This window comes from Bubalus kerabau, chromosome 22 (genome assembly GCF_029407905.1).
Source record: "Bubalus kerabau isolate K-KA32 ecotype Philippines breed swamp buffalo chromosome 22, PCC_UOA_SB_1v2, whole genome shotgun sequence".
NCBI lineage: Eukaryota > Metazoa > Chordata > Mammalia > Artiodactyla > Bovidae > Bubalus > Bubalus kerabau.
The window spans coordinates 1978475-2050563 of NC_073645.1; the positions used below are offsets into that span (position 1 = coordinate 1978475).

The window sequence follows — 72089 nt, forward strand, 5'->3', positions numbered from 1 at the left end:
CACCTGGGGTAACAGATAAATTTGGCCTTGGAATATGGAAAGAAGCAGGGCAAAGACTAATAGAGTTTTGCCAGGAAAATGTACTGATCATAACAATCACCTTCTTCCAACAACACAAGAGAAGACTCTACACATGGACATCACCAGATGGTCAACACCGAAATCAGATTGATTATATTCTTTGCAGCCAAAGATGGAGAAGCTCTATAGAGACAGCAAAAACAAGACCAGGAGCTGACTGTGGCTCAGACCATGAACTCCTTATTGCCAAATTCAGACTGAAATTGAAGAAAGTAGGGAAAACCACTAGACCATTCAGGTATGACCTAAATCAAATCCCTTATGATTATTCAGTGGAAGTGAGATAGATTTAAGGGCCTAGATCTGATAGATAGAGTGCCTGATGAACTATGGAATGAGGTTCGTGACATTGTACATGAGACAGGGATCAAGACCATCCCCATGGAAAAGAAATGCAAAAAAAGCAAAATGGCTGTCTGGGGAGGCCTTACAAATAGCTGTGAAAAGAAGAGAAGTGAAAAGCAAAGGAGAAAAGGAAAGATATAAGCATCTGAATGCAGAATTCCAAAGAAGAGCAAGGAGAGATAAGAAAGCCTTCCTCAGCGATCAATGCAAAGAAATAGAGGAAAACAACAGAATGGAAAAGACTAGAGATCTCTTCAAGAAAATTAGAGATACCAAGAGAACATTTCATGCAAAGATGGGCTCGATAAAGGACAGAAATTGTATGGACCTAACAGAAGCAGAAGATATTAAGAAGAGTTAGCAAGAGCACACAGAAGAACTGTACAGAAAAAGATCTGCACGACCAAGATAATCATGATCTTGTGATCACTCACCTAGAGCCAGACATCCTGGAATGTGAAGTCAAGTGGGCCTTAGAAAGTATCACTACGAGCAAAGCTAGTGGAGGTGATGGAATTCCAGGTAAGCTATTCCAAATCCTGAAAGATGATGCTGTAAAAGTGCTGCACTCAATATGCCAGCAAATTTGGATAATTCAGCAGTGGTCAAAAGACTGGAAAAGGTCAGTTTTCATTCCAATCCCAAAGAAAGGCAATGCCAAAGAATGCTCAAACTACCGCACAATTGCACTCATCTCACATGCTAGTAAAGTAATGCACAAAATTCTTCAAGCCAGGCTTCAGCAATATGTGAACCGTGAACTTCCTGATGTTCAAGCTGGTTTTAGAAAAGGCAGAGGAACCAGAGATCAAATTGCCAACATCTGCTGTATCAGGGAAAAAGCAATAGAGTTCCAGAAAAACATCTATTTCTGCTTTATTGACTATGCCAAAGCCTTTGACTGTGTGGATCACAATAAACTGTGGAAAATTCTGAAAGAGATGGGAATACCAGACCACCTGATCTGCCTCTTGAGAAATTTGTATGCAGGTCAGGAAGCAACAGTTAGAACTGGACATGGAACAACATACTGGTTCCAAATAGGAAAAGGAGTTCATCAAGGCTGTATATTGTCACCCTGCTTATTTAACTTATATGCAGAGTACATCATGAGAAATGCTGGACTGGAAGAAACACAAGCTGGAATCAAGATTGCCGGAGAAATATCAATAACCTGAGATATGCAGATGACACCACCCTTATGGCAAAAAGTGAAGAGGAACTCAAAAGCCTCTTGATGAAAGTGAAAGTGGAGAGTGAAAAAGTTGGCTTAATGCTCAACATTCAGAAAACGAAGATCATGGCATCTGGTCCCACCACTTCATGGGAAATAGATGGGGAAACAGTGTCAGACTTTATTTTTCTGGGCTCCAAAATCACTACAGATGGTGACTGCAGCCATGAAATTAAAAGATGCTTACTCCTTGGAAGGAAAATTATGACCAACCTAGATAGCATATTCAAAAGCAGTGACATTACTTTGCGAACAAAGGTTCGTCTAGTCAAGGCTATGGTTTTTCCTGTGGTCCTGTATGGATGTGAGAGTTGGACTATGAAGAAAGCTGAGTGCCGAAGAATTGATGCTTTTGAACTGTGGTGTTGGAGAAGGCTCTTGAGAGTCCCTTGGACTGCAAGGAGATCCAACCAGTCCGTTCTGAAGGAGATCAGCCCTGGGATTTCTTTGAAAGGAATGATGCTAAAGCTGAAACTCCAATACTTTGGCCACCTCATGCAAAGAGTTGACTCATTGGAAAAGACTCTGATGCTGGGAGGGATTTGGGGGCAGGAGGAGAAGGGGACGACAGAGGATGAGATGGCTGGATGGCATCACTGACTCGATGGACGTGAGTCTGAGTGAACTCCAGGAGTTGGTGATGGACAGGAAGGCCTGGCGTGCTACAATTCATTGGGTCACAAAGAGTCAGACACGACTGAGTGACTGATCTGATCTGAAGGCTAATGAGTAAAATGCTGTAACCATATATTGTGTATTGTGGAAGCAATCAATCAACCAATACTAAGCTTTTTTTTTTTTTTTTTTTTGGCCATGCCAGGCAGCTTGCAGAGTATTGTTCCCCAGTCAGGAACAGCCCATGTTATGGCAGTAAAAGCACTGAATCCTGACCACTGGACAATCAGGGAATTCCCAGTCAGTACTAAACTTTAAGGGCAATTTTAAAATGTATTTTAAAACCTCTGAAATGAATAAACCCTTATAAACATAACACAAAATATAAATAATTTTGCATTCAAAATATAAAATTAATGTGTTGTCCTAAGATGGCCGAAGAATAGGATGGGGAGACCACTTTCTCCCCCACGAATTCATCGAAAGATCATTTGAACACTGAGAAAATACCACAAAACAGCTTCTGAACACTGGCAAAGGACACCAGGCACCCAGGAAGGCAGCCCATTGTCTCTGGAAGTAGGTAGGGCAAAATATAAAAGATAAAAATAGAGACAAAAGAGTTAGGGACAGAGACCCATAATGGGGAGGAAGTCGTAAAAGCGGATAAGTTTCCAAACACCAGGAAACTCTCTCACCGGCTGGTCTGTAAGGAGTTTTGGAATCTCAGAGGGCAACATAACTGGGAGGAAAAATAAATAAATAAATGAAACCCACAGAATATATGCCTAACAGCAACTCCCAGCAGACCAGTAGCCCAGACACTCGCTTCCACCACCAGCAAGCAGGGGCTGAACAGAGAGGAGCAGGCTGCATTGTTTAGGGTAAGAACCAGGCCTGAATGCCCTGAGGGCAACCTGAGGGAGCTAACGTGAGATAGCAACGCAAACTGTGGGATAGCCAGAGAGAGAGAGAGAAAAAAAAAAAAGAGAGAGAGAGAACTTTCCCTCAAAAAGCTCTAACCTAAGGCACTGCCGGGCTGCTCACAGAACAAAGGACTGAGCAAATACCAGATGAGAGCTGCCAGCTGCAGACCGGCCCATTCCCTGCCAGAGGCAGAGAGGCATGTGGGTGACAGCCAGAGCCAGAAGGTGAGGGGCAAACTCGACCCCTGAGAGGGCATCCTCCACCAAACTGCGAACAGACTCCCAGTTGCTAACTAAGTCTTCCTGGGATCCTGGACAGTTGACATCCACCAGGAAGGCAGCCAGAGATCAGCTCCCCAGAGGAGATATATGGCACACCTGAGACAGTATTCCCACTATGCACCCAGGAAACCAAGCAGCTGGGAAGGGGGGCAGGAGGTGATAAGACGCACTGCCCCACCTGGGGAGTGTCCTCACCAAGCACCTGATCGCCTGAGCTGCTCAGACCTGGGAAAGGCACAAAATGTAGGCCCAACCAAGTCTGTGCCTTTGTGGAGTACTCGAGAACCTGAACCTGAGCAGCTTAGACCTGGGAAGTGCACACAACCCAGGGCCCGCCTTAGACAATTCCCTTACAGAGCAACCTGGAGCCTGATCAGTGTAGACTGGGAAAGCACCCACACCTTAAGCAGAAACCTTGACAAGTCACTCATCCAACCCCACCCACAGGGAGGAACTTCCACAATAAAGAGGAATGACAAACTTCCAGCATACAGAAAGGCCACCCTAAAACAATAACAATAAACTTGAACCCAAAACAGCAAAGTAAATAGCAACAGGATCATACTTATCAATAACTACCTTAAATGCAAATGGGTTGAATGTCCCAACCAAAAGACAAAGACTGGCTGAACGGATGCAAAAGCAGCACCCTTATATATGCTGTTTACAAGAGACCCACCTCAAACCTAGGGACACATACAGACTGAAAGTGAAGGGCTGGAAAAAGGTATTTCATGCAAATGGAGACCAAAAGAAAGCCGGAGTAGCAATACTCATATCAGATAAAATAAACTTTAAAACAAAGGCTGTGAAAAGAGACAAAGAAGGATATTACATAATGATCAAAAGATCAATCCAAGAAGAAGATGTAACAGTTATAAATATATATGCTCCCAACATCAGAGCACTGCAATATGTAAGGCAAATGCTAACAAGTATGAAAGGGAAAATTAACAGTAACATAATAATAGTGGAAGACTTTAATACCCCACTCACACCTATGGATAGATCAACTAAACAGAAAATTAGCAGTGAAACACAAACTTTAAATGATACAATGAACCAGTTAGACCTAATTGATATCTATAGGACATTTCACCCCAAAACAATGAATTTCACCTTTTTCTCAAGTGCACATGGAACCTTGTTCAGGATAGATCACATCTTGGGCCATAAATCTAGCCTTGGTAAATTAAAAAAAAAAATTGAAATCATCTCAAGCATCTTTTCTGATTATATTGAGATAAGATTACATGTCAGCTACAAGAAAAAAAACTATTAAAAATACAAACATATGGAGGCTAAACAACAGACTTCTGAATAACCAACAAATCACTGAAGAAATCAAAAAAGAAATCAAAATATGCATAGAAACAAATGAAAATAAAAACACAACAACCCAAAACCTATGGGATTCAGTAAAAGCAGTGTTAAGGGGGAAAGTCATAGCAATACAAACTTATCTCAAGAAACAAGAGAGAAATCAAATAAATAACCTAACTCTACACCTAAAGCAACTAGAAAAGGAAGAAGTGAAGCACCCCAGGGTTAGTATAAGGAAAGAAATTAGGGCAGAAATAAATGCAAAAGAAACTAAGGAGACCATAACCAAAATCAACAAAGCTAAAAAAAAAAAAGAATATAAATAAAATAGACAAACCATTAGCCAGACTTATCAAGAAAAAAAGGGAGAAAAATCAACAGAATCAGAAATGAAAATGGAGAAATCACAATGATCATAAGAGATTACTATCAGCAACTATATGCCAATAAAAGGAAGAAATGGACAACTTGGAAGAAATGGGAAAATTCTTTAAAAAAAGTATAACTTACCAAAACTGAACCAGGAGAAATAGAAAATCTTAACAGACCCATCACAAGCACAGAAATCAAAACTGTAATCAGAAATCTTCCAACAAACAAAAGTACACGACCAGATGGCTTCACAGCTGAATTCTACCAAAAATTTGGAGAAGAGCTAACACCTGTCTTATTCAAACTCTTCCAGAAAATTGCAGAGGAAAGTAAACTTCCAAACTCATTCTATGAGGCCACCATCACCCTAATACCAAAAAATACTAGACAAAGATGCCACAAAAAGAAAACTACAGATCAATATCACTCATGAACATAGATGCAAAAATCCTTAACAAAATTCTAGCAAACAGAATCCAACAACATATTAAAATGATACATCATGACCAAGTGGGCTTTATCCCAGGGATGCAAGTATTCTTCAATATTCACAAATTGATCACTGTGATGCACCACATTAACAAATTGCTAGATAAGAACCATATGATTATCTCAACAGATGCAGAGAAAGCCTTCAACAAAATTCAGCATCCATTTATGACAAAAACCCTCCAGAAAGAAGGCATAGAGGAACATACCTCAACAAAATAAATGCCATAAACCCACAGCAAACATTATCCTCAATGCTGAAAAATTGAAAGCATTTCCTCTAAAGTCAGGAACAAGGCAAGGATGCCCACTCTCATCACTACTTTTCAACATAGTTTTGGAAGTTTTGGCCACTGTAATCAGTGCAGAAAAAGAAATAAAAGGAATCCAGATTGGAAAAGAAGTAAAACTCTCACTGTTTGCAGAAGACATGATCTTCTACATAGAAAACCCTAAAGACTCCACCAGAAAATTACTAGAGCTACTCAATGAATACAATAAAGTTGCAGGATATAAAATTAATACACAGAAATCCCCTGCATTCCTATACACTAACAATGAGAAAACAGAAAGATAAGGAAACAATTCCATTCACCATTGCAAAGAAAAGAATAAAATACTTAAGAATATATCTACCTAAAGAAACTGGAGCCTATTATACAGAGTGAAGTAAGCCAGAAAGAAAAACACCAATACAGTATATTAACACATATATATGGAATTTAGAAAGATGGTAACATAAACCTGTATGAGAGACAGCAAAAGAGACACAGATGTATAGAACAGTCTTTTGGACTCTGTGGGAGAGGGTGAGGGTGGGATGATTTGGGAGAATGACTTTGAAACATGTATAATACCATATGTGAAACGAATTGCCAGTCCAGTTTTGATGCCTAATACAGGATGCTCGGGGCTGGTGCACTGGGATGACCCAGAGGGATGGTATGGGGAGGGAGATGTGAGGGGGTTTAGGATGGGGAACATGTGTACACCCGTGGTGGATTCATGCTGATGTATGGCAAAACAAATACAATATTGCAAAGTAATTAGCTTCCAATTAAAATAAATAAATTTATATTTAAAAAGAGAAAACTGTAAAACACTGATTTAAAAAAATCAAAGATGACACAAATAGATGGAGAAATATACCATGTTCTTGGATCAGAAGAATCAATATAGAGAAAAAGAGTATACTACCCAAAGCAATCTATAGATTCAGTGCAATCCCTATCAAGCTACCAAAGGTATTTTTCACATAACTAGAACAAATAATTTCACAATTTGTATGGAAATACAAAAAGCCTTGAATAGCCAATGCAATCTTGAGAAAGAAGAATGAAACTGGAGGAATCAACCTGCCTGACTTCAGGATATACTACAAAGCAATAGTCATCAAGACAGTATGGTACTGGCACAAAGACAGAAATATACATCAGTGGAACAAAACAGAAAGCTCAGAGATAAATCCACACACCTATGGACACCTCAACTTTGACAAAGAAGGAAAGAATATATAAGGGAGAAAAGAAAATCTCTTTAACAAGTGGTCCTGGGAAAACTGGTCAACTGCTTGTAAAAGAATGAAACTAGAACACTTTCTAACACCATACACAAAAAATAAACTCAAAATAGATTAAAGATCTAAATGTAAGACCAGAAACTACAAAACTCCTACAGGAAAACATAGGCAAAACGTTCTCTGATAGATATAAATCACAGCAGGATCCTCTATGATCCACCTTCCAGAGTAATGGAAATAAAAGCAAAAATAAACAAATGGGACCTAATTAAATTTAAAATCTTTTGCACAATGAAGGAAACTCTAAGTAAGGTGAAAAGACAGCCTAAAGAATGGGAAAAATTAATAGCAAATGAAGCAACTGACAAAGAATTAATCTCAAAAATATACAAGCAACTCCTGCAGCTCAATTCCAGAAAAATAAACGACCCAATCAAAAAATGGGCCAAAGAACTAAAGAGACATTTTGCCAAAGAAGACATACAGATGGCTAACAAACACATAAAAGATGCTCAACATCACTCATTACCAGAGAAATGCAAGTCAGAGCCACAATGAGGTACCATTTCACGCCAGTCAGAATGGCTGCGATCCAAAAGTCTACAAGCAATAAATGCTGGAGAAGGTGTGGAGAAAAGGCAACCCTCTTACACTGTTGGTGGGAAGGCAAACTAGTACAGCCACTATGGAGAACAGTGTGGAGATTCCTTAAAAAACTGGAAATAGAACTGCCTTATGACCCAGCAATCCCACTGCTGGGCATACACACGGAGGAAACAAGAATTGAAAGATTGCTGAACCCCAATGTTCATTGCAGCACTGTTTATAATAGCCAGGATATGGAAGCAACCTAGATGTCCATCAGCAGATGAACGGATTAGAAAGCTGTGGTACATACATACAATGGAATATTACTCAGCAATTAAAAAGAAAGCATTTGAATCAGTTCTAATGATATATGTATACACACACATATACACAAACATCAACTAGAGTATAGTTGATGTTGATATATATATATATATATATATATATATATATATATATGTGTGTGTGTGTATATGTGTGTGTATACTCCTTAGTGTGCCGGCAGCTGCGACCAGCGCACTAAGTGCAGCTGAGAGGAGCTACCCCACGTCCGAGGTCAGAGGTAGAAGCTGGGAGGACCCATGCCGGAAGGGCGGCAGCCAAGAGGAGTTACCCATGTCCGAGATCAGGGGCAGTGGCCGAGAGTGCCAGGCTGCAATGTCACAGGAACGGCCGAGAAGAGCTGCCCAAGTCCAAGGTCAGGGGCAGCAGCCGAGAGGAGCTACCCGGCATCCGAGGTCAGGGACAGTGGCCCGGGAGGACCAACTCTATGTCCAAGATGCGGTGGTTGCATGGGCACAAGAGGGCCTAGAGGAGCTATCCCACGTTGAAGGTCAGGAAGGGCAGCGGTGAGGAGATACCCCTCGTCCAAGGTAAGGAGCAGCGGCTGTTCTTTGCTGGAGCAGCCATGAAGAGATACCCCAAGTCCAAGGTAAGAAAAACGCAAGTAAGATGGTAGGTGTTGCAAGAGGGAATCAAAGTGCAGACAAACTGAAACCATACTCACAGAAAACTAGTCACTCTAATCACACTAGGACCACAGTCTTGTCTAACTCAATGAAACTAAGCCATGCCAGTGGGGCAACCCAAGATGGGCAGGTCATGGTGGAGAGATCTGACAGAATGTGGTCCACTGAAGAAGGGAACGGCAAACCACTTCAGTATTCTTGCCTTGAGAACCCCATGAACAGTATGAAAAGGCAAACTGATAGGATACTGAAAGAGGAACTCCCCAGGTCAGTAGGTGCCCAATATGCTACTGGAGATCAGTGAAGAAATAACTCCAGAAAGAATGAAGGGATGGAGCCAAAGCAAAAATAATACCCAGCTGTGGATGTGACTGGTGACAGAAACAAGGTCCAATGCTATAAGAGGAATATTGCATAGGAACCAGGAATGTCAGGTCCATGAATCAAGGCAAATTGGAAGTGGTCAAACAAGAGATGGCAAGAGTGAATGTCGACATTCTAGGAATCAGCAAACTAAAATGGACTGGAATGGGTGAATTTAACTCAGATGACCATTATATCTACTACTGTGGGCAGGAATCCCTCAGAAGAAATGGAGTAGCCATCATGGTCAACAAAAGAGTCCAAAATGCAGTACTTGGATGCAGTCTCAAAAACGACAGAATGATCTCTGTTCGTTTCCAAGGCAAACCATTCAATATCACAGTAATCCAAGTCTATGCCCCAACCAGTAACACTGAAGAAGCTGAAGTTGAATGGTTCTATGAAGACCTACAAGACCTTTTAGAACTAACACCCCAAAAAGATATCCTTTTCATTATAGGGGATTGGAATGCAAAAGTAGGAAGTCAAGAAACACCTGGAGTAACAGGCAAATTTGGCCTTGGAATATGGAATGAAGCAGGGCAAAGACAGAGTTTTGCCAAGACACTGTACTAGTCATAGCAAACACCCTCTTCCAACAACACAAGAGAAGACTCTACACGTGGATATCACCAGATGGTCAACACCGAAATCAGATTGATTATATTCTTTGCAGCCAAAGATGGAGAAGCTCTATACAGTCAACAAAAACAAGAACAGGAGCTGACTGTGGATCAGATCATGAACTCCTTATTGCCAAATTCAGACTTAAATTGAACAAAGTAGGGAAAACCACTAGACCATTCAAGTATAACCTAAATCAAATCCCTTATGATTAAACAGTGGAAGTCAGAAAGAGATTTAAGGGACTAGATCTGATAGATACAGTGCCTGATAAACTATGGACGAGGTTCGTGACATTGCACAGGAGACAGGGATCAAGACCATCCCCATGGAAAAGAAATGCAAAAAAAACCAAAATGGCTGTCTGGGGAGGCCTTACAAATAGCTGTGAAAAGAAGAGAAATGAAAAGCAAAGGAGAAAAGGAAAGATATAAATATCTGAATGCAGAGTTCCAAAGAATAGCAAGGAGAGATAAGAAAGCCTTTCTCAGCGATCAATGCAAAGAAATAGAGGAAAACAACAGAATGGGAAAGACTAGAGATCTCTTCAAGAAAATTAGAGATACCAAGGGAACATTTCATGCAAAGATGGGCTTGATAAAGGACAGAAATGGTATGGACCTAACAGAAGCAGAAGATATTAAGAAGAGATGGCAAGAATACACAAAAGAACTGTACAAAAAAGATCTTCACGACCCAGATAATCACGATGGTGTGATCACTGATCTAGAGCAAGACATCCTGGAATGTGAAGTCAAGTGGGCCTTAGAAAGCATCACTACTAGCAAAGCTAGTGGAGGTGATGGAATTCCAGTTGAGCTATTTCAAATCCTGAAAGATGATGCTGTGAAAGTGCTGCACTCAATATGCCAGCAAATTTGGAAAACTCAGCAGTGGCCACGGGACTGGAAAAGGTCAGTTTTCATTCCAATCCCAAAGAAAGGCAATGCCAAAGAATGCTCAAACTACCACGCAATTGCACTCATCTCACATGCTAGTAAAGTAATGCTCAAAATTCTCCAAGCCAGGCTTCAGCAATATGTGAACCGTGAACTTCCTGATGTTCAAGCTGGTTTTAGAAAAGGCAGAGGAACCAGAGATCAAATTGCCAACATCTGCTGGATCATGGAAAAAGCAATAGAGTTCCAGAAAAACATCTATTTCTGCTTTATTGACTATGCCAAAGCCTTTGACTGTGTGGATCACAATAAACTGTGGAAAATTCTGAAAGAGATGGGAATACCAGACCACCTGATCTACCTCTTGAGAAATTTGTATGCAGGTCAGGAAGCAACAGTTAGAACTGGACATGGAACAACATACTGCTTCCAAATAGGAAAAGGAATACGTCAAGGTTGTATATTGTCACCCTGCTTATTTAACTTATATGCAGAGCACATCATGAGAAACGCTGGGCTGGAAGAAACACAAGCTGGAATCAAGATTGCTGGAGAAATATCAATAACCTCAGATATGCAGATGACACCACCCTTATGGCAGAAAGTGAAGGGGAACAAAAAAGCCTCTTGATGAAAGTGAAAGTGGAGAGTGAAAAAGTTGGCTTACAACTCAACATTCAGAAAACGAAGATCATGGCATCCGGTCCCATCAGTTTGAAAGGTTATTGTTGAATCAAGAGAAAACACTGGGATTCTTGGCCCCCGGAGGAGAAGAATTCAATCCGGGGCCAGAGATGAGGCTTGATTGCTCAGAGCTTTTGTGTAATAAAGTTTTATTAAAGTATAAAGGAGATAGAGAAAGCTTCTGACATAGGCATCAGAAGGGGGCAGAAAGAGTACCCGCTTGCTAGTGTTAACAATGAGGTTATAGAATCCAAAGAATGTCTGGAGGTTGCAAAGACCTCATCAGACCCACTCCCATAATTAACATTGTAAGATAACAAAAGGTTGAATCCAAAGACTGTCCTTAGGCAGGATACATTATTGTTATATAATCCTAAGGAATGTAGAGAAAGACAGAAAAGTTTGTCCTTTCTTCCTCCTTGAGAATTCCAGAACCCTCTCTCCTTGGGGACCCCTAGAGTCCCTATCAACCTGCCTAGGAACTGACTCTCTCAAGTTCATGGGAAATAGATGGGGAAACAGTGGAAACAGTGTCAGACTTTATTTTTGGGGGGGCTCCAAAATCACTGCATATGGTGACTGCAGCCATGAAATTAAAAGATGCTTACTCCTTGGAAGGAAAGTTATGACCAACCTAGATAGCATATTCAAAAGCAGAGACATTGCTTTGCAAACGAAGTTCCGTCTCGTCAAGGCTATGGTTTTTCATGTGGTCATGTATGGATGTGACAGTTGGACTGTGAAGAGGGCTGAGCATCGAAGAATTGATGTTTTTGAACTGTGGTGTTGGAGAAGAATCTTGAGAGTCCCTTGGACTGCAAGGAGATCCAACCAGTCCATTCTGAAGGAGATCAGCCCTAGGATTTCTTTGGAGGGAATAATGCTGAAGCTGAAACTCCAGTACTTTGGCCACCTCATGCGAAGAGTTGACTCATTGGAAAAGACTCTGATGCTGGGAGGGATTGGGGGCAGGAGGAGAAGGGGACGACAGAGGATGAGATAGCTGGATGGCATCACTGACTCGATGGAAGTGAGTTTGAGTGAACTCCTGGAGTTTTTGATGGACAGGGAGGCCTGGCGTGCTTCGATTCATGCGCTCGCAGAGACTCGGACACGTTTGAACGACTGAACTGAACTGATACTCCTTAGATCTATACAATTTGGTTTTGTCAATTATACCTCAATAAATCTAAAAAAATAAAAAATTATAAAGTATACTTTAAGAAGATAAATAGTTATTAAATAACCAACATAAATTTTGCTGTGACTTTTTATATCCAAAACATTTGGAGTCTATGAGAATGATTATGGAGCATAGGGAGAAGATATTTAAGCTTTTAACTTTTATATATAAATGTTTCTAAAGCGGCTGTTAATTTTTTCTTCAGCTTTTCCAAGAAAATAGAATTACATGAGGAAGCAGTAATTAATTATAATTGCTTCCTTTGAGGCATCTGAAGAATAAGGCAAGAGATTTTCTCCAGGGCTCTTGTGCCATAGGGGGTGGATAGACATGAGTCTCAACCTCTTCCCAAACTACTGAGACCTCCAGAGGCTGGAAGGCAGGGTGCTTTTCCACCAGCAGGTCTGTCTGTAGGTCTGAAAAAATATGGATATTCTTTACCATGTAACGTATCTAAAAGGTACCTTACATTCACACGTTCCTTCATGAGAAAAAGACGTTTGAAGGAAATTTAGAGTCATTGCCAAAATTAAGTTAACAGGGACAAGAAGTGCATATTTTCTACCAAGCTTTGTAGAGGAAACCTGGCTTAGCTGAGCTCCTTTGTAATAGTGTCCTCAACAAGTGTTTCCTGGGAGTTGGGGAGAAGATGGTCCCTGAGAGTTCAGGTACATGTTTCTCTCCTTCTGTGAGTTTTTGGAAGAATTGTGCAAGGGAACAGAGGTAGGTATTTAAACAAAACTGAATTGAAGAGAATAAAATGAACCTTCTGGAGACAAATAATCAACAGGTTCAGCTCCAAATCAGATTTTAGAGCATGGGAAAAACAAATGCTTACAAGAGCAAAAAGAAAAAAAAAAAAAAGAATGCGAAAAAATTACAAGGATAAAGATTATAGATACCAGTGCATTCCAGATTCAAAAATCATACAGTTTAAATGATACAATAACATCATTTGGGAGATAAGAAACGAGATGTTTAATTTGGACATAATTCAGACAGAATAACCTGAAAATCTCCAAGGAAATAAGGCAATAGTTTTCAACTACAGATGATTATGAACCTTCCCTCCCCTCCCACATGGACATTTGACAATATCTGAAGGCATTTTTGATTGTCATAATTAATGTACCAGAGTGATTGGACAGAGGTCAGAGATGCTGCTATACATGGTAGCACACACAGAGTTGCTCCCTATAAAAATTAAAATCCAACACGAAATACCAATAGTACCAAGCTTGAGAAACTTCAAAAATTATAATCAATAAATGATTTTATAATAATGAGAATTGACTTGGTAAGATTTGCTTCTGATTGATCCTTAAATCCTTGAATATCTGAACACACAGAGCCATCAAGAATTCTGTTATGCAGGACCTCTTGCCTTTAATGCTGAAATATCTAGAACCAGTTGGTTCTAGGTTTGAGAAATAGCGATGACCTTACCAGAAATGTTAGTCTGAGAAAGAAGTCTTATTTATAAAGAAAGACAATTAAAGTAAATTAATTATCTGATATGTACGACTTACAGTTCTAAAGAAAGGACAGTTCCAGGTGAGCTAAGATGTGCCACATTGTTAATACCTTACACCATTGCCACCATGTATTTGTCAAAACCTTCTGCACAGAAAAGGAAATAATCAACAGAAAGAAGAGGCAATAGAATGGGAGGAAATATTTGAAATGCATGTATCTGATAAAGCAGGGGTCCTCAAATTCCAGGATTTAATACCTGACAATCTGAGGTGGATCTGATAATAATAATAATAGAAATAAAATGCACAATAAATGCAATGTGCTTGAATCATCCCAAACCCACTATCATCCTGGTCCATGGAAAAATTGTCTTCTATGAAACCAGTTCTTGGCACCAAATACACTGAGGATTACTGCAAAGGATTAACCTCTAATAAATGCATTAAAAGCTCATGCAATTTAATAGCAAAAAGCACAAAAGCTAATAGTCCTGCTAAAAAATTAGCTAAGGACATAATTTAGACATTTATTTTTTTTGGAAAATATATAAATGGCCAATAGGCATTTTAAAAGAAGAAAAACATGTTCAATGTCCTAATCATCAGGGAAAGGCAAATCAAAACCCAAATGAAATATTACCTTATATCTGTCAGGATGACTATTATCAGAAAATATAAAAATACAAAGTCAGCAGGGATATGGAGAAATTAGAACCCTTGTATGCTGTTGGTAGAAATGCAAAATGGCATGGCTGCTAAGGAAAACAGTATAGTGGTGTTTCACAATATAAAAATTAAATAGTTATATGATCCAGTAATCCTGTTTTTAGATGTTCATCCAAAAAGGGTGAAATTATGATTTCAAAGGGATGTTAACATTTCTGTGTTCATTATAGAACTATTCACAGTAGCCAAGATGTGGAAACATCTAAATATGAAAAAATAAGTAGATAAAGAAAATGTGGCATATACAAAAAATTGAATACAATTCAACCTTTTTAAAAAAAAAAAGATGGAAATTCTGCAATATGTGACCACATGGATGAATATTGAAGATATTATCCTTAAGTGATATAAACCAGTAACTGAAAGGCAAATATTATTTGATTTCCCACTTATGTATGTATTTAACATAATGAAATTCATAAAATCAAAGAGTGTTATGATAATTGTCAGAGTTAGGTGGAGGGGGAAATGGGAAGTTACAAATCAATGGGCATAAACTTTTACTTAAGCAAGTTGAATAACTTCTAGAGATGTAATACACAAAAACACATCCATAGTCAGCAATGCTGTATGGGTACCCTAGAATCTAAGAGGATGGGTCATGTTGTGTTCTTACCACAATAAAATTTATATATATATATATATAAATATATAAAGAAATATAGGTGTATTATTATTTAAAAAGAAAAATTTTATTGCACTTCATCAGTTTCTTGCTCCTCCCCCCCCCACCCCCCACCCCATTAATGCCAGCTTACTTGTCTTGAATCCGGTCCAGGTACCACATTGCATTAAGTCATCATGTCTTCCAAATCTCCTCTGGTCTGTGACACTTTTTCAATTTTCTTTTTCTTTTCTTTTCTTTTTTTTTTTTTTTTTTTTTGGCTCTTACAATTCTAAGGGATACTGGTGAGGTATCCTGTAGAATACTTTAAAATGTGGGCTTTCCTAATGATTTTTCTCACATTGGATTGAGGGAAAGAATATCACAGAAGTAAAGCTTTTCTCACCACATCATACCAGGGGATAAATGAGAGCCACATTACACCACTATGGTGATAATCACCTTTTTCTTTTACTTCAGGTAGAAAGGTAATGGAGAAGGCAATGGCAACCCACTCCAGTATTCTTGCCTGGACAATCCCATGGACAGAGGAGCCTGGTGGGCTGCAGTCCATGGGGTCACTAAGAGTCGGACATGACTGAGCGACTTCACTTTCACTTTTTGCTTTCATGCCTTGGAGAAGGAAATGGCAACCCACTCCAGTCTTCTTGCCTGGAGAATCTCAGGGACGGGGGAGCCTGGTGGGCTGCCATCTATGGGGTCGCACAGAGTCAGACACGACTGACGTAACTTAGCAGGAGCAGCAGCAGCAGCAGTCAGGTAGTATCAGTCACATTTCTTTAAAGTTGAATGCAAGATTTCCAATGTAGTTGAGTTGATAACAATTATTTCTAGAGTGCTATTTTTTTATTATTAAATTCTATAGTTCATGCTTTTTTTTTTTTTTCAAGAAATATGTGCTATTTCAATATCTAAAAGTAGTTAATGGAGTGGATGTGGTGATGTAATAAAAGAGATATTTAAAAGGGACTAGATCATTTGGTGTAAGAGACAGCAAAAGAGACACTGATGTATAGAACAGTCTTATGGACTCTGTGGGAGAGGGAGAGGGTGGGAAGATTTGGGAGAATGGTATTGAAACATGTAAAATATCATGTAAGAAACAAGTTGCCAGTCCAGGTTCGATGCATGATACTGGATGCTTGGGGCTAGTGCACTGGGACGACCCAGAGGGATGGTATGGGGAGGGAGGAGGGAGGAGGGTTCAGGATGGGGAACACATGTATACATGTGGCGGATTCATTTTGATATTTGGCAAAACTAATGCAATTATGTAAAGTTTAAAAATAAAATAAAATTAAAAAAAATAAAAAATAAAAGAGCTTATTTAAACATCTCAAAAAATAAATAAATAAAATAAAAGGGACTAGATAATTTTCCTAACTTAATATTTAAGTTTGTAAATATTTCTGCTTTAACTCAATAAATCATGATATCAGATATTCATTCTTTTCTATTTCTGTGTAGTATTCCATTGTAAAACTATATTACTACCTGCTTATCAAATCCTATTGATATTTGGGTTATTTCCACCTTTGGGAAACAGTGAATAAAGCTTCTGTGAATACTGATGTGTGATCCCTTTTGTAGAAATGTGTTGTCATGCCCCTTGCATAAATAGAGTTGAGATTTGTGGTTAAAGGCCGGGTACATATTTATCTAAGTAAAATCTTCCATATCAAAAAATGAATAAAACATGAAGAATTCTTCATTCTACTCCCATTTGGTTATACTGAAAGTTTGGAAGAAGAGGTTTATGCTTGGCATATTGTAGCCATTCAATTAATATTTGATAATGTTGACTTCTGTAATTCAGTTCAGTTCAGTCACTAAGTCGTGTCCGACTCTTTGGGACCCCATGAATCGCAGCACGCCAGGGCTCCCTGTCCATCACCAACTCCCGGAGTTCACTCAGACTCACGTCCATCGAGTCAGTGATGCCATCCAGCCATCTCATCCTCTGTCGTCCCCTTCTCCTCCTGCCTGCAATCCCTCCCAGCATCAGAGTCTTTTCCAATGAGTCAGCTCTTCACATGAGTTGGCCAAAGTACTGGAGTTTCAGCTTTAGCATCATTCCCTCCAAAGAAATCCTAGGGCTGATCTCCTTCAGAATGGACTGGTTCAATCTCCTTGCAGTCCAAGGGACTCTCAAGAGTCTTCTCCAACACCACAGTTCAAGAGCATCAATTCTTTGGTGCTCAGCTTTCTTCACAGTCCAACTCTCACATCCATACATGACCACTGGAAAAACCATAGCCTTGACTAAACAGACCTTTCTTGGCAAAGTAATGTCTCTGCTTTTCAATATGCTATCTAAGTTTGTCATAACTTTTCTTCCAAGGAGTAAGCGTCTTTTAATTTCATGGCTGCAGTCACCATCTGCAGTGATTTTGGGACCCAAAAAAAATAAAGTCTGACACTGTTTCCACTGTTTCCCCATCTATTTCCCATTTTCAGATGCCATGATATTCGTTTTCTAAATGTTGAACTGTAAGCCAACTTTTTCACTCTCCACTTTCACTTTCATCAAGAGGTTTTTTTTTAGTTCCTCTTCACTTTCTGCCATAAGGGTGGTGTCATCTTCATATCTGAGGTTATTGATATTTCTCCTGGCAATCTTGATTCCAGCTTGTGCTTCTTCCAGCCCAGCGTTTCTCATGATGTACTCTGTGTATAAGTTAAATAAGCAGGGTGACCTTATACAGCCTTGACGTACTCCTTTTCCTATTTGGAACCAGTCTGTTGTTCCATGTCCAGTTCTAACTGTTGCTTCCTGACCTGCATACAAAATAATTACATCATTTGATAACTGTAAAAAAGTATTGGAGTGATGAAAAGTCTGAGAGGAGTAACTTTAACATATAAATTTTCATATGAAATGCCCCTAACATTGTTCCAGTTTTTCTGGGACACAGAAATTGCATCAGAGAATGGTGATTAATTATAAATGTTTATTTCATGGTTTTAAGAGAATGAGGCAACAGATAGTCTCTAGGGTTTATGCCCCAAAGGCTGTGACTCTGCATATAAGAATATATCCATTACTTCCAAATAGGGCAGATCCTACTTTCAACATCAGCAGGTATGAATTAGATTCTAAAGACAGATTAATATTAATTTCAATATTGGGAATCTAGGGGAAAAAGTGTGGAGGGGAAGTTTACCATTTCGATATAGACATTCTTGAGAATTATGTAGTCATTGAAAAGTGCCTTTCTGAGGTTTCAAGGAAGAGGAATTGCACTCAGCCTACAGAACTCTTTATTAAAGCTGACTCAGCTGAGCTCCTGAGTGAGTGTGTGGGTGCTCAGTGCTTCAGTCCTGTATGATGCTGTGCCAGGCTCCTCTGACCATGGGATTATCCTGGGAAGACTACTGAACCAGGCTGCCATTTCCTCCTCCAGGAGATCTTCCTAACCCATGGATCAAACCGGGGTTTTCTGTGACTCCTGCATCCTCAAGCAGGAGGATTCTTTGCCATGGAGCTTCCTAGGAAGTCTTAGCCCCTAAATAACAGCTCCTTAAACAAGAGATGCCTGGAATGTGGGGTTAGGAGAGTTCTGAGAATCCAGGGAATGTGCATTGTCTTGCTACTACAAATGTTTGAAGTTGCAGTCAAAGTAGAAAGGACAAGTATTTTTAAAAAGAGAGCGAGATCAAACAAACTCTATAATGAAAAAAGAAAAATAGGACCATTTTTACTTAAGATTATAAAGTGGCTCTGAGACTAAATATTACAACAAAATAGGGAAAAAATGTAGGGAACCTATATCAAAAGTAACATTAGTTTAAAATGAGTGTTTAGGAAATTCCCTGTCAGTGGATAGAAGTTGACCAATGCAGGAGTGCAGATTTGATCCCTGGTCAGAGAATTGTAGTCCCACATGCCTCATGGCCAAAAAATCAAAACATAAAACAGAAGTGGTATTGTTGCAAATTCAATAGAGACTTTAAAAATTGTCCATATCAAAAATAAATAAATAAAATAAAATGAAGTTTAAGCACCTTGCTGCTGCTGCTGCTGCTAAGTCGCTTCAGTCGTGTCTGACTCTGTACCGCCCCATAGACAGCAGCCCACCAGGCTCCCCCATTCCTGAGATTCTCCAGGCAAGAACACTGGAGTGAGTTGCCATTACCTTCTCCAATGCGGGAAAGTGAAAAGTGAAAGTGAAGTCGCTCAGTCGTGTCTGACTCTTTGCGACCCCATGGACTACACACAGGCATATGCTGTAGTGGTGCTTTTACATGCAAAAAAACTGAATCAATGACAACAATAAAAGGAACCCACAGTTTTTGGGGGGGTTACTAAATGCTGCTGGGGGGCTGGTTCCATTTCAGATGTAAGAATGAAAGCTGCAAACGTATTTTCTCACTGTGCATGCACATCTCATCTTCCAAACATTATAAATTAATTATATCTAGAACATCCAGCTTTGTGATAGGCTGTCTTCAATACTCAAATTTATGAGTTTAGGAAGAGATAGGGATCTTGAGTTCTTTGTTTTGCATATGATCTGATCTCTTCATTGCTGGCCATCTGAAATCAGTTTCTTTTTTTTTTTTTTTTTTTTTTGAAATCAGTTTCTTGAGTTGTGGAACTAGAGAACTACCAGAAATGATAGAGAAAGAGCTCCTGGTTCTGGTTCAATAGGATCTTAGAGGTATTGGTCACCAATTAGAGAAATAGAATTATTTTATATTACTTTTTTTCTCATGAAATGTCTCCATAGTACAGTGCTACCTCAAGTGTTTAATCTTTCTCCTTTACAGGTAATATAGGGACAGAATAAATATCCTATGCACCTTGAAGGGAGAAAAAAGAGAAAGGCCAAGAACTGGACATTTCTAAGTCAGAATCTTTAATAAGGATAGCTATTCTTTCTGAGAGAATATTTTTCTCAAATTTCTTTCCTTGATGCATTCTAGTATAGTTCTGTGATATGAATACTTTCATCAGGCACATTCCCAAAGTCTCCAGTTTGTCATAAATTAGTATGATAATAAATAAAATAGCATCTGGACCTGGATCAAGATTACTGTAGACAAATGAGTAATTGCTGGGAGCCTGGATCGAGGTTCATGTCATAGATGTGTAGATTGGGCCTTATTTGCATGGTACAGGGAAAGTCAAAAATTTCCATCTTATGCTTTGCCATCTCTAGAGTAAGTAGCTAGACTAGATTATCTTTATTTTTTTTTAAATATTATTATTCCTCAAGCAATGATGGGGGATTGACAACCTGGACTTGCTAGGTTGAGAAATACACTCTGTGAAAAATTATAATTTATTTTGAAAAAAAAAAGTTTACTGATCCAGAAGCAAAACAAGTATTAAAGTGCTATATGGAATTAATAGTATAGAGAAAAATGTAAAGTGTTAGAGGTGTCATTTTTAATGTCACATTCTGAACATACAATGCAAAATTTAATTTGTTTAAAAGTTTATCACTTTTGCTATTAGTTATAGAACTGAAACAAGTAGCTCTGGTACTAGGGTAAATTAATATTTTATGAAATTATAATGTTCAAGAAAATCTGAAAGTATTATTTGAGGATTTCATTTAAAATAATCCCAAGTGACTTGAACCCATCTTTTTACTTTGAAATATTAAAAATTAAAATTGAGAACTAAGAAAGTTCGATAATTATAACTTTACTTAAATAAAAAGTTTAAAAGTTTGTCATTTTTGAAAATTTTAGACATTTAGCATAGCGTGCATAGAAAGCACATAGATTCTAAAAGAGACACTTTGCTTCATCTTTCAGCTTTGGTAAGGAGTAATTAACCAAATGTCATACATCCTTATTTCCCTTAATATTTTTCTTTCTAGGACTGATTCAGATTCTGACAAACAGAAACCATGTTTCTATCAGAGAGAAATAAAAGTGGGGCCACATTCACTGTCCTGGGCTTCTCCAATTACCCAGAGTTGCAAGTCCCCCTCTTCTTGACATTCCTGGCCATCTACAGTGTCACTGTGGTAGGGAATCTTGGTATGATTGTAATCATCAAAATTAACCCCAAACTGCACACCCCCATGTACTTTTTCCTCAGCCACCTCTCCTTTGTGGACTTTTGTTATTCCTCCATCATTGCTCCCAAGACCATGTTGAACCTCATGGTAGAAGACAGAACCATTTCATTTGTAGGCTGTGTAATACAATTCTTTTTCTTTTGTACCTTTGTGGTGACTGAGTCCTTTTTATTAGCTGTGATGGCCTATGACCGTTTTGTGGCCATCTGTGACCCTCTGCTCTACATGGTGGCCATGTCCCCGAGACTCTGTGCCACATTAGTGGTTGGATCTTATGCTTGGGGAGTAGCTTGCTCCTTGATACTCACCTGTACTGTTATCAAATTATCATTTCAAGGTTTCAACACAATCGATCACTTCTTCTGTGAGTTATCCTCCCTGCTTTCCCTCTCTTGCTCTGATACTTATCTCAACCAGTTGCTGCTTTTCATTTTTGCCACCTTTAATGAGGTCAGCACACTTGTCATCATTCTCCTGTCTTATGTGTTTATTGTTGTCACCATCCTCAAAATGTGTTCAGCCTGTGGTCGTCACAAAGCCTTTTCCACCTGTGCCTCCCACCTGACCTCCATCAGCATCTTCCACGGCACCATCCTCTTCCTCTACTGTGTGCCCAACTCCAAAAACTCCAGGCACACAGTTAAAGTGGCATCTGTGTTTTACACGGTGGTCATCCCCATGCTGAATCCCCTGATCTACAGTCTGAGAAATAAGGATGTCAAGGACACAGTCTCCAAGATCATGGACTCTAAAGTGTTTTCGTACTAAGAATTATTCTGAAAGATTTTGCTCTTGATATGTAAATAAACAGTCTGCAAAGGTTGGTTGATAAAAATAAATTTATTATTAATGAAGTGTTAATATGTAAAATAGAAAGTACATGGTATTTTTCTTAACTGTACTAAACTTGACTTTCTCTCTTATTTACTGGAAAAAATGTTAGCAATCTTTCAAATTTTTTTCATCTAAAATTTTAGACAAAATAATCTGATTACAAAGGTTAAAAGACCTTTATATCATGTGGTATACTTGTGTAATCTTAATAATTGTTAATTTCATCCTCCTTTTTCAATACTTATGATAGACTAGGCTTTCAATAATAACATGGATTCCTCTTACAAAAAGTACAAATAGTAGTTAAGACATAATGTTCATCCTTCAAGTAATGAAAACTCAGTGATGATAGTAGGGCACTTTAAAAAGTGGAAATTGTATAAGAGAGAAAACAGTAAGTATACTAGAAGGTTTCAGAGGAAACTTTTCAACTCCTTAAGAAAGATACTTTTATAAAATAGGCATTATGTACTCTGGTTTGGATAACAGAAAGAGTTTTAGGAGACATATTTCAACATAGGAGTTTTATCCAGGAGACTAAAGACTGAGAAACAAAGAGGTCAGACTGCAATACTAAGTCAGTGATACAACAATGATTTTTTTAATTGAATAAATACTGTGTTTGCATATTTGGATATTTTTGTTGTATTGTATATACAGGTTACTTGGCATGAATGAAAGTTGATAAGATATCGTTTATATTCTGAATGTGTTTTCAAAAGAGCTCCAGTGTGGCAACATAACCAGCTATGATTGCTGTTGAGTCATTCAGTTCTGTCCAATTCTTTTGCAACCCCGTGGACTCTAGTCCACCAGGCTCCTCTATCCATGGGATTTTCCAGGCAAGAATACTGGAGTGGGTTGCCATTTCCTTCTCCAGTGATAGAGTCCACCAGAGAGTTAAAAAATGGTAGACCAGATCTCAGAAAATTCTACATACAGAAAGGAAGCATGGTAAGTACCTGCCTAATATGCATTTCAAGCTATTATTCTGCCTATGAAGACATCAAAAACATTATCTTTTTTTTTCCCCTGAATAAAATGTCTGTGTCCTTCTCAACTAAAGAAAGTGAAAGTTAAAGTTGCTCAGTTGTGTCTTATTCTTTGTGACCCCATGGACTAGTCCAGAGAATTCTCCAGGCCAGAATACTGGAGTGGGTAGCCTTTCCCTTTTCCAGGGAATCTTCCCAACCCAGGAATCGAACCAAGGTCTCCCACATTGCATGCGGATCCTTTACCAGTTGAGCCACAAGGGAAACTCTCTCAACTAAACTCATAGCTTAAAAAAAAAACAGTACTTGGAGTTGCCCTAAGTGTTGAAAACCAGTTGCCTATATGACCATATTCAACATACAAGAAGAAGGTAGTCACTAGCATCCAGACCTATTCAATCTGGAAAATTAGAAATACCAAATCTTGGGACTTTCCTGGTGGTCCAAAAGCTAAGAGTCTGCACTCCCAGTTCAGGAATCCTGGCTTTGATCTCTGGTCAGGGAACTAGACTCCTTGTGCTGCAACTGAAAGACTCTATGTGCTGCAACTAAGATCTAGTGTAGCCAAACGAAAACACATTGAACAAAAGAAATACCAAGTCTTCCAGTGTTCTGGTCTGGAGAATTCCGTGGACTGTATAGTCCAGGGGGTCGCAAAGAGTCAGACACAACTGAGCGACTTTCACTTCACCTAACATTAATAGCTTACTTTTGCTTGAATAATTTGTACACTATTCTCTCTACTCAATATGTCTAGATAAATTCTGCAATGTCTACTTTTCAAAAGATCTAAACACTCATAATATTTGAGAGCATTAAATGTAAATGGGAATAGAATCTGTCAGAATTTGTGCTGGAATAGGAATGACACAAATACTTCAGCCAATTTCTCACAATGATCTTTCCTCAAATTTTTTAAAGTAATGCATTAAAATTAGATTGCCTTCTAATTTTGCTGAAGACTAAAATTTTGGACCTTATATCTTTTAAGATGATTTTCTGTCCAATATGGTAGTTTTCAACATGATCCCAATTCTTCAGTTATCCAGGTATCCACGCCCTTTCCTACTTTTCTGATTAATCATGGAATCAATTTCTCCATGTTCTGAATGTAGACTACTTTGTGACTAGCTTTGACTGATATAGATGGTAGCTGAAGAGAGATTGTGCCGTCTTCAAGCCTCTGATGGCCCTGTGGCTTTCTCATAATCTCTTGGAATTTGCATAGTCTCTTAAAAAAGCTGCCATGTGAATAAGCACAGGCTAGCCTATTGGATAATGAACAATATGCCTTACACCCCTATTCCATGACATAGCATTTAGCAACCTCCCGACTGGAGTGTGAGGTCTTCTTAGATCACCTAGACTGCAAAGTTGATAAAATACATGTAAGGACACCAGCCAAGATCAGCCATGTCAAGATCAGATGAGGGCACTGACCTTACTGACTCATGTAATAGTGATCCATGCAATAAGCAGCTGTTTTTGTTTTTTTTTCTAAGCTAGTGTTTTGGAGTAGCTTGTTATGCTGTCTTTAAAACCACTGACCTTCTTAATTTCTGACACTACCACAAAGACCTTCTCAAGTCTTATCATATAGCAACTAAGTATATCAGCTTTTCTTAAATGCAACTTGATTAAAATGTGCAATTAAAAACTTTAGACAATTTAACTTGTTAATGTAATTGAATCTTTTGATACAATACTTTAATAAAATTATAGTATCTTGTTTGTATAAATGTAGTTCATCAAAAACTAACAACTTCAAAATTTTATTAAAATGATCATTAAATAAAATTAAATTATGAGTTTAAATTACTTAAAAAAATACCTGCCCTGCCTTTAAGACTTAGATAAATAGGTAAGCAGAGAGTTCCTCTGAGTGTTTTGCCCAGATGATGTAAAACATCACTGCCAATGCTGTTCTTTATAGATGTCTTTTTATTCTTTCTGTAATGGAATTCTCTCCCTCAGAGAGATGCATTTTAAAACTGGCAATACTTTCAGGGTATACTAAGAATAACAACAACAAAAATAGATATATTATAATCATCAATCCACTAATTTCAAAACATTACTGTATGGTCTAAAATGTATGTCTAAAGTCCTTATTTTTTGAGAAAAAAAAAGATATATATAAACCAGAGAGAAACAAGAAGTCATGTCAAGGGTTGGCAAAATCTTGATTATAGATAATGTTAGGCTTTCTGGAAAGCAGTACTTCACAGTGCTCTTATGTTTTAAGTTTTAGGATTTTGTTTTTGCTTTTCTAATTAGGATAATTTGGGTAATGCATGAATGAATAAGAGGAATCCTTGCTTCTGAAAAATGAAATTACTTGGAATTCTTGAATCTTTGGTATATTCAAGGGCACACACAACAGACTCTCCTTTGAGCACTGTTGGTTTAAGGAGAGGTTATGCAGTCAGATAAGAAGCGACTTGGGAGAGATCCTTCAGGCAGACCCATTAAATAGTCTCTGTGTTGAGCAGGGAGCACGGTTTTCAGCACCGTCAGTGGCTCTGCTCTTCCTAACACAGGGCCAGATGGCAAAAAACAAGGAGCAGCATATGAGCTCATTCTATCAGTGATTCCATTTATGACTTTGTGCAAGTTACAGCTGTCGAGGTCTAAGTCATCTTAGATGCTGCATAGCTGTAATCATCTCACTTACTTTTATAGCTATAATCATCTCACTTATTTTTATAAAGATGAAAGGTGTGGGTGGTTGTATTCAGAAGAGTACACAGCACATACAAAGTGACCAGCAAATGTGAGCAATTGTTATTATTCTCAGCAAAAGTGGATGATTATTTCCATCCCTTTCTGGTATTCAGCAGAATGCTATTGTGACATCAAACTCTATGTCCTCCAGAAAGGAGCTCTAAGTGTAAGACTGGCACAGTTTATAAGACTTATCCACATATTTCATAATGGCAACATAATCCCTGGTTCAGAGGGCAATGTTTGAACGCAGCAAAAAAATGCTCTGTAGTTCATCATGACATCTGAAAGGAATTGTGTTGAACTGTAATAACATGTACCAACTTGGGTCTTTCCAGGTGGCTCAGTGGATAAAGAATCCACCTGCAATTCAGGAAACACAGGTTCAGTCCCTGGGTCAGGAAGAGCCCCTGGAGGAGAGCATGGCAACCCACTCCTGTATTCTTGCCTGGAGAATCCCATGGACATAGGAGCCTGGTGGGCTATGGTCCATAGAGTCACAAAAAGTCAGACATGAGTGAAGAGACTTGGCATGTACGTGAACCAGCTTTAAATAGCTTTTCCCCTCTGACTGCAACTAATACAACTCGTTAATTATTTGAGTCCCAAGATGATGTTTGCTTGATGTCTTGTTGATGTCCCACAGAGATCAATGATTAGTTTGGAAGCTTAAGAAATATGAGCTCCAGGGATACAAACACATAAAAATGTAAAGCATGTAACATTTTCCCTCATAGCATCTTCATAAACAGGAAGCAAGTTCTATCTCACAGCTTAGTTGGACTATACCTTGTTTTGGGGGGAATGGACTGAACTGTATTTCCTGGGGTCTGGAGGCTTGTTTATTTATCTTCTCATAAGGGTAACATTATTAGCCATGTATGAGAGGGGGGAGAATTGTAAAAGAGGGTAGTGACATTAGACATATTTTTAAAAGTCTGTAGTTAGTCTCTATTTATAGAGTATTTTAAGAAATGCCCAAATTTTGAGCACTCCTTTTTGAAAATATTTTCACTTTTTGTGCTGAGAAACAATCTCGACAGGAAATGGGAACAACTCAATCCGCAGAGCCGAATATCTTGTAACAGCTATCAGTGTAAGAGGGAAAGAGTGTGAGCCAACAGGGAGGAATGCTTGATTCCTCTCCCCTTCACCCCTCCTCCTCCCTCACTTTAACTACATCCACGGAACCTGGGAAAGACAGCAGGGAAAGTCTCCTGACAGTCACTCTGAGGCTGGGAGTGGTGCTGAGGGGTCCTCGGAACTGTTCCAGGAGGAACAGAGACATGTGAACCACCTCTGGATCATACAGGAGGGGGATTACTTTGTCCTTGTGCCAAAGGGATTTGTAGATGTCTCTCTATAGCAATTTTCTCACATTTGATACTATTGACATTTTGACCCAATTTATATGTTGGTCTTTTCATGTGTTGTGAGTGTGTGTGGAGGATGGGGTTGGGGAGGGAGATGATGTTCTGTATCTTGTAGACTATTTAGCAGCATCTCATCTGTCCAGGGGGTTCCCTGGTGGCTCAGAGGGTAAAGAATCTGCCTGTGATTCAGGAGACCCGGGTTCAATCTCTGGGTCAGGAAACTCCCCTGGAGACAGGAATCGCTATCCACTCCAGTATTCTTGTCTGGAGAATTCCATGGACAGAGAAGCCTGTCAGGCTTACAGTCCATGGGGTCTCAGTCAGAAACAGCTGACTAGTCGGTCCACTAGATGTCAGTAGCAACCTTCCCTATTGTGCCTATCAACAATATCAAAAATTGCTAAATGTCCCATGGGGTTATAATCTCTCCTGGTTAAGAACCACTTCTTTCTATAAGTAATCAGCAGCTTGATTTTTCTCTTTATTTTATTTTTTAACTTTACAATATTGTATTGGTTTTGACATATATCAAAATGAATCTGCCACAGGTATACATGTGTTCCCCATCCTGAACCCTCCTCTCTCCTCCATCCCTATGGGTCGTCCCAGTGCACCAGCCCCAAGCATCCAGTATCGTGCATCGAGCCTGGACTGGCGACTCGTTTCATATGTGATATTAGACAGGTTTCAATGCCATTCTCCCAAATCATCCCACCCTCTCCCTCTCCCACAGAGTCCAAAAGACTGTTCTATACATCAGTGTCTCTTTTGCTGTCTCGTATACAGGGTTATTGTTACCATCTTTCTAAGTTTCATATATATGTGTTAGTATACTGTATTGGTGTTTTTCTTTCTGGCTTACTCACTCTGTATAATAGGCTCCAGTTTCATCCACCTCATTAGAACTGATTTAAATGTATTCTTTTTAATGGCTGAGTAATACTCCATTGTGTATATGTACCATAGTTTTCTTATCCATTCATCTGCAGGATCCTCTATGACCCACCTCCAAGAATATTGGAAATAAAAGCAAAAATAAACAAATGGGACCTAATTAAACTTAAAAGTTTCTTCACAACAAAGGAAACTATAAGCAAGGTGAAAAGATAGCTTTCAGAATGGGAGAAAATAATAGCAAATGAAGCAACTGACAAACAACTACTCTCAAAAATATGCAAGCAACTCCTACAGCTCAATTCCAGAAAAATAAATGACCCAGTCAAAAAATGGGCCAAAGAACTAAACAGACACTTCTCCAAAGACATACAGATGGCTAACAAACACATGAAAAGATGCTCAACATCACTCATTATCAGAGAAATGCAAATCAAAACCACTATGAGGTACCATTTCACGCCAGTCAGAATGGTTGCGATCCAAAAGTCTACAAGCAATAAATGCTGGAGAGGGTGTGGAGAAAAGGGAACCCTCTTACACTGTTGGTGGGAATGCAAACTAGTACAGCCACTATGGAGAACAGTGTGGAGATTCCTTAAAAAACTGGAAATAGACCTGCCTTATGATCCAGCAATCCCACTGCTGGGAATACACACTGAGGAAACCAGAAGGGAAAGAGACACGTGTACCCCCAATGTTCATCGCAGCACTGTTTATAATAGCCAGGACATGGAAGCAACCTAGATGTCCATCAGCAGATGAATGGATAAGAAAGCCATGGTACATATACACAATGGAGTATTACTCAGCCATTAAAAAGAATACATTTGAATCAGTTCTAATGAGGTGGATGAACTGGAGCCGATTATACAGAGTGAAGTAAGCCAGAAAGAAAAACACCAATACAGTATACTAATGCATATATATGGAATTTAGAAAGATGGTAAAAATAACCCTGTATACGAGACAGCAAAAGAGACACTGATGTATAGAACAGTCTTTTGGACTCTGTGGGAGAGGGAGAGGGTGGGATGATTTGGGAGAATGGCATTGAAACCTGTCTAATATCACATATGAAACGAGTCGCCAGTCCAGGCTCGATGCACGATACTGGATGCTTGGGGCTGGTGCACTGGGATGACCCAGAGGGATGGTATGGGGAGGGAGGAGGGAGGAGGGTTCAGGATAGGGAACACATGTATACCTGTGGTGGATTCATTTTGATATATGTCAAAACCAATACAATATTGTAAAGTTAAAAAATAAAATTAAATTAAGTTAAAAAAATAGATAAAAACAATTTTGTATATAAACAGTATCTCTTTCCACTAAATTAACATGGAAAATAGCAACATAAGTATGAATAGCTGTATTTAAACCAGTAGATGAATGAAATAAATGAATATACATCAAAGGAAAGGAATATAATGCCTCTGTTCAGAATATTTTACATGTAAATGTGTTTAAGGTCCTTTTTATGTTTAAAATCTGAGTTTATACAAGAATACATGGTCCTTTCTGAGCAGTGTAAGTCAAGTTGGATTTTCCTGTCTTTGTATAGAATTTTTAATTGTCACAATAAATTTAATGGATGTGCATATGTGTGTATTGTGCATATCCAATATGCACAATACACACATATGTTTGCACCATTTATTATGGAATTAAAACAGTGTACCTCTATTGGAGTTGGTTAGGCATATGTGATAAATGTTGGATAAGTGGGAAAATTTAATCAAATATGGGACTGAACTCTGAAGAGATATGGACAAAAAAATAATAGGAAAAATCTATATTTCTGTGTCAATAATCCCACATATGAAACCGTGTTGTGCTCAGTTGCTCAGTTGTGTCCAAATCTTTGTGACTCCATGGACTATAACCCACCAGGCTCCTCTGTCCATGGAATTTTTCAGGCAAGAATACTGGACTGGAAGCCATTTCCTCCTCCAGAGGATTTTACCCACCCAGGGATCTTTCCCACATCTTTTGTGCCTTCTGTATTGGCAGGTGGATTCTTTACAACACTAGCATATTTGTCACATATTTCTGAGAACAAAAAAATTGAAAAATCCAGAGCTCTGACACAGACATAGAAATATACCCTAAATTATTCCAGAGACAACACTGAATGTGCCGGAAGATAAAACCACACACAAGAAAACATCATGAGTTTAGTCACAGGTACTAATATTTTGCAGTATGAGTTTCTTAGATATATTTTATTTTTTCTCAGTTTTTTTTTTTCTTTTCACTAAAATAAAAATGTTCACCTCTAGTAAACAAAGTTTCATCATGTATTTTAAAGAAAATCTTAATTCAGTTCAGTTCAGTCACTCAGTCATGTCTGACTATTTGAGACCCCATGAATCGCAGCATGCGAGGCCTTCCTGTCCATCACCAATTCCCTGGGTTCACCCAGATTCATGTCCATTGAGTCAGTGATGCCATCTCATCATCTGTCATCCCCTTCTCCTCCTGCCCTCAACCTTTCCCAGCATCAGAGTCTTTTCAAATGAGTCAGCTCTTTGCATCAGGTGGCCAAAGTATGGGAGTCTCAGCTTCAACATCAGTCCTTCCAATGAACACCAAGGACTGATCTCCTTTAGGATGGACTGGTTGGATCTCCTTGCAATCCAAGGGACTCTCAAGAGTCTTCTCGAACACCAGAGTTCAAAAGCATCAATTCTTCGGTGCTCAGCTTTCTTTAGGAGAAGGCAATGGCAACCCACTCCAGTACTCTTACCTGGAAAAGCCCATGGATGGAGGGGCCTGGTAGGCTGCAGTCCATGGGGTCGCTAAGAACCGGACACAACTGGGTGACTTCAGTTTCACTTTTCACTTTCATGCAGTGGAGAAGGAAATGAAAACCCACTCCATTGTTCTTCCCTGGAGAATCCTAAGGATGCAGGGGCTGCCATCTATGTGGTAGTACAGAGTCAGAAGGACTGGAGCGACTTAGCAGCAGCCGCAGCTGCAGTTTTCTTTATAGCCCAACTCTCACATCCATACATGATCACTGGAAAAAACATAGCCTTGACTAGATGTACATTTGTTGACAAAGTAATGTCTTCACTTTTTAATATGCTGTCTAGGTTGGTCATAACATTCCTTCCAAGGAGTAAGCATCTTTTAATTTCATGGCTGCAATCACCATCTGCAGTGAATTTGGAGCCCCAAAAAATAAAGTCAGCCACTGTGTCCACTGTTTCCCCATCTATTTGCCATGAAGTGATGGGCCCAGATACGATGATCTTAGTTTTCTGAATGTTGAACTTTAAGCCAAATTTTTCACTCTCCTCTTTAGAGAAAGAATAAACAAAACCTGAAGTTAATAAAAGGAACCAAAACATAAAGATCAGAGCATAAATAAATGAAAAATATAAATAAAATAATAACAAATATCAGTGAAACTAAAATCTGGTTCTTTGAGAATATAAACAAAGTTGATAAACCTTCAGTCAGACTCATCGAGAGAAGTAAAGAGAAGACTCAAGTCAATAAAATTAGAAATGAAAGACAAGAAGTAACAACTGACATTACAGATATTTTCCATCAGTCATCAATGATGTGTAAGAGGGACGTTCTATGCAAAGAAGGAAAGTTAGTGATGAGGACTGAAGTAGACAGCCTAGAATACATCAGAGTCTTTTGATATGCTGTTCCCTATTTTTGTGGAATTTCAAGAATATTCGTGGAATAGAAGAGTGTCTCCATGCCATTGCCACAACTTGGATTTGAATTGTGAATTTCCTAAAAAACACTCAGTTCTTTAAGTTATCCAATTCCAGACGAGTAAGCCTATTTTAATCAAATGTTGTCTGCTGCAATACTATTTTTGACTTCCATTTAATGAGCTTAATTATTTTTCTTTTTTTGTATCATATTTATTAGATCCAATATAATGGACCAATATGTAGGTTAAATCAGTCTTTAGATGTTGTAATATACATCTGACATTTGAATGGAGACAAATTAACTAGATTACATGTTTATTTACTGCACAATACCTGCCAATCCACTGATGCCCTGTTTGTCTTAGGCTTTAATTTTCAGACAATATTTTCAGTTAGGCTGCCTTTTATGAGCAACAGTTCCAAAAGAGTTCAGTGAAATGATAAAATATGGTAGAAATAAAAACCTATACATCTTTTATATAAAATAAGAATGTTATGTTTGTAGCTTTTTCCACAAAGAAAAGTTTTCCTAACATGCCATAATGTCTCACAAATGCCCTTAAATTTTTTATCCCTTGATGATTTTGTGGCTCATTCATTACCAAACTGCTTAGTTCATTAATGTCTACTACTAGTATCAGCTTAAATTCATTAATATAGAAAATATAAAAAGACTGAGTTCTGAAAGATCGCTCAGTAAATCTTTGATTTACTTTATAACAAAACCTTTAAGACATTGCATAATGTTTTAGTGAGACTGAAATGTTTGAATGACAAATGGACAAAAATTAGCATAAGTAGAAAAGTCAAAAGATTTTTCAAAATTGGTAAGTGCCATATATAAACCCTGCCCACATAATAAGCATGATATCTGAGGAAACCCACAATATTTCTTAGCAGTGAAGCTGACTTGGTCACTCAGTCATGTCTGACGCTTTGTGACCCCATGGATTGTAGCCCACCAGGCTCTTCTCTCTATAGGGATTCTCCAGGCAAGAATACTGGAGTGGGTTGCCATTTCCTCTTCCAGTCTTAACAGTGGAGTATAATACAAATAATTATTCACTTAGGAACTTGAGAAAGTTGTTTCTCATGTGTCATGCCATATAATTTTAATTACACAATTGCTATATGCATGTGGTTGTGTGCACATATGCATAATACAAATATTTTAAAATATAGTTTAGCTTTCAATTTTACTAAGGCCTCTTTTACATCTTTGTTCCATAGGCTAAATATCAGAGGATTTAGGAGGAGAATCACAAGAGTGTAAAACAAAGAGGTCATTTTGTCTTCATCTAGAGAGTAGGATGAACTTGGCCTGAAATATATAAAAAGCATAGTTCCCTGGAAAATTGACCCTTCCGTTAAGTGGAAGGTGCAGGTGATAAAAGCTTTGACTCTCCCCTCAGCAGAGTGGATTTTCAAGACTGAAAGGATGATATAAAAATAAGAACAAGGACTCCTGAAATAGTACTCAGTTCAGTAGAACCCAAAGCAGTGAATATCACTAACTCATTGACCTCTGTATCTGAGGAGGACAGGAAAAAAAAAAAAAAAAAGAGGAGGTAAATCACAGAAAAAATGGTTAATCACATTTGACCCACAGAAGCATAAATAGAATGCTAATGCTGTGTGTATCTGAGAAACTGTTATCCCCACCAGGAAAACCCCATCCATGAACAGGGAGCACACCCTGCTGGACATGCTGACCACATAGAGCAAGGGGCTGCTGATGGTCTTGTACCGGTCATAGGCCATCACAGCCAGCAGGAGACACTCAGCATCAGCAAAGATACATAAGGCCAAGAATTGCAGAGCACAGCCATAGAAAGAGATTGACTTGTTCTTGGCAAATAGGGGGAAATATCAATAACCTCAGATATGCAGATGACACCACCCTTATGGCAGAAAGTGAAGAACTAAAGAGCCTCTTGAGGAAAGTGAAAGAAGAGAGTTAAAAAGTTGGCTTAAAGCTCAACATTCAGAAAACTAAGATCATGACGTCCGGCCCCATCACTTCATGGCAAATAGATAGAGAAACAGTGATAACAGTGGCTGACTTTATTTTGGGGGGCTCCAAAATCACTGCAGATGGTGACTGCAGCCAAGAAATTAAAAGACACTTGCTCCTTGTCCCAACCTAGACAACATATTAAAAAGCAGAGCCATTACTTTGCCAACAAAGGTCCATCTAGTCAAGGTTATGGTTTTTCCAGTAGTCATGTATGAATGTGAGATTTGGGCTATAAATAAAGCTGAGCACCAAAGCATTGATGCCTTTAACTGTGGTGTTGGAAAAAGATTCTTAAGAGTCCCTTGGATTGCATGGAGATCCAACCAATCCATCCTAAAGGAAATCAGGCCTGAATCTTCATTGGAAGGACTGATGCTGAAGCTGAAACTCCAATACTTTGGCCACATGATGTGAAGAACTGATATATTGGAAAAGACTCTGATGCTGGGAAAGATTGAAGGCAGGAGGAGAAGAGATGACAGAGGATGAGATGGTTGGATGGCACCACTGACTCGATGGGTATGCATTTGGGAGTTGGTAATGGACAGGGAGGCCTAGTGTGCTGCGGTCCATGGGATCACAAAGAGTTGGACATGACTGAGTGACTGAAGTGAACTGAACTGGCAAATAGGTCCACCAGCATCTTGGAGCCAATGGCTGTGGAATAGCAGAGGTCAGAGAAAGAGAGGTAACTGAGGAAAAAGTACAAGGGTATATGCATCTAGGGATCCATCCTAATTAAAATAATCATTCCAAGATTTGCCAGAATGTTAATGAGATAAACAACAAAAAACATGATAAATAGGATCACTTTAATCCCAGACTTATCAGTAATTCCCCTAAATATGAATTCAGTTAAGGATGAGCAATTTTCTCTTTCCATTCTTTGGTATTCTTGTCTAAAGTTTTGAAGAAATGATGGAGAAATGATACATATATGTGAACCACTTCTGGACATTCACATCATATTTATAAGAAAGGACATAACTTATTTGTGCTATTTTCTTTTTACATTCAGAAAAGTCTTGATTAAAAGGCATTCTTTAAAGAGATATTGCTATCTGATAATAATAAAAATATCTGAGATAGGCAATTGAAAATTTTCTGTCTGAATCTACATGCCATTCCTGAAGTATGATATTATCTATAAGCTCTTTATCAATGACCTCAGATATGCAGATAACACCACCCTTATGGCAGAAAGTGAAGAAGAACTAAAGAGCCTCTTGATGAAAGTGAAAGAGGAGAGTAAAAAAGTTGGATTAAAATTCAACATTCAAAAAACTAAGATCATGGCATCCTATCCCAACACTTCATGGCAAATAGATGTGGAAACAATGAAAATGGTGACAGACTTTATTTTCTTGGGCTCCAATATCACTGTGGACAGTGACTGCAGTCATGAAATTAAAAGACATTTGCTCCTTGGAAGAAAAGCTATGGCCAACCTAGACACCATACTAAAAAGCAGAGACATTACTTTGTCGACAAAGGTCCATCTAGTCAAGCTATGGTTTTTCCAGTAGTCATGTATAGTTATGAGAGTTGGACAAAAAGAAAGCTGAGCACCGAAGAATTGATGCTTTTGAAATGTGGTGTTGGAGAAGATTCTTGAGAGTTCCTTGGACAGCAAGGAGAACCAACCAGTTGGTCCTAAAGGAAATCAGTGCTGAATATTCATTGGAAGGACTGATGCTGAAGTGAAGCTCCAATTGTTTGGCCACCTAATGCAAATAACTGACTCATTGGAAAGGACTGTGATGCTGGGAAAGATTAAAGGCAGGAGGAGAAGGGGACTATAGAGGATGAGATGGCTGGATGACATAACCAACTCGATGGACATGAGTTTGAGCAAGCTTTGGGAGTTGGTGATGGACCCTCATCTCACACGCTAGTAAAGTAATGCTCAAAATTCTCCAAGCCAGGATTCAGCAATATGTGAATCGTGAACTTCCTGATGTTCAAGCTGGTTTTAGAAAAGGCAGAGGAACCAGAGATCAAATTACCAACATCTGCTGGATCATAGAAAAAACAAGAGAGTTCCAGAAAAACATCTATTTCTGCTTTATTGACTATGCCAAAGCCTTTGACTGTGTGGATCACAATAACCTGTGGAAAATTCTGAAAGAGATGGGAATACCAGACCACCTGATCTGCCTCTTGAGAAATTTGTATGCAGGTCAGGAAGCAACAGTTAGAACTGGACATGGAACAACAGACTGGTTCCAAATAGGAAAAGGAGTACGTCAAGGCTGTATATTTTCACCCTGTTTATTTAACTTATATGCAGAGTACATCATGAGAAACGCTGGGCTGGAAGAAACACAAGCTGGAATCAAGATTGCCGGGAGAAACCTCAATAACCTCAGATATGCAAATGACACCACCCTTATGGCAGAAAGTGAAGAGGAACTCAAAAGCCTCTTGATGAAAGTGAAAGTGGAGAGTGAAAAATTTGGCTTAAAGCTCAACATTCAGAAAACGAAGATCATGTCATCTGGTCCCACCACTTCATGGGAAATAGGTGGGGAAACAATGGAAACAGTGTGAGACTTTATTTTCTTGGGCTCCAAAATCACTGCAGATGATGACTGAAGCCATGAAATTAAAAGACTCTTACTCCTTGGAAGAAAAGTTATGACCAACCTAGATAGCATATTCAAAAGCAGAGACATTACTTTGCCAACAAAGGTTAGTCTAGTCAAGGCTATGGTTTTTCCTGTGGTCATGTATGGATGTGAGAGTTAGACTGTGAAGAAAGCTGAGAACTGAAGAATTGATGCTTTTGAACTGTGGTGTTGGAGAAGGCTCTTGAGAGTCCCTTGGACTGCAAGGAGATCCAACCAGTCCATTCTGAAGGAGATCAGCCCTGGGATTTCTTTGGAAGAAATGATGCTAAAGCTGAAACTCCAGTACTTTGGCCACCTCATGCGAAGAGTTGACTCATTGGAAAAGACTCTGATGCTGGGAGGGATTGGGGGCAGGAGGAGAAGGGGACGACAGAGGATGAGATGGCTGGATGGCATCACTGACTCGATGGACATGAGTCTCAGTGAATTCCAGGAGTTGGTGATGGACAGGGAGGCCTGGTGTGCTGCGGTTCATGGGGTCACAAAGAGTCGGACACAACTGAGTGACTGATCTGATCTGATTCTGGCTGTTGGCAACCTCAAAATAGTGCAGACGATTTTACTGTAAGAGGCAAGTATTAATATAAAAGGCACTGCAGCAACCAGAAGAACTACTGCATAAATTGAGAGCTCATGTGCAAAAGTATCTCCTCAGGCCAGCTTCAGAATGGGGGGAATGTCATAGAAGATGTGGCTAATCTGGTTCGAATGACAGAAACGCAGAGAGAAGATCTGGCAAGCTTGCCCTATCTGCACTGGGATTCCATTGACCCAGGAACCCACAGCCAGCTGGAGGCACACCTTTTGGGTTATGACCAGGGGATAGTGCAGAGGGTCACAGATGGCCACACAGCAGTTATAAGCCATCACTGCCATGAGGAAGCACTCAGTGGTTCCAAGGATAAGGAAGAAGCACATTTGGACAGCACAGTCCAGAACAGAAATGCTTCTGTCCTGAATCCAAAGGTTCATCAGAATCCTAGGGAGAGTGACGGACACTGAACAGATTTCCAGGGAGGAAACGTTTGCCAGGAAGAAATACATGGGTTTGTGCAGTGCAAGGTCAAGCATAGTTATTATTATTATAAGACTGTTTCCAATAAAGATAATGATGTAAATGATGGAGAATACCCCAAATAATAGCCCTTGAAGGTTTGGAAAGTCAGAAAACCCTATGTTGAATCAGTTCTAATGAGGTGGATGAAACTGGAGCCTATTATACAGAGTGAAGTAAGCCAGAAAGAAAAACACCAATACAGTATACTAACGCATATATATGGAATTTAGAAAAATGGTAACAATAACCCTGTGTACGAGACAGCAAAAGAGACACTGATGTATAGAACAGTCTTATGGGCTCTGTGAAAGAGGGAGAGGGTGGGAATATTTGGGAGAATGGCATTGAAACATGTAAAATATCATGTATGAAACGAGTTGCCAGTCCAGGTTCGATGCACGATACTGGATGCTTGGGGCTGGTGCACTGGGACGACCCAGAGGGATGGAATGGGGAGGGAGGAAGGAGGAGGGTTCAGAATGGGGAACACATGTATACCTGTGGCAGATTCATTTTGATATTTGGCAAAACTAATACAATTATGTAAAGTTTAAAAATAAAATAAAATAAAAAAAAAAGAAAACCCTACGATTACAAATTGTATCACTGTAGACATGTTGTCTTCCGCTTCCATCTCTTCATATTTCATCTGTGGGAATGATTCAATCAAAGGTACTGTTATTTCACTTTTTTTGGCTTTTGTTTCCTTATATATATAAAAGATGGTACACCAGTCATTAAAAAACAAACCTATGATTGCTAGGTGTCTAACAGGTTGTGAATTACATTTTTCATTATTATTAAATCAATTTGTAAGAAAAGTTATCCAGTTAAGGTTTATCTTCTGCCATGAATTATCACTTTTTCTGAAGATATGTATTAATAATATTGTTCTTCATCTTCTCAAAAATGCAAAAACTTGAGTTAAATTCATTTATACTAGTGATTTTGCTCTTACAGCTTGTGTGTTTCCCTTTGACTCTCAATTCTATGTTTAGTTGTTATCAATTGAAAGTTAATTTGATTGCATGGTGAAATATATTTTAAGTGACCTAAGATAGTTTTAGGGGTGAATATAGTTAATTTTTGAATTGTTGGTTTTCCTGTGGTATTTCCAAAGTCTTGTTTGGCACTGACATTCTACATATTTTATTTTTCCTTATAAATAAAATTGATGAGCTGACTATATAATATTATGAGATGTTACTAGTTTTCAAACATGTGTATTTCAGTGTAAAGTCCATAAATCAGTAGTGATAAGATCTATTTAGATTTCTCAGTTGAGAGAAAAGGAATTTTAGGCTGTTGTTTTGGCCCAGGAACACTTGAGATATAAGAGCCAAGTACATCCAGGTTTATGTTCACGACAGCAGTTCTAGCTAGAATGTTCACCTCTTATTCACTTACTGCATGAAAGAGACACCACCCACAACTCTTCTGTGAGATCTTCCTAAATTACCCACATCCTCAATAATTGCTGTTTTACTGATGATCCCATTCAACTTATTCATTCTTTCTTTTTTGCATGTGTTTGTGTTAGTCATTCATATGAATGTGATAGGTTGAGATTTCCCTTTTTTTTTTTTTTTTTGCATTTTTCTTATTATTTTAACTATATTACTAGCTCCTTTTGTTTTTTTCTGTAGGTCTTTTTGGGCAATGCATAGTACATTTTTTCCACTAAATGTGATTCATTAACTTCTAGAATACATTAAAGATGAGTCAATTTGATTGCTTCTTTGGAATTTCCCCCAAGGTATAAGAGCCCAGAGAGCTCAGTCAGTAGAGCATCAGACTTTTAGTCTGAGGGTCCAGGGTTCAAGGCCCTGTTTGGGTGGAGGTTATTTCAGGCTTCTCTGATAGCTCAGGTGGTAACGAATCTGCCTGCAATACAGGAGACCCCAGTTTAATCCCTGGGTTGGGAAGATCCACTGGAGAAGGTATAGGCTACCCACTCCAGTATTCTTGGGCTTCCCCTGTGGCTCAGCTGGTAAAGAATCTGCCCACAATATGGGAGACCTGAGTTTGATTCCCTAGGTCGGGAAGATCCCCTGGAGAAGAGAAAGGCTACCCACTCCAGTATTCTGGCCTGGAGAATTCCATGGACTGTATAGTTCATGGGGTCACAAAGAGCCAGACACGACTGAGAGACTTTCACTTCACTTCACTTCCAAAGTATAAACACAGATTCCCAGTGAAAATGTAAATCTCTCCTTCCTCTCTTTCCTGTTAGAGATCAAGCATACTTTTTGTGGGGCGTGCATGTGTGTATATTTTAAAATTATACTCTTTTTACTTATTCTTGCAGAAGTAGCAAATTCCTTCATTGTTTTCAGCATGTTATACATGTACTTTCATATTATGTGTTAACTTATTTGAAAGCCAATAGAAAATAAATCACTGAAAATAAGATACACAACTAACTACATATTTTAAGGGTATTAAATGAGGACAAAATTCAAGATTTCTGTTGCAAAAATGTAGACAAACATGGGGTAGAACCAACAGTCCATATAAAAGCAAGAATACTGGGGTGGGTTGCCATTCCCTTCTCCAGAGGATTTTCCCTACCCAGGGGTCAAACCCAGGTCTTCTGCATGGAAGGCAGATTCTTAATCTTCTGACCCATCAGGGAAACCATATACAATATACATATGTACCATCTACAATATCTTAAACTACACATTACAGTACTAAAGATATTCAAACTTTTTTCCATTATTATACAGTTCTCTCAATAAAAATGTGATTGTTAGAAGTGCAAAAACGCTATGAATGAGTCTTTTAAATGGTCAAAAGCTAGTGGCTGACAAATGCATTATATATGAGTCTATGTAATCATGCCTCCTTTTTTCAATACCTTGTCCCAACACCTTTACCAAATTTTATTCATCTACTTAAATCAATGTAGAGTGTACTACTTGGATACTGATTAAAATTGCTTGTTGAATGAATCATCAAACTTTTAAGCAAGCAGCACGCACCTACCTTTGATGAGCCACCCATTTCCCGCAGAAACTGCTATATGCTTTATTCTTTTTATTGTATCTGCTGTTTATGTATGTAAGGTTTTCTCTCATTTTTTAATCCCTTTTGTAAATTATTCCTTGCTGTTCAGGTAGGATAGTACATTTGAAAAGCCTCTGGGTCATCCCAGTGCACTAGCCCCTAAATTCTTTTTTTTTAAACTAACGACTCATTGCCCCCCTTTCCCAATCTTTTTTTGAAGTTTTTCCAATTGAGGATATATGTAAGCAAAATCTTGCTTCACTTTTATGAAAAAGTTTTCTCCTTCGTTTATATTTTCTGCATAAGGAAGGAGTCTCAGGGCAGGGTTACTGTGAAGGAAAGTGTAACAACCAGTTATCTTTTAAGTCTTACTGCCCACAATGTTTGCATCCTCATTGCCCAGCTTGCATGCATCGTGAACCTGATTTATCAGAAAGAAATTCTAATTTTGGCTTATTTCTTGTAATAAAACAGAAACCTCTTGAAAAAAAAAAAGAAAAGAAAAGCATACTGAAACTAAGATGTCAAAGAAAAGCCAGAAAAAATAAGAAAGCAAAACTTAATATCAAGAATGGAGTGATCCACATTTATTAAAATATTTTTTGTCTCAACTTTTTATTGGTCAAATGGAAACTTTTTATGAATAGAAAATGCAATTGTCAGTATAAAATCATTTCTAAAGTAATAAATATTATAATTATTCAAATTCTATACAAATTGTACTTATATTCTAAACTCAATCTCAGGTTCAAAGATTTCCTCAAATCTTGTGACATATTTGTTGGTTTCTCTGACTTCTGACAACTGTCAATGCTTCTCTTTATACAACTCAAAGAGAAAATCACTATGTAATTCATCTAAATGGAGCCACTTTTGTTTCTGCTCAAATAATTCACACTTATTGTTCCAGTATTTCCATTGAAATGACAATTTTCTTTGATGTAGGGATTATGATATCATGTAAATCAGCTATATCACAATGCATTTAATATTATTTAGAGCAAATTTATGAAATCAATTTGAAATCAGAAATGAAAACCTAAAATTGGTAAATGCAATTCAAAAGCCTGCTTCCTTTAGGATAAAAAGGAAAACATGCCAGTATTACTTTAATATTTTCTCATTCGTTTGCCATAGAATTTAAGTTTAACAAAAAAATGATTCCCCTGGTTTTGGATGAGAACACATTTTAATAACTCCTTTTACTATCCTACAACTTAGTGAAATAATTTTTAAAATATTTTTGTGATATATCCTGATTTAATACAAGCAAACTACTTAAATATATGTTTACTATGTACTAATCACTTAGTAAATCTTAATACTTAAGTTGACTGATGATAATGATAATTAGGTTATATCTTTGATATATTGGCCAAATAAATTACAAGACATTTCCTGGTGGCTCAGTGGTAAAGAATCTGCCTGGAATGTAAGAGATGAGAGACGTGGGTTTGATCTCTGAGGCAGAAAGATTTCCTAGAGAAGGGCATGGCAACCTACTCCAGTATTCTTCCCTGGAGAATCCGATGGGCAGAGGAGCCTGGTGGACTACAGTCCATAGGTTCCCAAAGAGTCAGAAGACTGAAGCGACTGAGTGAACACATGAATATTACAAAGTACTCTGTAATTTCTCACTTGATAATATAATGATGAAACTCAGAAAAGTAAAAAGATTATCTGAATCAGGGTTTTCTAAATTAATTGCAAGAAAAAAGAAAGGATCTATTTTTAATTATTCTGATAGATATTTGTAAAGCTAAATTTGCTATTGGAAAAAATGATTCATGCTTAACTGTTTGAACTGAAGCTAAATGCAATGCTTAACTTTGTAAGTTCAGTTCAGCTCAGTCACTCAGTCATATCTGACTCTTTGCGACCCCATGAATCCCAGCACACCAGGCCTCCCTGTCCGTCACCAACTCCCAGAGTTCATTCAGACTCACGACCATCAAGTCAGTGATGCCATTCAGCCATCTCATCCTCTGTCGTCCCCTTTCTCCTCTTGCCCCCAATCCCTCCCAGCATCAGAGTCTTTTCCAATGAGTCAACTCTTCGCATGAGGTGGCCAAAGTACTGGAGTTTCAGCTTCAGCATCATCCTTTCTAAGAAATCCCAGGGCTGATCTCCTTCAGAATGGACTGGTTGGATCTCCTTGCAGTCCAAGGGACTCTCAAGGGCCTTCTCCAACACCACAGTTCAAAAGCATCAATTCTTCGGCACTCAGCCTTCTTCACAGTCCAACTCTCACATCCATACATGACCACAGGAGAAACCATAGCCTTGACTAGACGAACCTTTGTTGGGAAAGTAATGTCTCTGCTTTTCAGTATGCTATCTAGGTTTGTCATAATTTTGCTTCCAAGGAGTAAGCATCTTTTAATTTCATGGCTTCAGTCACCATCTGCAGTGATTTTGGAGCCCAAAAACATAAAATCTGACACTGTTTCCACTGTTTCCCCATCTATTTCCCATGAAGGGATGGGACCGGATGCCATGATCTTCGTTTTCTGAATGTTGAGGTTTAAGCCAACATTTTCACTCTCATCTTTCACTTTCATCAAGAGGCTTTTTAGTTCCACTTCGCTTTCTGCCATAAGAGTGGTGTCATCTGCATATCTGAGGTTATTGAGATTTCTCCTGGCATTCTTAATTCCAGCTAGTGCTTCTTTCAGCCCAGCGTTTCTCATGATGCACTCTGCATAGAAGTTAAATAAGCAGGGTGACAATATAAAGCCTTGACATACTCCTTTTCCTATTTGGAACCAGTCTGTTGTCCCATGTCCAGTTCTAACTGTTTCTTCCTGACCTGCATACAGACTTCTCAAGAGGCAGGTCAGGTACTCTGGTATTCCCATCTTTTTCAGAATTTTCCACAGGTTATTGTGATCCACACAGTCAAAGGCTTTGGCATAGTCAATAAAGCAGAAATAGGTGTTTTTCTGGAACTCTTGCTTTTTCCATGATCCAGCAGATGTTGGCAATTTGATCTCTGGTTCCTCTGCCTTTTCTAAAACCAGCTTGAACATCAGAAAGTTCACGGTTCACATATTGCTGAATCCTGGCTTGGAGAATTTTGAGCATTACTTTACTAGCTTGTGAGATGAGTGCAATTGTGCAGTAGTTGGAGCATTCTTTGGCATTGACTTTCTTTGGGATTGGGATGAAAACTGACCTTTCCAGTCCTGTGGCCTCTGCTGAGTTTTCCAAATGTGCTGGCATATTGAGGGCAGCACTTGCACAGCATCATCTTTCAGGATTTGAAATAGCTCAACTGGAATTCCATCACCTCCACTAGCTTTGTTCATAGTGATGCTCCTCCCTAAGGCCCATTTGATTTCACATTCCAGGATGTCTGGCTCTAGGTCAGTGATCACACCATCGTGATTATCTGGGTCATGAAGATCTTTTTCGAACAGTTCTTCTGTGTATTCTTGCCACCTCTTCTTAATATCTTCTGCTTCTGTTATGTCCGTACCATTTCTGTCCTTTATTGAGCCCATCTTTGCATGGATGTTCCCTTGATATCTCTAATTTTCTTGAAGAGATCTCAAGTCTTTCCCATTCTGTTGTTTTCCTCTATTTCTTTGCATTGATTGCTGAGGAAGGCTTTCTTATCTCTTCTTGCTATTCTTTGGAACTCTGCATTCAGATGCTTATATCCTTCCTTTTTTTTTTTTTTTTTTTTTTTTTTTTTTTTGCTTTTCACGTCTCTTCTTTTCATAGCTATTGGTAAGGCCTCCCCAGACAGCCATTTTGCTTCTGTGCATTTCTTTTCCATGGGGACGGTCTTGATCCCTGTCTCCTGTACAATGTCACGAACCTCAGTCCATAGTTCATCATGCACTCTGTCTATCAAATCTAGGCCCTTAAATCTATTTCTCACTTCCACTGTATAATAATAAGGGGTTTGATTTAGGCCATACCTGAATGGTCTAATGGTTTTCCCTACTTTCTTCAATTTAAGTCTGAATTTGGAAATAAGGAGTTCATGATCTGAGCCACAGTCAGCTCCCGGTCTTGTTTTTGTTGACTGTATAGAGCTTCTCCATCTCTGGCTGCAATGAATACAATCAGTCTGATTTTGGTGTTGACCATCTGGTGATGTCCATGTGTAGAGTCTTCTCTTGTGTTGTTGGAAGAGGGTGTTTGCTATGACTAGTACAGTGTCTTGGCAAAACTCTATTAGTCTTTGCCCTGCTTCATTCTGTATTCCAAAGCCAAATTTGCCTGTTACTTCAGGTGTTTCTTGACTTCCTACTTTTGCATTCCAGTCCCCTACAATGAAAAGGATATCTTTTTTGTGTGTTAGTTCTAAAAGGTCTTGTAGGTCTTCATAGAACCATTCAACTTCAGCTTCTTCAGCATTACTGGTTGGGGCATAGACTTGGATTACTGTGATATTGAATGGTTTGCCTTGGAAACAAACAGAGATCATTCTGTCATTTTTGATATTGCATCCAAATACTTCATTTCAAACTCTTTCGTTGACTATGATGGCTACTCCGTTTCTTCTGAGGGATTCCAGCCCACAGTGGTAGATATAATGGTCATCTGAGTTAAATTAACACATTCCAGTCCATTTTAGTTTGCTGATTCCTAGAATGTTGACATTCACTCTTGCCATCTCTTGTTTGACCACTTCAAATTTGCCTTGATTCATGGACCTGACATTCCAGGTTCCTATGCAATATTGCTCTTTACAGCATCGGACCTTGCTTCTATCACCAGTCACATCCACAGCTGGGTATTATTTTTGCTTTGGCTCCATCCCTTCATTCTTTCTAGAGTTATTTCTCCACTGATCTCCAGTAGCATACGGGGCACTTACTGACCTGGAGAGTTCATCTTTCAGTGTCCTATCTTTTTGCCTTTTCATACTGTTCATGAGGTTCTCAGGGCAAGAGTACTGAAGTGGTTTGCCATTCCCTTCTCCAGTGAACCACACTCTGTCAGACCTCTGCACCATGACCCGCCTGTCTTGGGTGGCCCCATGAGCATGGCTTAGTTTCATTGAGTTAAACAAGGCTGTGGTTCAAGGGGAATTAGATTGACTAGTTTTCTGTGAGTATGGTTTCAATGTGTCTTCCCTCTATATAAAATATAAATATGAAGTATATTTAGTATATAAATATATACATAATATATAAATATTTTTATATAAATTAATGTATAAATATATATTCAGTTCAGTTCAGTTCAGTTCAGTAGCTCAGTCATGTCCTACTCTTTGTGACCCCATGAATTGCAGCACACCACGCCTCCCTGTCCATCACCAACTCCCAAAGTTTACCAAAACTCACATCCATCGAGTTGGTGATGCCATCCAGCCATCCTCTGTCGTCGCCTTCTCCTCCTGCCCCCAATCCCTCCCAGCATCAGAGTCTTTTCCAATGAGTCAACTCTTCACTTGAGGTGGCCAAAGTATTGGCATTTCAGCTTTATCATCAGTCCTTCCAAAGAACTCCCAGGACTGATCTCCTTCAGAATGAACTGGCTGGATCTCCTTGCAATCGAAGGGACTCTCAAGAGTCTTCTCTAACACCACAGTTCAAAAGCATCACTTCTTCAGTGCTCAGCTTTCTTCACAGTCAAACTCTCACATCCATACTTGACTACTGGAAAAACCATAGCCTTGACTAGCCGGACCTTTGTTGGCAAAGTAATGTCTCTGCTTTTGAATATGCTATCTAGGGTTGGTCATAACTTTCCTTCCAAGGAGTAAGCGTCTTTTAATTTCATGGCTTCAGTCACCATCTGCAATGATTTTGGAGCCCAAAACGATATTTCCATTTCCCCATCTATTTCGCATGAAGTGATGGGACCAGATGCCATGATCTTCGTTTTCTGAATGTTGAGCATTAAGCCAACTTTTTCTCTCTCCTCTTTCACTTTCATCAATAGGCTTTTGAGTTTCTCTTCACTTTCTGCCATAAGGGTGGTGTCATCTGCATATCTGAGGTTATTGATATTTCTCCTGGCAATCTTGATTCCAGCTTGTGCTTCTTCCAGCCCAGCATTTCTCATCATGTACTCTGCATATAAGTTGAATAAGCAGGGTGACAATATACAGCCTTGACATACTCCTTTTCCTATTTGGAACCAGTCTCTAGTTAATAGTATATAATGTATATAATATAATAATATATTATATAATATTTAATAATATGTCATATATTATATTATATATTTTATTATTTATGTAATAATATATAACATATAATAATATTTATTATTATATAATGCATAATAAATATAATATATCTGATATAATATATAATAAAATAATAATATTATTACTTAATATATATATAATAATATAAGTATGTATAATATAATATATAACTATATATTAGCTAATATATTAACTATAATAATTCCTTGTCATAAAAAAACAGTGTTCTTAAAACAGAAAATATTATTTACCCTTGGGATCAGTTTATTCCCCATGTCACTTCTGTAATTTTCTAAACCTTTCTGTCTGCCACTGGTGGAGTTTGGTACAACAACCAAAATTATATCTGTCCATATTATTCCTTAAAATTTCCTACCTCTTTTCCCATATTTTGTGATTATTATGTAATGGAAGCATTGTAAAATCAAAAATTTATGATCACATATTACTGATGGTATAAAGTAAAAATAAAAATGTTCTAAAAAATGTAAATGAATAATTTCTTAAGAGAAATGAAAATTCAAAAGTAAGAAATCTTGAAGACTTGGGACAATCAGGTCATGTTCAACATGAATTTTCCATCTCCACATTCACACTAACTGGTAGACCTCACTGTCTCCTAGACTACAGAGAGGGGATTGAGGGGAAGAGGAGCAGACACTTATTCCTTTTCAGGTGTGCAAGCTGAAAGCAGGAGCCTGGTGGGCTACAGTCCAAAGTGTCACAGACTAACCATGCACACATGTAAGCAGGAATAAATAGACTTGCATAAAGAATAATGAAGAGGTGAGGCAAGGTTAAAGCCCACTGGTGAGGAGCACTGGCTGAGATGCAGGCAGCAGCAGCTGCGGGGCCTGGTGAGGAGACCATGGGCGCCTCAACCTCCTGGGGCCTGCTCGCCAGCGTCCCAGCTCCCCACTGCGAACCACAGGAGGCTCCAGGCCTGAACCAACTGCCCATTGAAATGCTCCAGAAGGTGCTGAGCTACCTGCCTCCAAGCACGCTGCTCCGGCACTGCCACTGGGTGTGCCAGCACTGGCGAGACCTGGTGGACGGCTGGGACCTATGGCGGAGCATCCTGCCCTGGAAACACCCCGACCTGTGGCCCGTCATCCTCACCTGCCTGCCCCCTGCTGACGACATGGGCCTCATCCTGCATCCTGGGCCGCTTCTGCGAGCTCAGACCCACAGGATGCAAGCTCACCACGAACACCTGGGGCAAAGACCTCTGGAACTGTATGATGCTGAATGGTAGCAATGGCTCGGGGGAAGAGGAAGACTTGGGTGTCAGACTGAAGACTTCTGGGGAGACAAGCTACAGTCTTGCCTACAGGTGTTGGTACAAGGGAGAAATTTCAGACCTGGAGGAGGAGGGTCTGTGTCAGGAACTCCTGGATAGTGGAAAGATTTGGATTTCTGTCTGTCGCTGCTGGACAGAACAACAAGGCAGTGATTGGACGTATCAGGTAGTTGTCAAGCTTCTAGATGCCAACTATTCCATCTCGCATTATTTCTTCCATAAACATTTTTCCATCCGGCTGCGGACAGGCAGTTTCTCCTTTCGGATCATGCATGCATTCACCAGCATCAAGAAGGGCGTCCACTTTGTGTTGTTTGACCACAGTGTCAAGGGCTATGATTCATGGCCTGAGCAGTGTGGAGTCTGCAGGCCCCAATTCAGTGTCATCATACGGATCCATCCCTAGGCTGTCCCAACCTGACTGTGACTTCCAGGAGCTAGGACCATTGGCCAGACCACCTCAGTAATCAAAAGCTTGTAGCTCCTGGCATCATGGGATCTCTCCTGGATCCAATCAAGGGTCTTACTGTGCCCTGTCTTTAAATTCTATGAGAAACTACAATAAGAACATTCTTACTTCAGCCCCTGTTCTATGGAGTGGAGACACACGGGTGAAAACAAGGAAATGGTGAGAGGGCTCCTCACCCACTGCCCAATGCCAGGCCCCTCTGGTTCGGTCTCCATGCCCTCTGCCCTTGTCTTCTGTTTCTGCTGCAGAGACTTCATTGATCACTTCCAAGAAACCTTCTCCTCATGTCTGAATCAGAAACTCATCCCTCTGGCTGAGTAATTCCAGTCTCTAACCTTCTGTGATTTCAAGACTGTGACCAGGACTCAGAGCTGAAAGTTAAACTAGCTCAAAAAATTGTTTAGAGGCAGAGGATTCTGCCCACCTTATTAACAATGAATTTGGTCCCCAGAGCCCAACCCTATTGTGGATTCTATGGTGTATAGAATTATTTTGTTACTTTGAAATTCTTTTTGAATATGGAGATAATAAATCAGGAATGTATCTTCCAAAAAAAAGAATAGTGAAAAGAGAGTTAGAACAATACATTTTAGAAATATAATGTACATGCATTGAAAGCTATCACTATTGAAGTGTTATATGTTATGTAGCTTTTCAAGTATCTGAAGATCTTCCTCTTATTGATCTACATTTTTACTTAATACAAATGTAACATATCACAATCTATGAGATGCAGCCAAAGCAGTACTTAAATAAAATATTATAGTACTGAACACTTAGAACATTAAAATAACATCTTAAGTCAATAAATTAAATTTTACCACAATAAATTCTAAAAGTCATAGTGAAATAAATCCAAATCAAACAAAAGGAAGAAAAACCAAAAAGACTAGAAATCACCAAAACTAAAAAAAAAAAAAAAGATAAAGTCAATCAAGTAAAAAGCTGACACTTTGTAAATTTTATAAAATAAATATGATTTTTAAAAAATAGACAATGAAAAAAGACATATCACATGTATTAAACACAAAGAATGAGAGTTGGCACATTGAAATCTATAGATATTATTAAGGGTTAATAAAGATGCTTTTAATAACTCTGTGTCTATAAAATTGCCAATAAGATGAAATGGATTCATCCATTTCAAACTGATTCGTCAAAACTCACAAACTATCAGGGGATCTTTCCAACCCAGGGATTGAACCTGTATCTTTTAGGTCTCCTGTATTGTCAGATGGATTCTTTACCACTAGCATCACCTGGGAAGCCACATGATATTTATATCTATACCTGTATCTAGATATCTAATCTATGTCTTTATCTGTTAATATATATTAATTTTAAAATATTCAATTGGTAAGTTTAATGAGAAACTACAGCAAACCAATTGGGGCAGCCTGAGGATCACAAAGAATCAGACACAACTGAAGCAACTGAGCACACAGACATGAACACACAGCCCCGGAAATCATACATTTGGTTTCTGGAAAAGCATCTCTGTGTGTTTGTATGTGTATATGTGTGCATGTTTGCAAAAGACTGAGGGCAAGAGGGAAAGGGAGCAACAGAGGATGAGATGGTTGGATGGCATCACAATTTCTCTCCCTCATTCGATCAATTTTGAGTTAATTTTTAAAGAAGGTTTTATGGTTTATATAGAAGTTCAGGGCTTTTTGTTGTTGTTTGTTTCTTTTGATTTGCATGTGTAATGCTTTAATAACTTTTTTAAGACAATGTATTTTTTTCTTAAATATATTGAATGATTTTGAACCTTTGTCAAAAATCAGTTAGTCAGATTTGTGTTGGGAAATTTTTTAAATGTCTTAGATTCCATTGGTCTAGTACCTACTCCTCCATCAACATTAGATGTCTTAATTCTCCTAGGATATTTATGTGCTTGCATACTAAGTAGCTTCAGTCATATCCGACTCTTTGTGACTCAATGGACTGTAGGCCACCAGGTTCCTCTGTCCATGAGATTCTCCAGGCAAGAATCCCAAAGTCAGTTGCCTTGTTATTTAAAGCACTACAGAATAGAGTAAGACATCACTGAAAAGGAGTGCTATGGCCAGGGGCATTTTTGGTTGCTTCCAAAATATTTGAATGGCTAGTATAATGAGTTGGTTCGATTATACATTGATACAGGAGAGAACTAATTCCCAAGGCCAAAAGAAATCTATTTCTAGTTAAAGAGCACTATTTGCTTTGGAGGGAAAAAATAATTTAGAAAGACATTTGCAACACCTAACATTCAAATTGTTTAAAGTTTAATGTCAATAGAACAACATTTAAAATACTATGTATCAAAGAAAGAAGTAACTTCATTCCAATCCAGGAAGGTAAGCGTTAACTTTTACATCAAAAGTGTGTTTACATTTTAGATTGATTTTCTTAACTAATCATATCTTAAATATCAAAGTTTATAAAGCCTGAATATTTACAGGCTATTAAGATAATATATTAAATTTGACAAGTTAGACTATATTTCAGGCAACATCTTCATTATTGTGTTAGAAAATTAGTGAGATAAATGACTAAAATAATTTTGAAATGTATTGTTAGTTTTAATGTAACAAAAGTTATTAAAATAGTGGGCAGTTTTAAAGAAAATTTTAAATGTAGAAAAACTTACTTAAGAAGGCAGCAATTGGTTTCTTTTAAAATGTTTTAAAAGTGTTTGCATACTACCCTCAATGAAATACAGTATTATTTCTGAAGAAACACTATTTTGAAAAGTATTAGTTGCTCAGTTGTGTCCAACTCCTTGTTCTCATGGACTGTAGCCCTCCAGGCTCCTCTGTCCATGGAATTTTCCCGCAAGAATATTGGAGTTGTCAGTAGCTATTCCAATCTCAAGGGGATCTATGTGACCCAGGGGTCAAACCCAGGTCTCCTGCACTGCAGGTAGACTCTTTACCATCTGAGCCAACAGGAAAGTCTTCTTGAAAAGGAATCTAACATTTTAGGGCATTAAAAAAAAATCATTGATGTTATGCTTTTCTGATTAAACAAATACTACAAAATCAGACTACAAATATAACTGTATTTGTCCTCATCCAGAGGGAGTTAGAGTCCTGAGATCATTAGCTAAGTAAAAGAGAAATTGGCCTGCGTCCCTAAGAAAAGAAGCCAACCTAAAGGAAATACAAACAAACAAAAAGTCTCAATTAAAAAAGCCTGTTTACTTTTCACTGGGAAGGACTTCTGCAAAAGAAAAGTTTGAGTAGAATTAATTTTAGAGTAGTGATGTGACACTGCCTTTCTCTATGTACAGTGAAGGGGTATGAGTATAAAATCAAATCACAATACTAATCTCATCTCCAGTATTAGGTGTAGATTGAAAACACTGGTGATGGTTTAGTCACTGTCCTGTCTGACTCTTGTGATCCCCATGGACTGCAGCCCACCAGGCTCTTCAATCCAAGAGATTTCCCAGGCAAGAACACTGGAGTGGGTTGCCATTTCCTTCTCAAGGGGATCTTCCTGACCCAGAAATTAGACCCATGTCTCCTGCATTACAGGTGGAGTCTTTATCGCTGAGCCACCAGGGGGATTCACTAAGGTGAATATTTTGTTATGAAAATACTCAGAATAATTCATAGATTGTGGCTTTTCCATCTTTCTCTCCCTCCCTTCTTTCTTTCCCTCGCTCTCTCCTTCCTTCCCTTCTTCCCTCTTTCTTTCCTCCTTTCCCCTCTCTCCCCCTCTCTTTCTCTTGTCCTCTTTTTCCTTTTCTCTCTTTATATTGCTTGAATTTCACCCAGCTCATACTCATTTTATTGCTTAAGTATCATTTGAAAAAATAAAATGTGGAGAGCCTTACAGTAGATGTGGTGGATAATTCCACCATCTCTGTATTGCGTGTGTGAATGTGTGCTCAATTGTGTCTGACTCTTTGGTAGCCCATCAGCTCCTCTGTCCATGGAATTGTCCAGGCAAGAATGCTGGAGAGGGTTGCTATCTCTTCCTCCAGGCAATCTTCCAGACCTAGGGATCAAACCTGCAACTCTTGCATCTCCTGCACTGGCAGGACAATTGTTTACCACTAGCACCATGTGGGAATCCCCTCTGTATTGCAGAACACTGTAATTTCAATTAAACTGTTTTGGAAAATAAACATAAAATCATTTAACACAAATAGAAACTGTTAATCAAAGTCTGAAATAAATAGTAGACTTAGAATGGAATTTGTAGTCATCAACTGTTTGGTTTGTACACTTTTTCTTTGTAGCTCCATTCTCAGTGTTTTAGGTTATTAAAACAGAAATAATATGAGTCCGACACAATGTGTGATGAGTACATACATCTTTCACTGTCACAGATGAATACATTAATATTTTTCAGTATTATAATAAAGCCATGCATGAATAATATCCCTGAAACCACCTGGAAAACATTCTAAATTCATGAGAAAATCCTCAGTATTTTTATATGAAGGAAAGATTTTATGCTACTATAATATTTAAGGAGGGAATTAAAAATTGGATAGAAATTGCTTAATAAGTTCTCTACATTTCAAAATGTTTTATCATGTAATTTCTATTTAATATTCACAATATGTGTGGAAATTTCAAAAATTACTTATCATTGCATCTTATTAAGAACTTGTCTCAAATCTTAGGCAAGCAAATTAGTACTCAGTTGTAGATTGCTAATTTCCAATTTGTTTTTTGATTGTTATTTTTAAATTTCTTTGATTTGTTTTTCCCAAAACACTTAAGAAAAATATGGAAGGAAATTGTTACAGTATTGGAGAAGAATTAACATAAGACTTCAGTGTGCAGAGAGAGAGAGGTGAAAACAAAACACAATAATGAGAACAGTGCATCCCATACCAATCATTTGTGGAGGATATAGTAATCTAATTAATAGTGTATATTGTTCAGTTCAGTTCAGTTCAGTCACTCAGTCGTGTCTGACTCTTTGCGACCCCATGAATCTCAGCACGCCAGGCGTCCCTGTCCATCACCAACTCCAAGAGTTTACCAAAACTCATGTCCATCGAGTCAGTGATGCCATCCAGCCATATCATCCTCTAATGTCGCCTTCTCCTGCCCCCAATCCTTCCCAGCATCAGAGTCTTTTCCAATGAGTCACTCTTCGCAAGAGGTGGCCAAAGTATTGGAGTTTCAGCTTTAGTATCAGTCCTTCCAAAGAACACCCAGGACTGATCTTCTTTAGGATGGACTGGTTGGATCTCCTTGCAGTCCAAGGGACTCTCAAGAGTCTTCTCCAACACCACACTTCAAAAGCATCAATTCTTCGGCACTCAGCTTTCTTCATAGTCCAACTCTCTCATCCATACATGACTACTGGAAAAACCATAGCCTTGACTAGACAGACCTTTGTTGGAAAAGTAATGTCTCTGCTTTTCAATATGCTATCTAGGCTGGTCATAACTTTCCTTCCAAGGAGTAAGTGTCTTTTAATTTCATGGCTGCAATCAACATCTGCTGTGATTTTGGAACCCAAAAATATAAAGTCTGACACTGTTTCCACTATTTCCCATGAAGTGATGGGACTAGACACCATGATCTTAGTTTTCTGAATGTTGAGCTTTAAGCCAATTATTCACTCTCCTCTCTCACTTTCATCAAGAGGCTTTTTAGTTCCTCTTCACTTTCTGCCATAAGGGTGGTGTCATCTGCATATCTGAGGTTATTGATATTTCTCCTGGCAATCTTGATTCCAGCTTGTGCTTCTTCCAGTCCAGCATTTCTCATGATGCACTCTGCATAGAAATCAAATAAACAGGATGACAATATACAGCCTTGATGTACTCCTTTTCCTATTTGGAACCAGTCTGTTGTACCATGTCCAGTTCTATCTGTTGCTTCCTGACCTGCATACAGGTTTCTCAAGAGGCAGGTCAGGTGGTCTGGTATTCTCATCTCTTTCAGAATTTCCACAGTTTATTGTGATCCACACAGTCAAAGACTTTGGCATAGTCAATAATGCAGAAATAGATGTTTTTCTGGAACTCTCTTGCTTTTTTGATGATCCAGCAGATGTTGGCAATTCGATCTCTGGTTCCTCTGCCTTTTCTAAAACCAGCTTGAACATCAGGAAGTTCATGGTTCATGTATTGCTGAAGCCTGGCTTGGAGAATTTTGAGCATTACTTTACTAGCATGTGAGAGACTGCAATTGTGCAGTAGTTTGAGCATTCTTTGGCATTGCCTCTCTTTGGGGTTGGAATGAAAACCTACCTTTTCCAGTCCTGTGGCCACTGCTGAGTTTTCCAAATTTGCTGGCATATTGAGTGCAGCACTTTCACTGCATCATCTTTCAGGATTTGAAATAGCTCAACTAGAATTCCATCACCTCCACTAGCTTTGTTCGTAGTGATGCTTTCTAAGGCCCACTAGATTTCACATTCCAGGATGTCTGGTTCTAGGTGAGTGATCATAGGATATTGTTATCCATTTGTAAATCAGATACTTATAATGGGTTATTTGCATATGTTAGTTTCCAGGAAGGAGAAGTATATATAAATGACACATTCTATGTTCCCCTGAAATTGTTTTCAGTAAAAGTATTTTGCAGTAAAAGTAACTTGGATTTTGAGTTGTACATGACTAAAATTCAGTCTTAATAATGCCTTTTATTTGCTTTGATCTTAATCAATTTATATAGCATCTTTAAGTTGAAATTTATTGAAAGCATGGGTATTGATTGCAGGAATTACCACTCAAATGCAAAAATCACTGTTTGAGATTTGATAAAAACCTCTATGGCTGAGTTCTTTATAACTTTCAATTGAAATAAACTGACTATACCAACTATTATAACCAAAAAGAATCACAAAGATCATCCCCCAAATCACTTTTTTTGGCTTATTTTTTAATTATAGTTGCAGGATGAATCAAAAATATTTGGATAGCTTAAATCAAAATATAAATAAATGCACTTAATTTAAAACAAATAACATGAGAAAGGAGAATTGATGGAAAGGTCATTCTTAGTAAAATTGTCAGATTTCTTGCTATATATTCCTCCCACAAAGCTGAGTAACAAAATGAAGCTTCAATTATTTCATTATCAGTAACAGGAAAACACAGCCATCTATCAGCAGACCTAATTCCTGATATTACTCTTTTCTGATGGATTATTTTTTGTGAAAGAATGAACTTCTTTAAACTATGGCTTAATATCAAATTTAGATGCCTTTCTAGGATTCAAATTAGTTTTGAAAGTGCAGTGTACACATTTTATCACTTGGCAAACTGCAACTCAGAGATAGAGGACTTTACATTGATTTTATATATATATATATATATATATATATATATATATATATATATATATATATATATATTGCAGATGCTTCCAGGAGACCAAACAGCAGAAACCAATTTCTCTTCAGTCATGACATTTGTTCTCCTGGGATTTTTGCATCTTCCAAACCTCCAGGGAATTCTATTTGGAATTTTCTTTCTCATCTACCTATTCATCTTAACAGGAAATGGTCTTATCATAATAATCTCGAGGGTAGACCCTGTGCTCCAGACACTGATGTATTTTTTTTTTTTAGTCTATGATAAGTTTTTTATTTTTTTATTTTTTAAATTTACAATATTTTATTGGTTTTGCCATATATCAAAATGAATCCGCCACAGGTATACATGTGTTACCCATCCTGAAGCCTCCTCCCTCCTCCCTCTGCATACCATCCCTTTGGGTCGTCCCAGTGCATCAGCCCCAAGCTTCCAGTATCCTGCTTCGAACCTGGACTGGTGACTCGTTTCATATATGATATTATACATGTTTCAATGCCATTCTCCCAAATCATCCCACCCTCTCCCTCTCCCACAGAGTCCAAAAGACTGTTCTATACATCAGTGTCTCTTTTGCTGTCTCATATACAGGGATGTATTTTTTCATTGCAAATTTCCCATCACTGAAAATCTGTTACCTATCTGTCACTCTCCCTAGGATTCTAGTGAACCTTTGGACCCAAGACAGAAGAAGCGTTTCTTTGCTGAGCTGCGCCATCAAACGTGCTTCTTCCTTGTTCCGGGAGCCCAGGCGGTGCACCTCCTGACAGTTAGGCCTGTGACCCCGTGTGTCCATGTGCAGCCTCTGAGCCGCCCTCTGCTCATGACCCACAGGACGGGCCTCCACCTGACTGTTGGCGCCTGGGAGGGTGTAATTCCAGTCCCGACAACACAGACATGCTGGTGTCCTAACTGCCCTTCTGTGCTTCACACCAGATCAACCATTTCTGTGACATTCCCCGTTGATCACCCTGGCCTGTGGGGACACTGCGCTTAATGACATGTGTGTCTATGTGGTTGCTGTGCTCTTTGCCATTCTTTTCCTCCTGATACTTGGCTCTGATGTCAAAATCATTTCTCCCATCTGAAAGCTGTGCTCAGCCACAGGACGGTCCAAAACCTTCTCGATCTGCTCTTCCCATCTCACCATTGTGCTTTTATTCTTTGGCTTCATGACTATTACCTATTTATGCCCCAAATCAAAGCATTCCCCAGGAACCTACAAAATGCTCTGTTTCCTACACTGCTGTGAAGCCAACGTTTAACCCCTTGATATAGTCTTAGGAATAAGGATATGATTTCAGCTTTGAAAAAACTATTACTTAAGAAAACACTGTGAAGATGTGAAAGGTCACTTTTTAATGTTTGTCTCAGAGGGCTCACAGAAACATGATTTAATAATTTCACTCTTCCCATGTTTATTGATAGTGTAATTATTCCCAGTTATTATGTTGTCATTTACATTTATTACGTATTTTGGGTTTTCTGCCTAAAGTCAATTTGACTACATTTTAAATAAGAAAATTAATTAATTGTGTTTTATTCTTTAAGACAAATCTGCTTTTTCATAGCCATTTTAAATTTACCCAACTCTAACACTTTCAGATAAGTAAACCACTAGAATTTTGCTTAAAATGTGTAGAAAAAAAATACTTTGCTTTGATAACTGGTAAATTATTTACAAATATACTGGTACTGCCATTTGTATTTGTAACAGTCATTTCTAATGGGAGATTTTTTGTTAGATATGTGATGAGGAATGAACATGAGACTAAATTATAAGTCATATGTGTGTGAACAGTAATTTAAAAATAGAATGAAAATCTTTCACTGCATCCACTTTCTCAGTATAAATTAAGAAAATTGTCCCATGTGTAAGCAAAGATTCACACACAATTACTTAATACCACAAATAGTAATATATACATAAAAATGCCTAACACTGCCTGTCTATAAGCTGTATTTAAATTAGTATAAATATAACCAGTTGATCTTTCAGTAATGTATATGAAATTAACCAGAGGGTATAGATAAAATCAAGAATTAACCCATCATAAGTATCCTAACAGAAAAGAAAAAAGAGAGAATTTGTCAACACTTCACTATACACCTGCTTCTCTCTTGAATGTGTAACTCAAGGGATACTCAGTCTCTATAACTAAAAATTATTACTAATACTTGTAGACAATATCATTTATTTATCTAATGATAATGTCACTTTATAGGTTTAATTTCTTTTGTAGATTTTGTTCCTTCAGATTAATTTCTCTTTAAAAGAGTTAACAGTTTAATTATAACATTTGATTTATAAATTTGGATTTTTATTTTTCTAGAGCTTGTGGGGATTCCTAGGTGGTGCATTGGTATAGAATTTGCTTGCCAATGCAGCAGATGCAGGTTCGATTCCTGGGTCAGGAAGATCCCCTGGAGAAGCAAATGGCAACTCACTGCAATATTCTTTCATGAAAAATTCCATGAACAGAGGAGCCTGGTGGGCTATATAGTCCATGGGTTAGCAGGAGTCCAACATGACTGAGTGACTGAGTACACACATATGGCACACATGAGTGTGAATATCTTAACCTACTTCATCTATTTTTTGTATGTGTCAAAAATTAAATACATTACTGATGGTGATAAAGTGAAGATATAATAGTTATGGGAGTGCTATTCTTTCTCTTTCAAACTGTGATGCTAAAGAAGTCTCTTGGATGCAAGGAGGTCAAACCAGTCAGTCCTAAAGGAAATCAGCTCTGAATAGTCATTGGAAGTGCTGATGCTAAATTTGAAACTCCAATACTGGCCACCTGATGCAAAGAACCAACTCATTGGAAAAGACCCTGATGCTGGGAAATATTGAAGGCAAAAGGAAAAGGAAGCGGCAGAGGATGAGATAATTAGATAGCATCATGGACTCAATGGGCATGAACTTGAGCAAACTCTGGGAGACAGTGGAGGACAGAGGAGCCTGGCATACTACAGTCCATGGGGTCACAAACAGTTGGACATGACTTTGAGACTGAACAACAATAATAATTCTTTCCCTTAACTCTTAGAAAAGCAAATTGTAATGAAATGAAACAGTATCAGTCCTATAATTAAGATAACTGATTTTTGTTTTGCATTTATTATAATCTGTGCATTCTCAAGTATCTCAACTGTTCTTTTTGTATCAATTTCTCTGTCTATAAAATAGCAATAATGCCTACTATCATTAATTATGTCAAAGCAATGAACACAATGTCTTGGATTCAAGGAGTCTTTTTAGAAATTTTAAAAACCTTGGAGAAGGAAGCATATGCCAACATCTAATTTTCCATAGAATGAAGGCTACTCATTTAAATATTGAAATTATTTTTAACAATATTACTAATACACTTTCTCTTACAACAATGTTCACACTTTCCTGTCTTCTTAAACCTTCAGGCAGAGTTCATTTTGCCTTGGTGTCTCATGATATGCATGCATGAATAAATACGTGATCTTATCCTTGGCTTACAGCACCTGCCACTATTTGCTGACATGGAACATTTAATTTTGCACTGAATTTCCATAGAACACATATTTTTTATCTCCTTTCCTTTCTTGATTCTCATCAATTGATTTTCAAGATTCCAGAAACATTCTTTAATTCATTAATTATTTTTTCCTAATATGTTTTTTTTTATTTTTATTTTATTTTTAAACTTTACAATATTGTATTGGTTTTGCCAAATATCGAAATGAATCCACCAAAGGTATACATGTGTTCCCCATCCTGAACCCTCCTCCCTCCTCCCTCCCCATACCATCCCTCTGGGTCGTCCCAGTGCACCAGCCCCAAGCATCCAGTATCATGCCTCGAACCTGGACTAGCGACTCGTTTCATATATGATATTATACGTATTTCAATGCCATTCTCCCACATTATCCCACCCTCTCCCTCTCCCACAGAGTCCAAAAGACTGTTTTATACATCAGTGTCTCTTTTGCTGTCTCATATACAGGGTTATTGCTACCATCTTTCTAAATTCCATATATATGCCTTAGTATACTGTATTGGTGTTCTTTCTTTCTGGCTTACTTCACTCTGTATAATAGGCTCCAGTTTCATCCACCTCATTAGAACTGATTCAAATGTGTTCTTTTTAATGGCTGAGTAATACTCCATTGTGTATATGTACCACAGCTTTCTTATCCATTCATCTGCTGATGGACATCTAGGTTGCTTCCATGTCCTGGCTATTATAAACAGTGCTGCGATGAACATTGGGGTACACGTGTCTCTTTCCCTTCTGGTTTCCTCAGTGTGTATGCCCAGCAGTGGGATGGCTGGATCATAAGGCAGGTCTATTTCCAGTTTTTTAAGGAATCTCCACACTGTTCTCCATAGTGGCTTTACTAGTTTGCATTCCCACCAACAGTGTAGGAGAGTTCCCTTTTCTCCACATCCTCTCCAGCATTTATTGCTTGTAGACTTTTGGATTGCAGCCATTCTGATTGGTGTGAAATGGTACCTCATAGTGGTTTTGATTTGCATTTCTCTGATAATGAGTGATGTTGAGCATCTTTTCATGTGTTTGTTAGCCATCTGTATGTCTTCTTGGAGAAATGTCTCTTTAGTTCTTTGGCCCATTTTTTGGTTGGGTCATTTATTTTTCTGAAATTGAGCTGTAGGAGTTGCTTGTATATTTTTGATAGTAGTTGTTTGTCAGTTGCTTCATTTGCTATTATTTTCTCCCATTCTAAAGGCTGTCTTTTCACCTTGCTTATAGTTTCCTTTGTTGTGCAGAAACTTTTAAGTTTAATTAGGTCCCATTTGTATATTTTTGCTTTTATTTCCAATATTCTGGGAGGTGGGTCATAGAGGATCCTGCTGTGATGTTTGTCGAAGAGAGTTTTGCCTATGTTCTCCTCTAGGAGTTTTATAGTTTCTGGTCTTACACTTAGATCTTTAATCCATTTTAAGTTTATTTTTGTGTATGGTGTTAGAAAGTGCTCTAGTTTCATTCTTTTACAAGTGGTTGACCAGATTTCCCAGCACCACTTGTTAAAGAGATTGTCTTTAATCCATTGTAAATTCTTGCTTCCTTTGTCAAAGATAAGGTGTCCATATGTGTGTGGATTTATCTCTGGGCTTTCTATTTTGTTCCATTGATCTATATTTCTGTCTTTGTGCCAGTACCATACTGTCTTGATAACTGTGGCTTTGTAGTAGAGCCTGAAGTCAGGCAGGTTGATTTCTCCAGTTCCATTCTTCTTTCTCAAGATAGCTTTGGCTATTCGAGGTTTTTTGTATTTCCATACAAATTGTGAAATCATTTGTTCTAGCTCTGTGAAGAATACCATTGGTAGCTTGATAGGGATTGCATTGAATCTATAGATTGCTTTGGGTAGTATACTCATTTTCACTATATTGATTCTTCCAATCCATGAACATGGTATATTTCTCCATCTATTAGTGTCCTCTTTGATTTCTTTCACCAGTGTTTTATAGTTTTCTATATATAGGTCTTTAGTTTCTTTAGGTAGATATATTCCTAAGTATTTTATTCTTTCCGTTGCAATGGTGAATGGAATTGTTTCTTTAATTTCTCTTTCTATTTTCTCATTATTAGTGTATAGGAATGCAAGGGATTTCTGGGTGTTGATTTTATATCCTGAAAATTTACTATATTCATTGATTAGTTCTAGTAATTTTCTGGTGGAGTCTTTAGGGTTTTCTATGTAGAGGATCATGTCATCTGCAAATAGTGAGAGTTTTACTTTTCTTTTCCAATTTGGATTCTTTTTATTTCTTTTTCTGCTCTGATTGCTGTGGCCAAAACTTCCAATACTATGTTCAATAGTAATGGTGAAATTGGGCACCCTTGTCTTGTTCCTGACTTTAGAGGAAATGCTTACAATTTTTCACCATTGAGGATAATGTTTGCTGTGGGTTTGTCATATATAGCTTTTATTATGTTGAGGTATGTTCCTTCTATGCCTGCTTTCTGGAGAGTTTTTATCATAAATGGATGTTGAATTTTGTCAAAGGCTTTTTCTGCGTCTATTGAGATAACCATATGGCTTTTATTTTTCAATTTGTTAATGTGGTGTATTACATTGATTGATTTGCAGATATTGAAGAATCTTTGCATCCCTGGGATAAAGCCCACTTGGACATGGTGAATGATCTTTTTAATGTGTTGTTGGATTCTGATTGCTAGAATTTTGTTAAGGATTTTTGCATCTATGTTCATCAGTGATATTGGCCTGTAGTTTTCTTTTTTTGTGGGATCTTTGTCAGGTTTTGGTATTAGGGTGATGGTGGCCTCATAGAATGAGTTTGGAAGTTTACCTTCCTCTGCAATTTTCTGGAAGAGTCTGAGTAGGATAAGTGTTAGCTCTTCTCTAAATTTTTGGTAGAATTCAGCTGTGAAGCCGTCTGGACCTGGGCTTTCGTTTGCTGGAAGATTTCTGATTACAGTTTCAATTTTCGTGCTTGTGATGGGTCTGTTAAGATTTTCTATTTCTTCCTGGTCCAGTTTTTGAAAGTTGTACTTTTCTAAGAATTTGTCCATTTCTTCCAAGTTGTCCATTTTATTGGCATATAATTTTTGATAGTAGTCTCTCATGATCCTTTGTATTTCTGTGTTGTCTGTTGTGATCTCTCCATTTTCATTTCTAATTTTATTGATTTGATTTTTCTCCCTTTGTTTCTTGATGAGTCTGGCTAATGGTTTGTCAATTTTATTTATCCTTTCAAAGAACCAGCTTTTGGATTTGTTGATTTTTGCTACGGTCTCTTTTGTTTCTTTTGCATTTATTTCTGCCCTAATTTTTAAGATTTCTTTCCTTCTACTAACCCTGGGGTTCCTCATGTCTTCCTTTTCTAGTTGCTTTAGGTGTAGAGTTAGGTTATTTATTTGACTTTTTTCTTTTTTCTTGAGGTATGCCTGTATTGCTATGAACTTTACCTTTAGGACTGCTTTTACAGTGTCCCACAGGTTTTGGGTTGTTGTGTTTTCATTTTCATTCATTTCTATGCAAATTTTGATTTCTTTTTTTATTTCTGCTGTGATTTGTTGGTTATTCAGCAGCATGTTGTTCAGCCTCCATATGTTGGAATTTTTAGTAGTTTTTCTCCTGTAATTGAGATCTAATCTTACTGCATTGTGGTCAGAAAAGATGCTTGGAATGATTTCAATTTTTTTGAATTTACCAAGGCTAGATTTATGGCCCAGGATGTGATCTATCCTGGAGAAGGTTCCGTGTGCGCTTGAGAAAAAGGTGAAATTCATTGTTTTGGGATGAAATGTCCTATAGATATAAATTAGGTCTAACTGGTCTATTGTATCATTTAAATTTTGTGTTTCCTTGATAATTTTCTATTTAGTTGATCTATCCATAGTTGTGAGTGGGGTATTAAAGTCTCCCACTATTATTGTGTTATTGTTAATTTCTCCTTTCATACTTGTTAGCATTTGTCTTACATATTGTGGTGCTCCCATGTTGGGTGCATATATATCTATAACTGTTATATCTTCTTCTTGGATTGATCCTTTGATCATTATGTAGTGACCTTCTTTGTCTCTTTTCACAGCCTTTGCTTTAAAGTATTTTATCTGATATGAGTATTGGTACTCCTGCTTTTTTTTTGGTCCCTATTTGCATGGAAAATCTTTTTCCAGCCCTTCACTTGCAGTCTGTATGAGTCCCCTATTTTGAGGTGGGTCTCTTGTAGACAGCATATGTAGGGGTTTTGTTTTTGTATCCATTCAGCCAGTCTTTGTCTTTTGGTTGTGGCATTCAACCCATTTACGCTTAAGGTAATTAATGATAAGTATGATCCCATTGCCATTTACTTTATTGTTTTGGGTTCGAATTTATACACCATCTTTGTGTTTCCTGTCTAGAGAATATCCTTTAGTATTTGTTGGAGAGCTCGTTTGGTGGTGCTGAATTCTCTCAGATTTTGCTTGTCTGTAAAGCTTTTGATTTCTCCTTCATATTTGAATGAGATCCTTTCTGGGTACAATAATCTGGGCTGTAGGTTATTTTCTTTCATCACTTTAAGTATGTCTTGCCATTCCCTCCTGGCTTGAAGAGTTTCTAGTGAAAGATCAGCTGTTATCCTTATGGGAATTCCTTTGTGTGTTATTTGTTGTTTTTCCCTTGCTGCTTTTAATATTTGTTCTTTGTGTTTGATCTTTGTTAATTTGATTAATATGTGTCTTGGGGTGTTTCGCCTTGGGTTTATCCTGTTTGGGACTCTCTGGGTTTCTTGGACTTGAGTAATTATTTCCTTCCCCATTGTAGGGAAGTTTTCGACTATTATTTCTTCAAGTATTTTCTCATGGTCTTTCTTTTTGTCTTCTTCTTCTGGGACCCCTATGATTCGAATGTTGTAGTCTTTAATATTGTCCTGGAGGTCTCTGAGATTGTCCTCATTTCTTTTAATTCGTTTTTCTTTTTTCCTCTCTGATTCATTTATTTCTACCATTCTATCTTCTAATTCACTAATCCTATCTTCTGCCTCTGTTATTCTACTATTTGTTGCCTCCAGAGTGTTTTTATTTCATTTATTGCATTATTCATTATATATTGACTCTTTTTTATTTCTTATAGGTCCTTGTTAAACCGTCCTTGCATCTTCTCAATCCTTGTCTCCAGGATATTTATCTGTGATTCCATTTTGATTTCAAGATTTTGGATCAATTTCACTATCATTATTCGGAATTCTTTATCAGGTAGATTCCCTATCTCTTCCTCCTTTGTTTGGTTTGGTGGACATTTATCCTGTTCCTTTATCTGCTGGGTATTCCTCTGTCTCTTCATCTTGTTTAAATTGCTGAGTTTGGGGTGTCCTTTCTGTATTCTGGCAGTTTGTAGAGTTCTCTTTATTGTGGCGATTCCTTGTTGTGTGCAGGTTTGTACAGGTGGCTTGTCAAGGTTTCTTGGTTAGGGAAGCTTGTGTCGGTGTTCTGGTGGGTGGAGCTGTATTTCTTCTCTCTGGAGTGCAATGAAGTGTCCAGTAATGAGTTATGAGATGTCTATGGTTTTGGGGTGACTTTGGGCAGCCTGTATTTGGAACTCAGGGCTGTGTTCCTGTGTTGCTGGAGAATTTGCTTGGTATGTCTTGCCCTGGAACTTTTTGGCCCTTGTGTAGTGCTTGTTTTCAGTGTAGGTATGGAGGCATATGATGAGCTCCTGTCAATTACTCTTCCCTGGAGTCAGGAGTTCCCTGGAGTCAGGAGTTCCCTGGAGTCAGGGTTTGGACTTAAGCCTCCTGCTTCCAGTTATTGGTCTTATTTTTGCAGTAGTTTCAAAACTTCTCCTTCTATACAACACCATTGATAAAACATCTATGTTAAAGATGAAAAGTTTCTCGACCATGAGGGTCACCCAGAGAGGTTCACAGCATTACATGGAGAAGAGAAGAGGGAGTAGGAAGTTAGAGGTGACCCGAATGAGGTGAAGTGGAATCAATAGCAGAGAGAGTGAGCTAGCCAGTAATCACTTCCTTATGTGCACTCCACAACTGGACCACTCAGAGATGTTCACGGAGTTATACAGAGAAGAGAAGAAGGAGGAAGGAGACAGAGGTGGCCAGGAGGATAAAAGAGGGGAATGAAAAGGAGGGAGACAGATCCAGCCAGTAATCAGTTCCCTAAGTGTTCTCCACCATCTGGAACACACAGAAATTCACAGAGTTGGGTAGAGTAGAGAGGGGTTAGGGAGGAGACACAGGCGACCTGGTGGAGAAAAAGGAGAGTCCAAAGGGAGAGAGAGCAGTCAAGCCAGTAATCTCGCTCCCTAGTGAAAAATGTTATCTGAAGATTGGGTTCTTAAAGGTACAAAATTGCTAACAAATATATAAAAGCAAAAATTAAAAATCTAGAGTAGAGTTTGGAATTTCAAAAATACAATGTTAAAGAAAAAAGAAGGAAAAGAAAGACAGAAAAAAAAACAAACAAAAACAAAGTCGCAAAAATTATAAAGAAAATATAGGTACAAAATAGATAACAAATACAAAAAAGCAAAAGTTAAAAATCTAGAGTACAGTTTGGAATTTCAAAAATACAATGTTAAAAAAAAGAAGAAGAAAAAGAAAGAGAGAAAAAAAAAACAAAGTCACAAAAATTATAAAGAAAATGTAGGTACAAAATTGATAACAAATACCAAAAAGCATAAATTAATAATATAGAGTAGAGTTTGGAATTTCAGATATACAATGTTATATAAAAGAAGAAGAGAAAGAAAGAGAGAGAAAAATATTCACAAAAATTATTAAAAAAAAATAGAGGTACAAAATTGATAACAAATACCAAAAAGCTAAAATTAAAAATCTAGAGTATAGATTGGAATTTCAAAAATACAATGTTAAAGAAAATAAGAAAAAAAAGGTCACAAAAATTATAAAAAATATATATATGAAGTTTGCTTTAAAAATAAAAAATAGGGTCTTTTTTTTTTCAAAGTAATAGTAGGTTATAAAAGTGAAAATTAAAGGAATAATAGAGGACTTAAAATTTTTTTTAATTAAAAAAGAAAGAAAGAAAGAAAATGATCGTAAAAATAGTAAAAATATATCTAGGACTTTCTCTGGTTTTGTTGTGGGTATTGTGGGGTCAGTTCATTTTCAGCTAGTTCCTTGGTCTGACTTATATTTCTCGAGATCTATAGGCCCCTTCCTATGCAGTCGGTACTAACCACAGGGTTTTAATCTATTGCCTGTAGCTTCCAAGGCGGTTCCCTCTGTTATAGCTTCTTCTGTTTGCTGGTCTCTTCAGTGTCTGGTTTCCGCCCTGACATAAAGGGGACAGTGGTGGACACTTTTTTTTTTAGGCTGACTTGTTCAGTCACGCTGTGGGGAGGGAGGGACACTGCAAACAAATAACACTGGCATGTGCTCACAGTGCCTCAGCCACACTGGGTCTGCCCCCACTCACGGCACGTGTAGCCTCCCTGCCCACACTGCTCAGGCTCTAGGTTGTTCTGCCGGGAACCATCCGTGGCTGGCCCTGGGCTGCTTTCACCTCCCAGGTCCAAGCCACTCAGGTTCAGGCACCTGGGTAGTCCTCAGAGGTGCAGACTCAGTTGGACCTGCATTTTGTGCCCTTCCCAGGTCCAAGCAGCTCAGGTGATGAGGTGTTTGGTGAGCGCGATTGCTGCGACTTATCGCCTCCTCACCGCTCAGTTATCTAGGTGTGCAATCAGCGCACCTTCTCAGGAGGATGTTGACTGTCCAGAACCCCAAGAAGTTTTAGTTAGCAAAGAAGTCTGCTTACAGTTTTATAGATAATGTCTCTCTGGGGCTGCGATTGCCCCCTTCCGGCTCTGGCTGCCTGTCACGGGAGGGGGATGGTCTGTAGCCAGCTATCTCTGTTCAGTCCTTTGTTCCATGTGCGAGCCTGGTGGTGTCTTAGGTTAGGGCTGGCTTTTCACGTGGTAGATATCCCACAATCTGGTTTGCTAGCCCAAATTATTTCACTCAGATAGCGCTCGGGGTATTCAGGCCAGATCCTTACTCTAAGTGATGCAGCCCACAGCACACCTCCCTGCCCAGCCCCCACTTGCTAGTGGCGTGTGCAGGTGTCTGTGCTGCTTCTCTGCTGGGGGAGTTACCTTAGGGCTCGCAATCTGTGGGTTTTAATTGTTTATTTATTTTTCCTCCCTGTTATGTTGCCCTCTGTGCTTCCAAGGCTCGGCACAGATTCGGCAGTGAGAAGGTTTCCTGGTGTTTGGAAACTTCTCTCTTTTTAAGACTCCCTTCCCAGGATGGAACTCCATCCCTCCCTCTTTTGTCTCTTTTTTTGTCTTTTATATTTTTTCCTACCTCCTTTCAAAGAATTGGGTTGCTTTTCTGGGTGCCTGATGTCCTCTGCCGGCATTCAGAAGCTGTTTTGTGGAATTTACTCAGTGTTTAAATGTTCTTTTGATGAATTTGTGGGGGAGAAAGTGTTCTCTCCGTCCTACTCCTCCACCATCTTAGCTCGCAACCCCTAATATGTTTTTCATTGTCATCTATCATTCTTTATCACACTGAAAGAGAGTAGATAAGTTTTTGTTAGTCATTTGATTCTACTTACAATTCTAAATGAGACCTCACTTGAAAGAAAAGGACAGAGATTATCTCAAGGTTCTTTCTCTTTTTATTTGATCTAAGATATTCAGTGGTTTTCTAGTGTTTACACATACTTTCAGTATGGAAATCCAATATATGAGGCAGTTATTAATTTATTATCTGTTTTGTCAAGTATGTTGGCTGTCACAGAACAATGACCCTCAAAGACACATTTTATAAGGAAGGCTGAGTGCCAAAGAATTGATGCTTTTAAACTGTGGTGTTGGAGAAAACTCTTGAGAGTACTTTGGACTGCAAGAAGATCAAACCAGTCAATCCTAAAGAAAATCAATCCTGAGTATTCATTGGAGGGACTGATGCTGAAGCTAAAGCTCCAATACATTGGCCACCTGATGCGAAGAGCAGACTCATTAGAAAAGACCCTGATGCTGGGAAAGACTGAGGGCAGGAGGAGAAGGGGAAAACAGAGGATGAGGTGGTTGGATGGCATCACCAATTTTATGGACATGAATTTGAACAAGCTCCAGTAGATAATGAAGAACAGGGAAGCCTGGCATGCTGCAGTCCATGAGCTCACAAAGAGTCGGACACAACTGAGCGACTGAATATCAACAACAATATATTTATATATATGACAACCTTGTGTGTGCATGCTAAGGTACTTCAGTTGTGTCTGATTGTGCCACCCTATGGACTGTATCCAGCCAGGCTCCTCTATCCATGGGATTATCCTGGCAAGAATACTGAAATGGGTTGCCATGCCCTTCTCCAAGGTATCTGCCCAATCCAAGGATCAAACCCATGTCTCCTGCAGCTCCTGCACTTCAGGCAGATTCTTTACTGCTGAGCCACTGGGGAAGGCCATGTATGACAACCTTAATCATTCTAAATATAATTACTTCAATGAATCCACCTAGAAAAGTTCACATCTGTGTTATTTCATGCACACACCAACTCTTTTTATCTATGTATCTATCATCTATCTAAATGCTTTAAACACAAAATATAAATGTACATATATAAATATGTATATCTTTTGTATATAAAGCTTATATGGCAAAGCTCAATCATCTTCCTTTTTGAAATTTCAACATCATCTCTCTAAAAGTTTGTTTCATAATTTATATTTTTTCCAACTCTTCCCTTAGACCATATGTTCACCTTCTCTTTATATTCCAATTCTATTATTCTATTTCCATACATGTTCTCTGTACTAATTATATGATAGTGAAATAAGCTTACATGCTTTCACGTCACAGCTAAAGAAATAGTTTATTGATATAAAGTTACATATAGCAAAACACTATTCCAAAAAACAATTATACATATGATACTTATATAAATATAAATATGCAGATACCTTTAAAAGAAGGAAAGAAAGAGAAGGTGTCTATCATTATTCCCTGAATATTCTTTTCCAGCAAAGAATCCATAGCTATTAATACAATCCAGATGCACAATGAAGACATATTCACTTTTCACTTTCCCCGAATCAGGCTATTAATCTTGGAAATATTTTGCACATATTATTGACCTTCCCATCCTTCATTGTCAGTTGACTTCAGTCCACAAAAGCAATATTCTCCTAAAGTACAACACACGGACAAGCATGTATACCTACGTAAATGAATTTCTGTTTTCGTGTTTCTAAATAATAAAATTGTGTGTGCTTAATTTCTCAGAATTATAAGTGATTTTTGCTGGAAATAGTACAATGCAAAGTAGTAATAAAAGATTATCTTGCTAATACAGATACTTATAATTTACAAAGCATTGGTAGTATTTGCACACATTCATTGTGTTTTAAAAACACGTGTTACAGATACAGATTTTTGGCAAGCTATTACTACTGAATGTGGTAACTAGTTTAGATATGGTTTGTTAGTTGCCAAGCCAAAGATAAAATAATTTATGAAGATGTCCACTGACATTTTTAGCTTGTGGAACTTCAGTACCTACCAAAGAAGCTATAATGCTCCATGATATCACTCTTATTTGCCCTTCTCTGTACAAGGAGAGAGATCCAGTCACGCCAGTTTGATATACCAATATTTTTAAGTGGTGTTCCCTGCCCCCATTAGTTATCTCTTCTCTCTAAAAATTGTTTTTTTAATTAGACAGGAAGGAGAGAAAAAAGAGAGGATTTCTTAATTTCTGTCTCAATCTTTTCAACATATAATAGTTTCAGGATTTATCCAACTTCTGCTAGAAATTTTCCTGGAATTTTGTTGTTGTTCTCTTTTTTTTAACCTCCCCTGTATTCAGTTATTTCCATTAGATTTTAGTAGGTTATGATGGCTGTATTATCTGAGAATCTTGGTGATTTATTGTTTACTTGGTTCTCAATAAGAGTTGGTTTTTCCTTCTTCACTTTATTATCAGAATTGGTCACATGTCATCTGGTTGCTTTCTCCCAAGGAGAAAGTGGTACTGCACCTCCCTATCCATGTGGAAATAGCTAGCTCCATATAAATGTGAACAAAACTGACATATATTTTTATGGGAATAAACTTTATTTATTTTTTTTTACAATTTTTTTAAATTTAATTTTATTTTTAAACCTCAAACACTGTATTAGTTTTGCCATACATCAAAACGAATCTGCCACAGGTATACATGTGCTCCCCATCCTGAACCCTCCTCCCTCCCTACACCATCCCTCTAGGTCGTCCCAGTGCACCAGCCCCAAGCATCCAGTATCGTGCATCGAACCTGGACTGGCAACTCGATTCATACATGATATTACACATGTTTCAATGCCATTCTCCCAAATCTTCCAACCCTCTCCCTCTCCAACAGAGTCCATAAGACTGTTCTATACATCAGTGTCTCTTTTGCTGTCTTGTACACAGGGTTATTGTTACCATCTTTCTAAATTCCATATATATGCCTTAGTATACTGTATTAGTGTTTTTCTTTCTGGCTTACTTCACTCTGTATAATAGGCTCCAGTTTCATCCACCTCATTAGAACTGATTCAAATGTGTTCTTTTTAATGGCTGAGTAATACTCCATTGTGTATATGTACCACAGCTTTCTTATCCATTCATCTGCTGATGGACATCTAGGTTGCTTCCATGTCCTGGCTATTATAAACAGTGCTGTGATGAACAATGGGGTACACGTGTCTCTTTCCCTTCTGGTTTCCTCAGTGTGTATGCCCAGCAGTGGGATTGCTGGATCATAAGGCATGTCTATTTCCAGTTTTTTAAGGAATCTCCACACTGTTCTCCATAGTGGCTGTACTAGTTTGCATTCCCACCAACAGTGTAAGAGGGTTCCTTTTTCTCCACACCCTCTCCAGCATTTATTGCTTGTAGACTTTTGGATCGCAGCCATTCTGACTGGTGTGAGATGGTACCTCATAGTGGTTTTGATTTGCATTTCTCTGATAATGAGTGATGTTGAGCATCTTTTCATGTGTTTGTTAGCCATCTGTATGTCTTCTTGGAGAAATGTCTATTTAGTTCTTTGGCCCATTTTTTGATTGGGTCATTTATTTTTCTGAAATTGAGCTGTAGGAGTTGCTTGTATATTTTTGCTAGTAGTTGTTTGTCAGTTGCTTCATTTGCTATTATTTTTTCCCATTCTGAAGGCTGCCTTTTCACCTTGCTAATAGTTTCCTTTGATGTGCAGAAGCTTTTAAGTTTAATTAGGTCCCATTTGTTTATTTTTGCTTTTATTTCCAATATTCTGGGAGGTGGGTCATAGAAATAGCTAGCTCCATATAAATGTGAACAAAACTGACATATATTTTTATGGGAATAAACTTTAAAAGCAACTATTCAAGCTTCATCATATTTTCTAACTCTGAGTACTGGTGACAGGTCATGTTTCTGCAATGATCTGTTGCCTGTCTATATGAAGGATTATTATATATACATGGAATTTTGAAATTATATAACTACAGAAATAGCACCCACAACTAATAATTGTTATTTTCCTTGTCCAGAATGAATACAAATTTATTGTTTGTTATTTTGATTACCTGAATAGCACAAGCTTATTGTAATAAACTGCACAATTTCAATAAAACAAAGGGGAAAATAGAATGATTTACTCTGTGATTTCCATAATTAATAATGATGATTGTTTTTGTATTGACCACTTCTAATATGTGTATGTATGTAAGGTTTAAGATGTACATTACTCGTGCTTTTATAGCAGATACTTACTTTTACAAAAATTTAAATCCTTTCCCTTTTCCCCTAGCTTTCCTATCACCACTATCATCTCTATGAAAATATATTAAAA

The 72089-nt window shown here is 38.2% G+C and overlaps 1 protein-coding gene and 3 pseudogenes across 1 annotated transcript; 1 reads left to right on the plus strand and 3 right to left on the minus strand.

Annotated features, from left to right (window-relative positions):
• Positions 1 to 21182: 21182 nt before the first annotated feature.
• Positions 21183 to 22124, plus strand: LOC129636533 (olfactory receptor 5D18-like). Its single transcript, XM_055559977.1, has one exon. The coding sequence runs from the start codon at positions 21183 to 21185 to the stop codon at positions 22122 to 22124; it is 942 nt and encodes a 313-aa protein (XP_055415952.1).
• Positions 22125 to 32969: 10845 nt separating this feature from the next.
• Positions 32970 to 34753, minus strand: LOC129637076 (olfactory receptor 5W2-like; annotated as a pseudogene).
• Positions 34754 to 34927: 174 nt separating this feature from the next.
• LOC129637077 (olfactory receptor 10AG1-like) lies at positions 34928 to 38206 on the minus strand (annotated as a pseudogene).
• A 33259-nt stretch (positions 38207 to 71465) lies between these two features.
• Positions 71466 to 72089, minus strand: part of LOC129637078 (olfactory receptor 10AG1-like) — a 2202-nt pseudogene continuing 1578 nt past the window's right edge.

What these genes read in the sequence shown, in the direction of transcription:
- LOC129636533 (XM_055559977.1), top strand. Translation starts at nt 21,183, where the DNA reads ATGTTTCTATCAGAGAGAAATAAAAGTGGGGCCACATTCACTGTCCTG.